Raw genomic sequence first — 71,850 nt, 5'->3', positions numbered from 1 at the left:
TGAGAAGCACCTAACTCTGCTCAGTGAGCTCCTTTTGGTGCAGTTCCGGCGACCAGGAACTTGAAGGAACCTTGACCCGGGTGGAATAATCCTCACTCTTAGATTCTTCTTCATTTTAACTGCAGCAGCTTCCCGTGCCTCCGGTTGCTTTGGCTCTCTCTCTCTCTCTCTCTCTCCTAGGGAGAAGGACAGGTCCAGGCAGAAGCTTAGCAGCCTGGCTTGCGCTATGCACACACTTCTGTTAGAACAATTCACCTGGCAAACGCGTCGGCAGCCTAGGATCCCCACCTGCATTCACACCACGGTCTGAGCAATGGGATACGTTCCTCCTCTTTTCCACAGCTGCCAACATAGGCGCTGTCTGTGCGATCACGCTCTAGTTATATCCGGATATGGGGCCCTGGGTGGGGGCTGCAGTCAACCTCAATATGATGATGATGTTAGCTATTGTTATTAGCAATAATAACCATTATATAATCATACAATTGATTATGATTATTATCATTATTTTGAGACAAAGCCTCACTATGTAGCTTCAACTAGCCTGGAATTCGCTAGGTAGGTCAGCATGGCCTGGAATTTACAGAGATCCACCTGTCTCTGCCTCCTGAGTGCTGGGGTTAAGGGCATCGGCCAGACTGAATTGCAAGTGCAATAAGGCAAACTGTCCTCTGAGTGAACTTTTATGGAGAATCTTCTATTTACCATCTTATGCCTATACTTAAAACTAGATGCATTATGGGAAGGGCCATGCCATGCACAGTAAGCGAAGATTTACATAATCAAAGCTTTTCAGTAAAAAAGCCTAGAACTATCTATGCTGTACCTCTCGGCAACCAAAGCCTTCCCTCTTTTGAAATATATACAATGAAACCCCAAACAATAATCAGGACTCTTGAGTAACCTATTCATGTGACTTGCTGTCAATCCTTTTTTATTTTTTTCTTTAACATGTATTTATTTACTGTATATACGCAGCAGTCAGATAATAACTTGGGGGAGTCAATATTCTCCTTCCACCATGTAGGTGCCTCGGATCAAACTCAGGTCATTAAACTTGCCAGCATTTAGCTTTTTCTGCTGAGCTTCACCAGTCCTTAACACCAATCCTGACAGTACATTAAAAAAAAATACTTTTATTTAATTTTTAAGTTTATGTGCATTGGTGTAAGGGTGTCAGATCTCAGTTGTGAGCTGCCATGTGGGTGCTGGGAATTGAACCCGGGACCTTTGGAAGAGCAGATAGTGCTGTTAAAAGCAGACAGTGCTCTTAACCACTGAGCCAACTCTCCAGCCCCATACATTTTTTTAAAAATCTGTATTATTGCTTCTCTTTTGATTTTTTTTTTTTTTGAGACAGGGTCTCTCTGTGTAGCCTTGGCTGTCCTGGACTCGCTTTGTAGACCAGGCTGGCCTCGAACTCACAGCGATCCGCCTGCCTCTGTCTCCCAAGTGCTGGGATTAAAGGCATGGGCCACCACACCTGGTCTATTGCTTCTCTTTTGAATAAAGCTCCCTTACTACTTTGCAACCCATAGTGGCCTTTGTTACAATTCTTTGAATAACAGGCCAAGAACCTGGAAGCAGCCAGCTGGATGGTTAGTACCAGTGCAAATTCACAGGAATTCGAGGCCAGCTTGGGCTGCTTGAGACACTCCTCAAAACCAAATAGTAACAAACCTTTACTATCTTAAAGCCACTATTTATTTGATAAGTAAAAGTATTATTATTATTTTTTTTTCTCTTCAAGATAGTGATCCACCTGCCTCTGTCTCCCAAGTGCTGGGATTAAAGGCATGGGCCACCACACCTGGCTAAATTAAATTTTTTTTTGAGACAGAGTTTCCCTGTGGTGCCTTGGCTGTCCTGGACTTCCTTTGTAGACTTGGCCTTCCTTAAACTCAAATTTGCCTGCTTCTGCCTCCCTGAGTGCTGAGTTAAAGGTGTGTGCCACCATGCCCAGCAATAAAATTAATTTTTATAATGATAAATGCCTTTATTGATGCTCCTAATTTAAGAGATTCTGTTATAGTATTTTATTATTCTGTTTGTTTAAGACAGTTCCAGTGTAGAAATGGAACTGTAGACTATGCTGGCCCTGAACTTACAGAGATCCAACTGCCTCTGCTTCCTAAATGCTGGAATTAAATATGTGTGCCACCACACAAGGCATTATTATTTAGTCTTGCCTGGCCTGGCACTATGTAACCCAGACTGGTCTTGAACTCACTGCGATTCTCTTGTGTTGGTCTGGCAAGGGCTGGGATTACAGAGGTGAAGCCACCTATGTATTCTTGCTGGGTTTATTAGAGCTACACCAGTGGCTGCTTATCACAAGGCTGGTGGCCCCAAACAACCTCCTCTGGCAAACAGAGCTTACAGCTTATGTGAACACACAGTTTTCTACAATACTCTACCCAAATTGCTTCAGAATAATTAAAATAAACTTTCTGCTATTTTTTTAGGAAGCTGGGCTCATTTCAATGAAGGAAGGATTCAAAGCATATTTTTTATTGTTTGTTTGTTTGTTTGTTTTTGCTTTCGAGACAGGGTTTCTCTATGTTATCTTGGCCATCCTGGACTCGCTTTGTACACCTGGCTGGCCTCAAACTCAGTGATCTGCCTGCCTCTGCCTCCCGAGTGCTGGAATTAAAGGCATGTGCACCACCATGCCCAGCTTCGAAGCATATTTAAAAAAAACAAAAACAAACTAAATGCAATGATAATTCTCCACTATGCTTTTCTCTTGCTTTTTAAGGAACAGATGTTAATGATTAATTGAGTGTTCTGTTTTATCAAAACTGTTGTGTCCTTTTATTATTCCAAAGCTTGTATCTTGTGTTTTAACCTTGTTATAATCAAGTTTCTTTCTTTCTTTCTTTTTTTTTTTTTTTTTTTTTTTTTTTTTGGTTTTTTGAGACAAGGTTTCTCTGTGCAGCCTTATAATCAAGTTTCACCTATGATAATCAGGTAGCATAATTTATCACTCCAGAAAAATCAGTTGTGCTCAGAATTTAAAAGACTCTCTCTCTCTTTGTTTTTTCAGATTGAACCCAGGACCTCATCCATTGCAGGTGTGAGCCAGCAAGCCCTGCTCACTCAGGTCTGCCTACTCACCCACTGCCGAGGGTGACCTTGAACTCATGATCCTCTTGCCTCTACCTTCTAAGTGCGGGGCTTATAGAAATACACTACTATGCAGGAATAAATAGAGCTGGGTGGTTTTTTTCTGTTTTTGTTTTTTAACTATTGTTCTTTTCTCCAACAACACCGACTTAAACTGTTCAGTTCCTGTACCATTGAGCCATATTCCTGGCCTTTTTTTTTTTTTTTTTTTTTTTCCGAGACAGGGTTTCTCTGTGTAGCCTTGGCTGTCCTAGACTCACTTTGTAGACCAGGCTGGCCTCGAACTCACAGCAATCCACCTGCCTCTGCCTCCCAAGTGCTGGGATTAAAGGTGTGCACCATCACCCCCGGCTCTATATTTTTGTTTTAAATTTTAATTTGTTTACTTTTAAAAAAGGAAATCCATTCCCAGAACTAAAAATACCAATTTTAAGGAGCAAGAATGATGGCTCAGCAAGTTAAGAGCACTTGTTGCTCTTCCAACATTCCCAAGTTCAGTTCCCAAAACAGTGCCGTGTGACTTACACCTCCAGCAGCAATGCCTTCTTCGGCCATGGTGGATCTTGATTTTTTTTTCATTTTGTTTTTCGAGACAGGGTCTCTCTGTGTAGCCTTGGCTGTCCTGGACTCAATTTGTAGACCAGGCTGGCCTCAAACTCACAGCGATCCGCCTGCCTCTGCCTCCCAAGTGCTGGGATTAAAGGCATGCATTACCACACCCGGCTGAGGCTGGATCTTGAATGCATCCAAGCCTCTGTCACAACTTGGAGGTGGCAGGGGAATTCCCCACCTTTTTTTTCTTACAGTGTTGCAGTGGTTTTTTTCCTCCTGGCCCTAAGTTCCCAGAATAATGACTCATAAAACTCAAAATATATTTACAAATACCTTGGCCATATAGCTAGGCTCTTCTCTGACTAGCTCATAACTTAAAATAACCCTATTTTAATAATCTACCTTCTCCTATGTGGCTGGTTACCTGTGCTCAGATACCATGAGTCTGTCCTCACATCTTCCCAGGTGATTCTTCCATGCTCGCCTCTGTCCCAGAATCCTCTCTGCCTATCGGATGTCATACCTTCCATTTTACCTTTTTCTTTAGGCCATAGGTTTTTTGTTTTGTTTTGGTTTTTTAAGACAGGGTTTCTCTGTGTAGCCTTGGCTGTCCTGGACTCACTTTGTAGACCAGGCTGGCCTTGAACTCACAGAGATCTGCCTGTCTCTTTTTCCCTCAGTGCTGGGACTATAGGCGAGTGCCACTGCACCCAGGTTTTTGTTTTTGTTTTTCTTTTATTTCTTTTTCTTTCTTTTTTTTTTTTTTTGGTTTTTCGAGACAGGGTTTCTCTATGTATCCTAGGCTGTCCTGGACTCAATTTTGTAGACTAGGCTGGCTTCGAACTCACAGCAATCTGCCTGTCTCTGCCTCCCGAGTGCTGGGATTAAAGGCATGCGCCACCATGCCTGGCTGTTTTTGTTTTTCAAGACAAGGTTTATCTGTGTAACAGCCCTGGCTTCCTGGACTCACTTTGTAGACCAGGCTGCCCTCGAACTCTTGAACTTGTGAAGATCCACCTGCCTCTGCCTCCCGAGTGTACAGGCTAGTGCCACCGTCCCAGCTGGGTTGTTGTTGTTGTTGTTTTTTTCTGTAACTGATAGTTGATATATCCGTACAGTATATAAGATATTCCTTCTACATTACTGATTTCATGATCCTATCTTAATCATGTTATAGTTTCATATATACATGTTGGCTATATTTGGGACTTTTTTTTTTTTTTGAGACAGGGTTTCTCTGTGTAGCCTTGGCTGTCCTGGATTCCTTTTGTAGACCAGGCTGGCCTCGAACTCACAAAGATCCCCCGCCTCTGCCTCCCGAGTGCTGGGATCAAAGGTGTGCGCCACCACGCCCGGCTACTTTTGGGACTTTTATATTGATTTCTTTGATTACAGAGCAACTTTAGCTCCATGTTCCATTTTTTGTTATTGTTTTCAGACAACATTTTGTTTTGTTTTGTTTCTTGAGACAAGGTCTCTCTGTGTGGCCCGGGCTGTCCTGGAACTCGGTCTGTAGGCCAGGCAGGCTGGCCTCAAACTCAGAGATCTGTCTCTGCCTCCTGAGTGCTGGCATTAAAGACATGCACTACCACCTTTTCAGACAATATCTTACTATGTAGTCCCAGCTGGCCTAGAATTCATTATGTAGCTCAAGCTGCGCTGGAACTCATGAGGATCCCACTACCTCTGCTTCCTGAATGCTGGAATTCAAGGACTGTGCTACCATACCTGGTATTATTTTTATTTATTTATTTATTTATTTATTTTTTGAGATAAGGTCTTGCCTCTGATAGCCTAGGCTGGCCTAGAACTTGCTATGTAGCCCAGGTTGGCTTTGAACTCATTATGTAGCTCAGTTTGTAGAGTGCTTCCCTAGCATATATAGGGCTTTGGTTTGACCCCGAGCACCTTATAAACAGAACAGGTTGGCTGGTGCCTGTAATCTCAACACGCTGGAGGTAGAGGCAGGAGCAGCAGAAGTTCAAGGTCATCCTCAGCTCTACAGAATCTGAAGTCATCCTGGACTCTACAAGACTACATCATCATCATCATCATCATCATCAACAGCAACAACAACAACAACAACAAAAAGAGGTGGTCTAGAGGAGATGATGGCTCAATTGGCAAAGCGACTGGCACACAGGCGTGAGGTTCTGCGTTCATATCCCCAGCACCCATTCAATAACTGGGCCCTGTGGTGCACACGCACCATCCTAATGCTAGGGAATGGAGACAGGCACATCCCATCAAGTCTAGCCAAGCTCCAGGTTCAATGAGAGACCCCACCTACGAGATGGGATGGGGAGAGAGAAAGAAGAGATAGGGCTGGTGAGATCAGTGGAAGGGGTGCCTGCCTTGCCTCTAAGCCTGCTGACCTGAGTGTGATTCTTGGATCCCATATGATGAAGGAAGCTAACGACATTTTCTGACTTCCACGCTCCATGGTACGCATGCATGTATGCACACACACACACACACACACACACACACACACACGCAGCAGATACACACATACACACACACACGCAGATACACACACACACACACACACACACACACACACAGAAGGTGGAGCACAAAAGAGAAAGACACCTGATATTAATCTCTGGCCTCCATACATGCAAATGCACCTGCACACACCAAAATATATGCTTTTTAAACAAGAAGAAAGAACAGAGTGTGCCGGTACATGACTTTAATTCCAGTACTTTGGATTTAGAAGTAGATGGATCCGTGTGAGTTACAGGCCTGCCTTGTCTTTATAGTGCGCTCAAGGCCAGCCAAGGCTACATAAGAAGACCCTGTCTCAACAGAATAAAACATCATCATCATCATCATCTGGGTTGTACATGCTTAGTGATGGAGCACTTGTTTAGCGTGTCTGACCTGCCTGAGGCTCAATCCCTGGACACACACACACACACACACACACACACACACACACACACACACCCCTAGAGTAATCAAATTCACAGAGATTATAAATAGGACTATGCTAGCTTTGGGCTAGCTGTGGCTCAGTGGTAGAGAGCTTGCACAGCATGTGTGAGGTCATCAACTTAATGTCCAGTGCTACAGAACCTCAACAAAAAGGTAGCTCAGAGCTAAGAGGTGGTGAGGGAGAATAGGGAATTACTACTGCTTGTTTAGTGGGCACAGAGGTTCAGTTTTGCAAGAGCAGAACAGTCTGAGCAGCTGGGGATGTTGTCCAAGAGCACACTTGCACACATGTGCAAAGCCGGGTGGTTAATCCCAGTACCACACACCAGGTGAAAGCAAAGGAGCAAGTGGCAGAGTTCTGGAGCTGTGTGCTTGGTGACGGCTACACCAGGGCTTTCTGCCACCTGAGCTGTGCCAGGGACCAAACGGCCCGTGGCCGACCCCCACCCATTCAGCATCTGCAGCAAACATCCTGCTTGGCCACTCATTAGGCATGCAAGGCATCCGGCTTAGCCCTGAGAAGAGAGCGATCCGATCCTGAGATAACCACAGAGACATCCTGCTTTGCCCCAACTAGGAAAACCCCTCCCCCTGCAGATGTTCCCGGGGCTCAACCCCAGAAGATTCTGTACTTTTCCATTACCCTCCTCGTTTACCCCCGCCCTCCCTAAAGCAGGTTTTAAAAAGCCTGCCCTCACCTTCAATAAACAGCTCTTGACAAGCTACGGTTTCCCTGAGCCCTGCCTCCCTCTCGCCCATTTTTTATCCACAAGTTGTGACCCTCCTCGGCCCCCCAATAACTGACCAGCCGGACTGGTCGAGTGGCGCCCAACGTGGGGCTCAAGGCACGGGTTTCTTCCCGAACGGATTAAGGGACTGGTTCACTGGATTTTTCATGACCAGCTGAGCTCCCGGCTGGCCTCGTCATTAGGTGAGTCATCCGTTCGCAAATCTCAAGAATGGGCCATTCGCTGTCCAAAGAAGCAAAGAGGCTTAAAGGACATACTCAGAGAGAGGGGTATTAGGGTAAAAAAGAAACATTTGATTGAGTTTTTTGTTTTTATTGACCAGACCTGTCCCTGGTTCATGATTGATGGACCTACTATTCATTCTAAAAAGTGGCAGAAGGTGAGACGAGAGCTTAATGCGCTTATTCAAAAAGATGGTAATGCAGCGGTGGCAAACAGTATTTTTTCTTATTGGGGCCTTATACGGGACATAATTGAGTCCGGCGAAAACGAAAGCGGACAGAGGCAACTCCTATCTGTGGCTGAACTCTGCCTGCGCGAATCTCTTCCTCCTTCTCGTGCTTCTTGTTCCTCTTTGCAGGGTTCCTCTCTTATGCTCATTGACATGTCCCCCAACTCTGTTCCTCCTGCATCCTCGAAATCTTCAGAAAATCCTTCCTCTGCGCCCGTTTCTGATTCTTCCACGGCCCCCTGCCGTCTTTACCCTTTGCTTCCTCCCGCCTATGAGGATCCTATCTCAACCATGGATTCTTTTGCGCTCTCAGCCTTTTTTCGTTGGCCATATTCGCGCTCACTCCACCTTGCCTGGGCCTCTGACTACACTTAATGCCCAGGTAGACTCAGCCACATTGCTTTCAAGGCTGGCCATTCCATCCGCCAGCGACCCCGTTGCTATGGCCAGGGAGGCTCACGCCCTCCACCACCTTAATTCCCAAAGCCTTCGCCACATGTTCTCCATCACTCGGGAACAAGCCCGGGCTATTGTTAAAGAATGCCAGGCATGTGTCACCTTTCTTCCCGAGCCACATACGGGAGTCAACCCTCGTGGCCTCATGCCTGGACAGGTCTGGCAAATGGATGTTACTCATTTCTCCTTTTTTAAGGAACTTAAAGCCGGGCGTGGTGGCACACGCCTTTAATCCCAGCACTCAGGAGGCAGAGGCAGGTGGATCGCTGTGAGTTCGAGGCCAGCCTGGTCTACAAAGTGAGTCCAGGACAGCCCAGGCTAACACAGAGAGACCCTGTCTCAAAAAACCAAAAAAAAAAAAAAAAACAAAAACCAAAAAAAAACCTTAAGTATATTCATGTGTCTATAGATACTTTTAGTGGATTTATTTGCGCCTCTCCACATGCTGGAGAGGCTACTAGAGATGTTATTGATCATGTTCTGTATTGCCTTACTGTTGCCCCCAAACCCTCTACCTTAAAGACTGATAACGGCCCTGGATATACAAGCTCTGCCTTCAAGTCCTTCTGTGCCCAACTGCAGATTAAACATGTTACGGGGATACCTTACAATCCCCAAGGACAAGGAATTGTTGAAAGGGCCCACCAAATACTCAAAGCAATGCTTAATAAGTTACAATCTTCCAAAGAAATCCTATATCCCTCCACAGTGGGACCCCGCCTACTTCTCAATCATGCATTGTTCGTCCTAAATTTTCTACAAAGAGATGACCTTGGCCGATCGCCTTTGGCATTCTTCCACCTCCTCCACCTATGCTAAGGCTTTGTGGAAGGATCCACTGACCTACCAATGGCATGGACCCGACCCAGTCCTTATTTGGGGCAAAGGTCATGCCTGCATTTATGATCAGAAAGAACAAAATGCGCGCTGGTTACCTGAGCGCCTAATCAAACCTTTTAACCCCCCTCCCCCAGGGAATGCCCCTGAGGAAAAAATGTAATTGTGCTCTTTTTTAGGATACCGCCGATTCATCATGTTGCTACTCACCGCGTCGCTCCTTTGCCTCTGCCTTCCTGAAGTGATTCTCGCCGCATTCCCACGCCAACCTCAGCCTTATACAATCTATAACTTTACCTGGGTCATTATTAACCAAGCGGGAGATATTGTCAATTCCTCCTCCTCTCAGGGCATTAATCCCCAGTGGCCCGATTTACAGGTTGACCTCTGTGCCCTGGCCCTGGGAGGCCCCTCTTCTTGGGGCGTGGAAGACATTTTTTGGCCTACTAAACAATCTAAGGCTCCCGAGGAGACGTCCCCTTTCTCTCGCTCTGTTGGTGGCCCCAGTCCCGGCTGCCGTAATGACCTGGAGCGCATCATGCTCCACAAAACCTTACACCAGGATGGGCTCTATGTTTGCCCGGGACCCTCTCATCGGCCCCGTCATGATAACCACCGCTGTGGTGGGGCCCAGGATTTTTACTGTGCCTCTTGGGGGTGTGAGACCACTGGCGACACGTACTGGAAGCCATCCTCTTCTTGGGACTACATCACTGTCGATTCCTGGGTTCATCCTCAGCCCTATGGTGAGGCCGTTAAGGACCTTTGCAATGCGGCCTGTTCAGTCACCAATGGATGGTGTAACCTTCTAACCATCCGCTTCACTGAGCCCGGTAAACGAGCCATTTGAACGGGTCATGGATTTGAATGGAGCCTCCGTGTTTATAAATCAGAGTACGATTTTGGCCTTACATTCAGGTTGCACCTCCTAAAAGACATACCCAATAAGGGTGCTGCAGTGGTTGGGCCTAATCATATTTTCCATCATCCTGTTCCCGTTCCTGCTCCTGGCCCCCCCCCCCCCGCCTAAACCCGCCACCCCCATGCCTCCCTCCCCGCCCACCCCCTCGGACGACCTCCTTCGGTCCATTTCGCCCCCTCCCTTCCGACCTACCCTCCCCGTGGGCGCCTCCAGCTCGGCTGATGTCATTCTCCAGTTGGCTAATGCCTCCATATGGGCCTTAAAAAATGACTCCTCCTTGTCATTTCCTGAATGTTGGATGTGTTTCTCCCCCTCCCCACCCTTTTACAAGGGAATTGCTCTTCTTTCCACCTTGCTCTTTACCAATGTTACCCCCACCCTCTCCGGCCCAGCTCCCGACAATCGCATTACCCTCCAGTCCGTTTCCGGCATAGGTACTTGCCTCCTGGGTCCCCATATGCTCCCTCCTCTTCCCCTCAGCGGCGTTTGTGCCCAGACTGTCATCCCTGACCTCTCCCTCCCCTACATTCTCGCGCCAAATAACACCTTTTTGCTTGTTCCCCTGGTTTAACCCCGATCGTCTATGCCCCTACCTTCCTTTCCTCCAAAGACTGGTGTGTTCTTGTTATTCTTCTTCCCCGTTTTACTGTTCATGACCCCGACTCATTTTTAAATTTCCTGGAGGGGGGAATTTCCCTAACCCTAACCCTGCCTCCCCCTGGCTTACTACTCTTCTCCCCACCCTGCTCGGGCCCCTCGTTGGTGTTCTCCTTCTATTATCCTTTGGCCCATGGGCTTTCAACCGTCTTACAGGGTTCGTTAAAAGTCAGGTTGAAGCTGCCACCAAGAATATCCAGGTTCACTACCACCGCCTGGAGACTGAGGACCCAAATGAGACTTCTATTACCATCCAGGAGATATCACCTACGCCTCAGTCGGTTACCTATGGGCGGCCTTTACAGTTCCCGAGGATGCAGAACGCTGGATGGCGAGCCTGGTTGTGCCCTCGGCGCCTTTGGTAAACCTGTGCAAGCCCTCCCCCATATCTTTTGGCCTGAGCCCACCTTGACCTGACCCGTGATAGTGCCTGGTAAGTCAGAGACGGAGCGATCGGATAAGTCTCGGTTATCAGACGTCGGTCGGTCCTTGGTGGGAGGACAGACCATAGGCGTGGTAAGATTGAGCATCGATCCTCTAGCAGGCTCAGGCCATCGCGAGGCCCCCTTTCCTTGGGAATTTGGCCGGTCCAGAATAACTGTTGTCCTGAAACACTTGGACACTAGTGATTCTCAAACATACTGCCATCCTGTAACAATGACTGGTGACCTCCTAAAGGTCACTCGCTGGGCTGTAAGGTCTCCCTCAGGCCAAAGTAAACAAAAAAGGGTGAGAGCTGCATGTTTGAAAGGATTCAGATGAAGAATGATCCTGTGGCAAAGGGTCCTGGGTTATGTCTCCAGAAACATGTGAGCTTCTGTGTGTGCATGTGCGCATGCTCACACATACACACACATACATACACACATACACACACATACACACACATACACACACATACATACAGACATACATACACATACACACATACATACACACATTCACACATACATACATACACACATATACACACATACATACACACATATACACACATACACACATATACACACATACATACACACATATACACACATACATACACACATATACACACATACATACACACATATACACACATACATACACACATGCACACACATACATATACACATATACACAGGCACCCACAAATGCACGCGTGCACATACACAGCTTGTGCTTGGTATACCTATCTATATTTTCCAAGATTTATCTACTTGTTTTTAATTCATTTTAATTTTATGCGCATTCAAACTGACAGTAAGCTTTGGGGTTTCCTCCGAGCTTTGGCTTCACAGCAGGTTCAGGATTGAAGCTTTTAAAAACATTTTAACTTATTTTATGTGCATGGGTGTTTTGCCTGCATGAACACACGTACACCATGGGCATGCCTGATGCCCTTGGCGGGTCAGAAATGGTGTCTGGTTCTAGGCCTGGTGCACATGACTTTAATGCCAGCACTTGGGAGGGAGGGAGGCACAGGGGGATCTCTGTGAGTTCAAGGCCAGCTTGGTCTACATGGTGAGTTCCAGGACAGCCAGGGTTATGTAGAGAGACCCTGTCTCAGAAAGCCAAAAATATAACAGGAGAAAAAAAAAAGGTAGGATGCCTGGGCCTACAGTTGTGAGCTGCCATGGGGGTGCTAGAAACTGAATCCAGATTCTCCTCAAAAGCAATGAGTGTCCTTACTGTTGAGCCATCTCCTGCTCTAGGATTGATTCTTTAAATCAATATATATATATATATATGTATATATATATATATATAAATTTAGTTTTAATTAATGTGCATTGGTGTGAGGGTGTCAGATCTTGGAGTTACAGACAGTTGTGAGCTGCCATGTGGGTGCTGGGAATTGAACCTGGGTCCTTCGGAAGAGCAGGCAGTGATCTTAACCACTGAGCCATCTCTCCAGCCCAAACAAAATATTAGTGTCATTATTTCTTTCATGTGTGTGAGTGTTTTGCCTGTGTGAACTATGTGCACTGTGTACGTGTCTGGTGTCCCCAGAGGCCATAAGAGGGTGTCAGATCTTCTGAAACTGTTAGCCATGGCTGTGAACCACAAAGTGGATGCTGGGCGTTGAATCTGGATCCTCGGGAAGAGCAGACGGCGCGCCATTAACTGCTGAGCTATGTTCCAGGCCCAGGAGGTTTTGAGGTTTCTGTTTTGTTTTGTTTTGTTTTTTGATAGTATAAGGAAAAGAGAGAAGGAATGGAAGAAAGAAAGTGAGTACTGAAAATGGCTTTCACCATGGGCAACTCAAAAAATGAGGTGCTGAAAGCACTGTGAGGAAAATGAAAGGAAGTGGGGCCCAATGGCATTCAGTTTTTGAGTAAGTTGAAAGGTGAGGTATTGGAGAGTGAGCTAGAAAGGAGGGAAAGTTAGATGGTCAATATTGAGATTGTGGGGTCTGACGATGTGGCTCAACAGCAGGCAGAACGCTTGCCTATAAGATATGCTATGGGGAGAGACCCTGCCTCAAAAAAAAAACAAACAACAAAACAAATCATGTTAACAGAATGCTAAAATCACCAATAACGACGGCAACATAATGAATGACTTGTGAATCAAATGCTAAAATGTGAAGAATGAGGGTAAGCTCTGCCATCTCCTGGAGGTTACGTTTTAAAGCCCTTCCAGTCAGAAATCCGTGTTGGAGGGTGCTGTCCCCTTTAAGGAATGACGCTTTGGGAAGGGAAGAGTCCGTGCTGGGACGGGGCGGGGCCTCTAGGGGGCGGGACCTCGTGGGGGGGCGGGGCGGGGCGCGGCCGGCACGGGGGGAGAGGGGCGGGACTTCTGAGGGGGGCAGGGCGCGGCCGGCACGGGGAGAGGGGCGGGGCGCAGCGGGCGGGGCGAGCGGGGCGGAGTCTGTGTTTCGGTCCGGCTGCGGCTGCGGCTGCGGCTGTGGGCTGTACTTCAGAAGAGCGAGGCCGACCGAGCCCTGGGTCCAGCCCGGAGCCGCTGCCTGACCCGAGCCTTCTGGAGCCCTCGCGCCGGCTGATCGTAGGCTCGGGCTCGGCCCCGGCCCGCCGCCGCCGCCGCACGCAGGGCCGAGGCTGCATGCCGGAGGACCAGGCCCACGCAGCCATGGTGAGCTAGCGCGGCCTGCCTACCCCCTCCCCGCCCCCCTCCAACCCCCGGGGTGGCCCGGGGACGTTGGGCAGCCGTTCTCACCCCTCTTCCCGCACCCTCGGCCTCCGGCACTCGTTCCCCATCCACCCATAGGAGCGAACCCCTTTAGGGGACATCCTTTAATATCCCTCCTCTTCGGTGACACCCTTTTGTTCCCCCCCCCACCCCCTCCCCCGTGACAGCCTCCTTCAGTTCTCTTCGAGGGATTTCTCCCCCCTCCCCCGTCCTTAACCCTTCCCTTTCTTTTTCTCCTCAACCCTCTTACCTTTCTCCTCTGTGATCTTTAGCCTCCCCTCCCCCCTTCCTCCCTCGTTTTCGTTCCGCGCTTTGCTTGTTTTCCCTCTTAGACCACTTTCACCATTTTTTTTTTTTATCTCCACCGCCCTCTTTTCCCCCTTGGTCCTCGATCGTCCTCGTTTCCTCTGCCCCTTGTCGGATGTCCTCGGTCGCCGGCTCGCACGTCTGTCCCCACTTCCTTCTGTAAGGGTCTAAGCAGGAACAATTTGAAAGCAATTGCTTCCCGGGAGCTGTTGGGTGGGCGCGTACAGATTGGTAGCCTTTCTTTCTTTTTTCTGTTGTGGATGGCGGAAGCAGGAAAGATTGGAGGTATGGAAGAATAGTCTGGAAGCTTTACTACCTAGTGTCGCTGCAAAAACCTGAGTGATTGATGGTGTGTTACACAGTACATATTGTGGCCTTATGGTATCATCTGGCCTTTTGACAGAAATAACCAAGGAGATTTTGAAATGTTTATTTTGAGTGTTTTCATGTGGAGTTACAGTTTGGGAAATTAAAAATCTTTTGTAATTTGCAGGCTTGGCAGTTGTTACTCAGAACAAATGATTTGTTTTTGTTGGGAGGCAGAGGCCAAGGGCATTTGAGGTCTGAAAATCAGTCTGGCGGATTGTGACAGTCTTCCGAATACCTTCCTTGTGAAGGGTGCGTTTGTTTTGCCCTTTCTGTCCTTTCTTGGAGGAACCTTTTCTTTGCCTCTGCTTCAAAATGGCTGTGACTACAGTTCATTCTTAAGTGAGTTGAGTTTCCTGTGCTTTGCAGTGTACATAGGGAAAACATTTGTTTCATTGTATACAATAAGCTAAATTCTGACTTCTGGGAGGAATATTGCATTCTAGTAAAAAAGAATTCTGGCTAATCATCATAGTTTCCTAGGTTGTTTCCCTCCATCTGATTTTTAGGGAGGTAATTTACTGTCTGTCATTTAACCTGTGAACATTCCCCAAGACCCTTCATTCGTTGTCACTCTGCCGCAAACTGCCTCCTTCACTTTCATCAGTGTCACTGTGTGGTAATCTGTTCCTTCCCAAGGAAACAACTGGGCCTTAATTCCCTTTATTCCCACTTGAATGATTTGATTTATGCTCTCACTTCCCTACCTGACAAATATAGCCTCACACTGAAATTTGAGCCACCCAGCAGACTTACTCAGAGTGAGTAGATGTGTCTTTTGGTGCAAAAAGGAATATAGTGAGATGTAGTGATAGCTCTTTTCAGACTAAAGAGCCATGTTGCTGGAGACATATCGGACTGCCAGGCTTTTGGAGTCTAGGGCCTTCCTCCTGAGCCTTGAGTGTACAAAAAGGATTGAGATTCAAGAGAGTCATTTTAGCCTAAAAGATGAATAGAATTTAATGAACCATTTGAGAAAAAAGAAGAAAGCTTCATTATAAATGTGAGTAGAAAGAAATTTTAGGTGTGTTATGAGAGCTGGGTGTGGTGGTGCATGCATTTAGTCCCAGTACTGGGGAGGCAGAGACAGTTGGATCCCAGAGTTCGAGGTCAGCCTTGTCAATAGAGTGAGTTCCAGAACAGCTAGGGCTACACAGAAACTGTAGTGAAGGATTACTTGCTTGCTGCTTGGAATGATGGAAGAAACAGGATGTGTAGTAGGAAATGATGTGAAAAATATATTGTCTTAGTCCATTTAGGTTGCTGTAACAAAATGCCATGAGAAGGCTAGCTTATAAACAACAGAAAGTTTTGGAACATAGAAAGTTCAGGGACAGGCACCAGCACATTCAGTGTCTGAAAGGGGTTTTCTTTTCCCCCCATGAATATGTGTATGCAATATGTATATAGTGTATGTACATATGTGTGCAGAAGTGCTCATGTACATGTGTATATGTGTGTATGCATGTGTACGTGTGTGGAGGCCAGAGTTTTTTTTTTTTTTTTTTAATGTGTATGAGTGTCTTGCCTTGGTACATGATGTGCACTGCAGGTGTGCCTGCTGCCTGTGGAGCTATGTATGCGTGGTTGTAAGCCATTGTTTGGGAAGTGAACTCTGGTTCTTTGAAAGAGCAACAGGTGTGCATAACTGCTGAGGCTTCTCCAACTCCCCTTTACTTATCCAAGTGTTTTGAGGCAGACTTCTTACTGGGCCTGATGCTTGTCCCTTTGGATCTGCCTATCCCCACCTCCCAGCACCAGGGTTACAGGCGCACATTGCCATGCCCTTCTCTGGTGTGTGTTGAAGATCTGACTTCAGGTGCTCAGGCTTTCAAGGAAGGTGCCTGTACTGGTGGTTACTCCCCAGCTCTCCTTTGTTACTGTCCTTCAGCAAAGCCTCAGTGTAGCCCAGGGTGCTTCAAAACTCACTCTGGAGTCTGTGGCTCAGGCCTGGGATCCCAGCACTTGGGGAGTGAGTTCGAGGCCAGCCTGGTCTACAAAGCGAATCCAGGACAGCCAAGGCTACACAGAGAAACCCTGTCTCAAAAAACCCCAAAACAAACAAACCAACCCTCAAAACTAACAAAAACAAAAAACCCCTCCCTGTGTAGTGGAGGACGATCTTGAATTCCTGATCCCCCTACCTCTGCCTCCCCTAGTGCTGAGATTTCCATGTGTGCCTCAGCACTGGCTCATGTGGAGCTGTGTGTTGAACCTAGACCCCTGTGCATGCTAAGCAAAGACTCTGACAGCTGAGTCCCCCTATTTTGTTTTTAAGAGTCTTATTACATAGCTCTGGCTTGTGATGTAGTACTGGCTCGTCTCCAGCTGGAAGGTGTCTTCCTGCCACAGGAAGGGCATCATAAGGGCTGGCATGCACCACCATGCCAAATATTTACTGGGAATTTTTGCCCTGGTTCATCAATGGCATATTTTCCCTCTATCTCCATGTGATGGAGGAACAAGGCTGCTCCTTGGGGCTTCTTTTATATAAGGGCACTAGTCTCATTCAAAGGGTTCTGCGTAGGTGATCTGATCACTTTCCAAAGGACTTACCTCCTTAAGCATCACCTTGTTGGCGAGAATAGGCAGTCAACATATGAGTTTGGGGGAAACAAATTCAGACCACAGCAGATAATTGGGTATTATTGTGTTTTAAACTTCATATTCAACTAATGAGTTGTTCTTGTTAAAACATGGACACACAGTAAGAGTATATGGGAGGGTGAAGAGGGAGAACACTGGGCCATTGTGTGCTAGAAATTGCTAATAGCGGTACTTTTTGTTTTCTTGCACAGTAGTTTGATATAGTTAGTAAATAATTGAATGATTAGTATAAAGCTTTGTATTATATCTTTTCAAGCATTTGTTATGGTGCACTTTGAATACTTGAGGTATTTAAGGCAGAGGTTCTTAGCATGTACTGTGAGTCAGGGAGGGCTTGAGCCTGACTGAGGGTTGCATTTCTTACAAGAACTCTTGTAATGCTGATGCTTCAGACTTAAGATACAGCCCTGACCGTTCATTCACCTAACACTGTTTCTGGAGTGCCATCTGACTGTTTTAATTGGGAATGCCACAGATTGTAAAACAGGTGTGGTCCCTGCCGTTATGTGCCTTTATGTATGTAGAGTAGTTTTACATGTGAATGGTTTTAGCATACTTAAAAATGTGCTAAGAAGGCTGGGCCTGGTGGTGCACTCATTTAATCCCAGCACTCCAGCACTCGGGAGGCAGAGGCAGGTGGATCACTGTGAGTTCGAGGCCAGCCTGGTCTACAGAGTGAGTCCAGGACAGCCAAGGCTACACAGAGAAACCCTGTCTCAAAAAACAAACAAACAAACAAACAAACAAAAAGTGCTAAGAAAGACATGATAGCATCATAGAATGTGACAGTCAGTGTAATTTTGTAAAGGGTCCTTGTTTCAAGTGAAAACTTGAGGAATTAACTTAGAAGAGCTCTGTTACGGAGAGACTAGTGTAGTTAGAAGGAAGCCCCTGTGCAGTTAACTTGCCTCCCAAGAAAGTCAGGGAAACCCTGATTGTCCTGCCTACTCAAAAGATAAAAAACAAAAGCAATAGCAAAAACCCTTCAGTCATAAAATCTCTGTTATGCAGCTCTTTCATAGAATATATCTCAATAGCTATATTTTACATTTCTAGCTGTTACTATTGATTAGAGTCTGTCTCATCTTTAGAGTATAACACATTGGTGCAGAGATGGTTTTTGGCCAGCTGCTAAGAACTGGGCAATATTGTGTAGGCACCTTGGTTACAGTGGTTTAATCGAAGGGCTTGGGAGGCAGAGAGGCAGATTTCTGAGTTCAAGGCCATCCCGTACTACAGAGTGAGTTCCAGGACATCCAAGACTACACAGAGAAATCCTGTCTCAAAACAAAACAAAACAAACAAAAATGGACACAGTGGTACATGACTTTAATTCCAGCACTCCAGCACTCGAGAGGCAGAGGCAGGAGGATCTCTGTGAGTTTGAGGCCACCCTGGTCTACAAAGCGAGTCCTGGACAGCCAGGGCTACACAGGGAAAACGTGACTCAAAAAACTAAACCAAACCATTAGAAACAACAATATAATAGCTTGAATGTGAAATGTCTTCCACATGCTCTTGTGTTTGACGTTGACTTCCATATGGTCATCCAGTTGTAGGTTGTGGAACCTCTAAGCGGGTGGCCCACCTGGGCAAACGCACTGCCACAGGGCAGGCTTTCTGAGTGGAGGCCTTAGCCGTTTGCTGTGTAACTGCTGGTGGGATTGGTGAAATGTAACCAACTGCCTCGCTGCCACTGACGTGCGGTTCCCTCCAAGTGGAACATGTCCCTTCAACTGTGAGCCAAATGCCCTTCCCTTCAGTTGTTTTTGTCAGGCAGTTCTAGCACTGATGAGAAGAGTCAGGACACAGAAAATGCTGAACGTACGGAGTGCAGAGGGGCGAGGATGAAGGCACAGCTGTAGTGCTTCTGAGCTTGTAGCTGGGTCGCTGTGTTACAAGTCTATCCAAGACTGTCATGGAAAAGGGAGAAGCTCATGGCCTCCTGCCCTTCCCTGAAGAGGAAGGGGATCGGTGGGAAGGGGACAGGAGACTCGCAAAGGAGGCTGGGGGCTGGTGCATGCCTTAGTCTCTGGGCACGCTGGGGCCTCAGGAGGTTAAAGCCTTCATGGTGGTCTTGAGGTCAGCCTGTGAGACAGGAGACCCTCTCTCAAAAAGCAAAGCAAAGTAACGAAAGTCACTAAAGGCAGCGTGTAGGCTAGGCAGGACGTGTTCTAGAGGCTAGGGGGAGCATGGAGGGTCTGGTATGAGACAAACCCACCTCTGATCAGATTGAGGAGGACCCTGTTATCTTGAAAAGCTTGTTGTTGTTTGCTGCTTTTCTGAGATGGGCTCTTGCTGTATTGTCCAGGCTGGACTTGAACTGGTGGACTTAGGTAATCTCTGTCTTACCCTCCCACGTGCTAGGACTACAGTCACAGGCTACTGTGCCCAGGCGGAAAGAGTTTGGAATAGTGCTATATTTGAGGTGAATTGTGGAATATGATCTAAGATGGGGACAGCTTTTATTCAGTCCACTCTCACTGTGTTATAGTAGCAGTGATTTATTTGAAATTATTTCAGAATTATTACTATATTGTTCAGTGTGTGTACGGAGGTCAAACAGTAACTTAGAACAGCCCTTTCCTTCCGCCTCTGGGACCTGAGGATTGAACTCAGGAATCAAACTCAGGTCTTTAGGAGCTCAGATTGTAAGTCTTTCAGCAAGTGCCTTTACTAGCTGAGCTATATCACCAGCCCAGTTGTAGTGATTTAAGTAGGAGGAAAGTATATAAGAAAATGAATGGCAAGGATCTGCCATAGTACTTTTTGGTTAAGTGCATTTCCTGTAGGGACCTCTCTGCGGAGTTGGAAAGGGCAGACTGTTGAAATTTTGCTCAATTCTCAGTTTCTTATAAGCTGCCTTTAGGCATTTATGAGATTATTAAAAACAGTACACATACCTGTAAGGAAGGTACAAGAAGATTGTGAGTTTTAGACCAGCCTGGACTAGTAAGCCTGACTCAAAAACAAAAAACCCTGAAGGGTTTGGAGTATATATAACTCAGTCTTAGAATACTTGCTCAGCATGTGCAAGGCATGGTGTTAGATTCCCCAGGACCACAAAACAACAAAGGATATACTTACTAAAATCCTATATTCTTTACACAGAGTTCTTGTAAAAGTCATGTTTTAGAGTATTAGCATTTTCTAACTTTATTAAATTTTTGGTTGCTTTTAAAGATTTTTTTGGTAGCTGAGCATATTGGTACACATTTTTAACCCCAGCGCTGTGGACACAGAGGCAGGCAGGACTTTCTGAGTTCTAGGCCAGCCAGAGCTACACTGTGAGACCCTGTCTCAAAGAAAATATATATATATATATAACATTTTTGTGGTGTTGAGTATTAAACTCAACTTTGTTCCCGTAAGGCAAGTGCGCTTCTTTGAGCTGTATCCCTGTTTGTTGGGTTGTTGATACCATCTTTACTGTCCTGTGGTGAGTGAGTATAGATTATATTAAGTATTTAGTCATCCTGTAAAAATATATGAGACACATTACACTTATAGGAAGCTAAAAGTTAAGCAAAGAATAACTTTAATCATGTTCTTTTAAATTACTTAGGTTTTGTTTTTGTTTTTTTGTTTTTTGAGACAGGGTTTCTCTGTGTAGCCTTGACTGTCCTGGACTTGCTTTGTAGATAGGCTGGCCTAGAATTCACAAAGATCCACATGCCTCTGCCTCCCTAGTGCTGGGATTAAAGGCGTGCGCCACCATGCCCGGCCCTTATTTATTTATTATGTATACAGTGCGCTGTCTGCATGTACACCTGCAGGCCAGAAGATTACATTATACATGGTTGTGAGCCACCATGTGGTTGCTGGGAATTGAACTCAGGGCCTCTGGAAGAGCAGTCAGTGCTCTTAACCTCTGAGCCATTTCTCCAGCCCCAAGTTTCATTTTTCTTTCTTTCTTTTTTTCTTTTATAGCCCTTGCTGGCCTAGAGCTCACAATATAGACTATGCTGACACACAGCCTCAGAGCACCACCTGCTTGTCTCCGGTGTGCTGGGATTAAAGGCATGTGTTGCCATCACCAACTAACAATGTGTTTAAGGTTATTGAATCCCAAGAATACATCTTTGTTACCTTCTGAATAAATAATACTTCCGTAAGGCTCCAAAGTATGAAATACAGTTAGATATGGGCCTTGTCACATACGGTGTCTATTCCTTGTTATAAGACAGGGCACACTGGGCATGGCAGAACCACCTGTAGTCACAGGACGTGGGAGACTGAGGTAGGAGGATCAAGGGTTCAAGACCAACTACACAGGGAATTGGAGACGGCCAGCATGAAGTGCACAGGAGAAGACACTGGAGAGATGGCTCAGTCGTTAAGAGCACTTTTTGGTCTTGCGAAGGATCCAGGTTTGATTCCCAGCACCCACATGGTAGTTTACAACCATCTGTAACTCCAGTTCTGGGGGATCCTATGGCCTCTTCTGACCTCAGAAAGCAGCGGGAATACATGTGGTGCACAAACATTCATGCAAACAAAACACACAAAATGAATAAATCTTTTTTTTTTCTAAATTTATTATGTATACAGTGTTCTGCCTGCATGTACACCTGCACAGAAGAGGGCATCAGATCTCATTGTGGGTGGTTGTGAGCCACCATGTGGTTGCTGGGAATTGAAGTCAGGCCCTCTGGAAGAGCAGCCAGTAATCTTAACCTCTGAGCCAAAATGAATAAATCTTAACAAAACAACAACAAAAACTAAATTGTGGCTGGGAGATGGCTCGTTTGATAAAAATGGTAGCATGCCAGCACGAGTACTAGAGTTTTGGTCCCCAGCACCCATCTGAAAATCTTTCTAGAACCTGTGGTCCAACTGCTGGGGAGTAAGAGGTGGAAGATCACTGGGCTTTCTGGCCAGGCCATCTAGCTGAATGGGTGGATTCCAGATTCAGTGAGAAACCTTGTTTCAAAAAAAATAAAATTAGGTGGAGGGTTTTTTAAGTGTGAGTTTTCACTAGGTGGAGTTTTATTGAGTAAGAGTTTAAGAGGGGAAAAAGATTCCAAGAAAGAGGGATGGCGAGACAATTTATCAAGTGATGGCACTTGCCACTGAGCCTGATGACCTGAGTTCAGTCCCCGGGGCTCAAATGGTGAGTTCCAGATTCTCTCTTAAACAACAGCATGGTCTGGTAGGATGGCATAGCTAGTAAACTGCCATTCAAGCCTGGCAGTCTGTGTTTGATCTGAGGCACCCAGGTAAAGGTGAAAGGAGAGACTGACTCCGAAGTTGTCCTATGGCTTCTGCACATGCAACATGGCACGTACATCCCCCGATTACATACACTAAACAGACATACATGACAATACTAACAGGCTGGTATGGCTCAGTTGGTAGAGTGCTTGCCTAACATGTAGAAGAAATCCTGAGTTCTATTTTCTAGCACTTAATAAGCCAGATGTGATGGTGCATACTTACCTCAAAAACAAACAAAACCCCCAACAAGTGTGGTAGCACGCACCTTTAATCCCAGCGCAAAGGAGGCAGAGGCAGGCAGATTTTTTATGAGTTTGAGGTTCCTGCTCTACAATAGAGAGATCCAGACTAGCCAGGGATACATAGTGAGACCCTGCTTTTAAAAACTAAACTAAATTAAAAACAGCAACACAGTGTTTCCAAAGGGTAGGAATAAAAGCTGGTAGGAATTCAGTAATGTTGCTAAATGGCATTTGATACTATACTCTTGATTTTCTTTCTTTCTATCTTTTTTTGAGACAGGGTTTCTCTGTGTAGCCTTGGCTGTCCTGTACTCCCTTTGTAGACCAGGCTAGCTTTGAACTCACAAACATCCACTTGCCTCTCAAGTGCTGGTATTAAAGGCATATACCACCACGCCCTGCTTTTTTTTTAATTTTTACATTTCATTTATTATTATTGGGGTATACAGCTGCTACAGCCTGGGTGTGGAGGTCAGAGGACAACTTTATGAAGTCAGTTCTCTGCATTGGGCTCTAGGGAGCCAACTTTGACCTCGGTCTTGCACAGCAAGTATCATTTACTGCTCAGCCTTCTTACTAGTGCCCCACCCACTCTCTGGTGTAAAATTAAGGGCCTTCTATGCCTGCATTAGTTCCCAAATAATGACGTGGGGTCCTGTTACATTTACTAATAAGCTTCAAACTCTGTAGCTCCCCTGAGCTGTTCTAACCTGTCTACGCTGGCCTGCTTCCCAGACACGTGACTCGTTACCTGCCATCTTAGTCTCACCTTAGCTCCCTTGCTCTATGCATCTATCATGTCCTCATGGTGACCTTCTCTCTGCTCTTCACCTTGGACCCCGTCCTGGGATCAGAAGTCCCACCTTAACTCTCCAGTCCAGCTATAGGCTTTTCAGCTCTTCATTAACCCATCTTAAGTGATGGAGAACAATTTTTATACACATTGAGACAAGGCATGCTTCATAATAATGACAGTGCAAACGTTCTAACTGCCACCAAATCCCTGGATACAGAAATCAGCCTTTGAATACACAGTGCACAAAACCATCCTTCAATGCTTTGGCGACAGGTCTCACGTGGGCCAGCCTGGACGGGAACTCTTTATGTAGCCAAGGACAGCTGCATTCCTGGTTCTCCTGCCTCCACCTCCCAAGTGCTGGGATTGTAGGAGAGTAGACATGTAAATCTGTGGACTCCTGCAGTCCACATGCAGCCTGCAGGGTGGGTCTAGCTAGTTTGGTCTTACAGGGCTTTTTAAATCATACATTATATCGCACAAGTTAGGATGTGATATGTTCACAGGAATAGTGGTGGGTTTACAAAGGAGTAACTTTTTTTTCTTTTTTAAAGGAGTAATTTTTTGTGTTTGATAGTGTTTCATGTATGGTAGAACTCAGAAATAGTTGTTGAATAAAGTGTTGACCATGGTAACCCTGGGACCTTTACAGCGTATAATCCTGGTTCTTTGCCTCTTAAAGTCTTTTTTTTTTTAAGATTTATTTATTTATTAATATGCATACAATTCTTTACCTGCAGGCCAGAAGAGGGCATCAGATCACATTATAGATGGTTGTGAGCTACAGTGTGGTTGCTGGGAATTGAACTCAGGACCTCTAGAGGAACAGTCAGTGCTCTTGATCTCTGAGCCATCTCTCCAGCCCTGCCTCTTAAGTCTTATTCACAAAACTTACTCTGTTCTTTTTGTCTAGAATGCTCTTCAGTTCAGTTATTTTATGATACAATTATTACTAATGAGCCTGCCTGTCTCTCCAAGTTATGAACTGTTTGAGAATGGAGATAGTAATGTATTTTTCAACGTTGTCTGATAAGCACTTAGTACTTGAAATAGAAAAATGTTGAGATAGGAAAGTGTGTAATTTGTAGAGGATTGCATATAGAGATGTTCACTGTGATGTGAGTTGTGAAAGAGGGGAAGAAATTGAACTCTAAGTTCCTGAGGGAAAATGTTTGATGATAAGAAATACTGTATCAGATACTTTTCCTTTGCCAACTTTTTGGTACTTTGACATAGCACAAATATTTGTTAACGAGTTGGGTGAAACCAGATCCCTTCATCTAAATATTTGCAAGTCATTTCTCTGTAATTTGTGGGAGGTAGTTGTCTAGAAAACGGAATTTTTTTTCCACTTAGTTATATTAAAAAAAAATACCCAACAAACTTTGTTTTTTCTTTGTAGAGGAATGTTAATTCAAAACATGGCTATTCTGGCAAGAGATCCTATTCAAAGACCTTCTAGATCTATGTGATCCAGCTGGAATACAAACATGCCTTTAGTCCAGGAGACGGAGGCAAACAAATCTGACTTCATTTTCTTGCAGTGAACTCCTACACTCTAGGGCTGCAGATGAACGCCCCTGCCTCTGCCTCCCGAGTGTTGGGGTTAAAGGTATGTGCCACCACACCTGGCTCGTGTAGTCTCCTAAGGACATTTAAAACAAGTTTTTGTTGTTGTTGTTTGTTTTGTTTATGAGACAAAAAATTATTTATTCATTTCTTGCATTTGAAGTACTCCTCGATGACATCCTGGGCCTGAGTAGTCCTTAGCCACTGCACAACCGCAACCAACCGCTCTCCGTGGCTCCCCTCTGCATGGAGTCTACAGAGGCCTACCCATTCCCCCAGGTTCTTGTTGTCATTGGCCGTAGTCAGGTTGCTCTGGGGCTCAGCACACAGTGCCTCCCCCAGCTTGACATGCACGGGCTCATTGTAGTTGGATGCCAGCACATGAAGATAGGCTGCTAGGCCATCATGGATGAGGGCGGCCTTCAGCACCTCTCATAAAGCAGTATTGACTTCCATTACACCTCCAGCAACGTGCCTGCCTCAGCCATGGCGGCGGGTTACAGGTGAGGCTGAATCTTGAACACATGTGAGTCTCCGCCTCTGCACAACTCCAAGGTGGCAGGGGAAAAAGCTAAAACAAGTTTTGACATAGTTTGCAGTGTCAGTCATTGCTATGGTCTTCATCTTTGGACAGTCATGTCTCTGTGCCTCTACTTACCGATTATTGTTTTTAATGATTTTCTGAGTTAGGGTCTCATGTAGCCCACACTGGCCTTAAACTCCTGATTAATTTGTCTTTACTTCCCAGTGCTGAGATTATAAGTGTGTACTACTGTACCTGGCGCTCTTGTTTCTTAAAGAAAGGGTAGTAAGATTTTAGCAAACTAAAGGTAAAAGAGTTTAAATTTTGTATACATTTGACTTCTTAGCTTTGAAGAGTGTATTAACGAACTTTTAATACCATGGACCCTTATTTCACTGGTGCTTTTATTTGCTAATAATATAAGGGTCTTGGTTGATTGGACTTTTGCAATGCTGAGATCCAAACCCATGGCCTTGTAAATTCTACGCAAATGCTTTATTTACTACTGAGCTCTATTCTCAGCTCAAATATTGTAGCATTTTATTTTACTGCGCTGCTTAGAATTGAATCCAGGGCCTTCTGTATGCGGGGAAGTGCTCTACCATGGGGCTGCACAGACAACTTCTGTTGTTTTTTGTTCTTGTTTTGAGACTCTCACTGTGTAGCTGGCTTTGGACCTACTGTGTTGCCCAGAATGGCCTTGAACCTGCTGTGTTGCCTAGGGTGTCTCACCTTTCTAGTGCTGGGATGATGTGTGCCATCATGCTTAGCTTACTTTATTATTTTAGAACTGGTTTTCACACACATCCTGCTGGACTCTCCTATATCACAAGATAGTCAAAATATAATGGTCTAGTGCTGGGCGTGGTAGCACATGCCTTTAATCCCAGCACTCGGGAGGCAGAAGCAGACACATGGCTGTGAGTTCGAGTACAGGACAGCCAAGGCTACACAGAGAAACCCTGTCTCGAAAAAACCAAAAAAAGGGTAGCAATCTAACTAATTGCGTTTCCTTAGATCACATAGCTAGTAGATAGCAAAGCTCGGAGACTAAGCCCAGAACTAATCGCTCTTTACATTGTTAAATCTATAACTGTGAACTATATTGTATTTCAAAACTCAAGCTTGTAGCTAGGAAGGAAATAATACAAAGGCATCTCTGTGTTACCAATCCATATGATCCATAAATGCTCAGTGATTATTGACCACATTTTTGTGTTTTAGATTAGTTTTATTACATGACTGAAGAAGGAAGCAACCAGGGCATTTAACATTTGAGACCTTGACATTTTTTAGAGAGACTTCTACTTCCTTGCCTTTAACATGTAGCTACTGCCATATTGGCTAGATTCTGAAGTGGTACATGTAGAAAACTTGCTTTCCCTCCTTTTAAATTTGGCACTTAGGAGTTTCTGAAGAGTAGTCAATGATTTATTTTAAAGCAGAACAGCTGAGGTGGCAGTTTAGCAACAGAGCGCTTAGCAGGGTGTGGAGACACACGCCTTTAATCCCAGCACTCAGGGAGGCAGGAGCAGGAGCTCCCTTGAGTTCAGTCCAGCCTTGGGTATCTAGTGAGATCCATCTCAAGCAAACAAGCAAGTAAAAGACCTGAGTTCCAGCACAAAAGCACAAGCAAAAAACTCCCCATATGTCCAATAGTTCATTTATTTTTATTCTTCTTCTTTTTTTTTTTAATGTGCATTGGTGTCTTCCCTGCATGCATATCTGTGTGATGGTGTCAGATTCCCTGGAATTGGAGTTACAGACAGTTGTGAGCTGCCTTGTAGATGCTGGTATTGAACTCAGGATTTTTGGAAGAACAGCTAGTACTTTTAACTGTGTTAACTGCTGAGCCAGCCCCAATATCTGTATTGTTGTTATTTTTGTTTTGTTTTTCGAGACAGGGTCTCTCTGTGCATCCTTGGCTGTCCTGGACTTGCTTTGTAGACCAGGCTGGCCTCAAACTCACAGCAATCCGCCTGCCTCTGCCTCCCGAGTGCTGGGATTAAAGGTGTGCGCCACCCCTCCCCCCCAGCTAATAATGTATTCTTTAAGACCATCCCACATGTGTCCTTGAGACTACAAATGAGACCTTCCTCATTTGTAAGATGTTGTCAGAAAGGGGTAGAGTGGAGGGATTTGATTGTATCTGGTGTCAGGTGACTATTTCTAGAACTCTGACATGGTGGAATCAGTGGGGACAGGACTGTAGCTCAGTGACACTGTCCTTGCGCAAGAGGTGCTTCTGGTGAAGGTGTGTGACTGGAAGTCAGAATGGGCATGTGTGCACTCATATAGTGCTTGTCTGCCTTGCAGTTCCACCCGTGCTAGCTGCAGCTCTCACCTTGTGACTTAACATTTCTCTCTGGGATTGTCGTCTCTTTTTCAAGGAGTGAAGTATATCCAACAGTAAGTTTGTGCTTGTCAACTTGCTCGTTTAATACACATTGTGCCCGTGATGTAGTAGGTGTTATTTTAGGCTTATGACTGCATCAGTGAACAAAACATTTTCCCCTGGTGGACCTTATATTCTTTAATAAGCATTAACATTGACTCAGCAGTTAGCAAGCTGGGCACTACTTCAAGAGTTCTGGAAAAAAAAAAGTTCTGCATTTAGAGTCTGGTTGTTCTGACAACAGTCCCATGAGGTAGGCACTGTTATTTGCATTTTTTAGGTCAAGGACTGAAGTATAGGAAGGCTAAGTCCTAATAAATCTACTGCCTAAGCGGCTGGAGAGGTGGCTCAGTGGTTAAGGGCACTGGCTTCTCTTTCAGAGGACCTGGGTTCAGTTCCCAGCACCCACATGGCAGCTCACAACTGTTTGTAATTCCAAGATCTGACACTCACATAGGCATACATACATGCTAAACAGCACTGCACATAAAATAAACAAATCATTTAAAAATTATTGCCTAGGGCTGGAGAGATGGCTCAGTGGTTAAGAGCATGGTCTCCTCTTCCAAAGGTCCTGAGTTCAATTCCCAGCAACCACATGGTGGCTCACAGCCATCTATAATGTGATCTGCTGCCCTCTTCTGGCCTGCAGGTAGGCATGCAGGCAGAATACTGTATTCATAATAAATAAATAAATAAATCTTTTTTAAAAAATTATTGCCTAATAAACTTACATAGTTTTGGAAATGACATTTTAATTCAGACAACTGGAGTCCCAAGTCCAAGATATTACCCAGTCCTTAAAAAAGATACCAATAAGAATGCATTTCACAGCCAGGTGTAGTAATACACGTCTGTAGGAGCAGAGAAGGGTAGCTGAGTAAGCATGGATGCCCATTTCTTTCAGCTCCTGTGGCTATGTGTGAGGAGTTGTTCTGAGCTCCTGACACCTTGATTTACCTTCTGTGGTGTACTGAAATCTGGAATTGAGCTAAAATAAATCTTTTCCACCTATGTTGCTTTTGTCAGTATATCTTATAGCATTAACAAAAATGAAATTAGAATAGGAAACATTTTTTAGTCCTAACATTAATTCTGTCTTGAGAACTTACCACTGTGAACCTGTTGTCTTTTGTCCTTTGAGACAGAGTTTTCTCTGTGTAAACTGTGTAAACTCTGTGTAAACAGACTGGCCTCAAACTCACAGCAATCCGCCTGCCTCTGACTCCCAAGTACTGGGATTAAAGGCGTGCACAACTACTCCCAGTTCACTTTGCTCCTTTTTAAGTCCATTTTAAGCATTGACCCTAAAGGGTTCTTTTCCACAGACCAGCTCTGAGAACCAGTGAAGATGAGAGAAGAGAACGTCTTGGTGGATCCGAGAGGTCGGGAGAATTGAGCGCTGGACAGCTGGTTAAGGCAAACCAACCACTGGTGAACAACTGACTAGTAACTAGTGTTTGAGGAGAGATCTAGGACCGGAGGAAAAAAGAAATACTAGACCCAGGCATATGGGGCATAAACTGAGAGGTCTTATACCCCAGGAGAACTTTACTTTTTTGTCTCTCTCTGTTACTGCTTGGTCCAGTCCCAGTACTTCATTTAAAGTGAAGTTCAGAGCTAGGTGTGGCGGCCCACACGCATCTGTAATCCCAGCACTTGGAAGGCAGAGGCAGGCAGATCTCTGTGATCTACAAAGCAAGTCCAGGACAGCCAAGACTAAAAGAGAAACCCTGTCTCTAAATAAATAAATAAATAAATAAATAGTGAAATTCAGTTTTTTCATTACAGATTATATCATGATTTTTTCTCATCTTTTACAATCAATAGGGCGCTTAAAAATCAACAAAGCCACAGAGAAACCCTGTTTCAAAAAAAAGAAAAAAAGATCAATAAAGCAAGGGAATAATCTAACAAGGAAATACAAACAGTTCTGTATAACCTACAATAAAGCATGCAGCAAAAATCAGTCAATATCCAAGCAGCATAACCTGATTATTATTTCTTAAACAACACTTGGGAAAGTTTAATCCCAAGTTTCCCTGGGTTAAAGCCATTGTGTTTACATGATTGTCATAGTGACATAGCTTGAGCTAAATGTTCTCTAGTAAAGAAAAAACTTGACTTAGTCCCAGTCCCAAACCAACAACAGGTGTGCTATCTAAGCCTAGGCTAACTGCCCAGGGGTCCTCAATTGTAAAGTATCTGTAAAGCATCATGTTCCAAGCCCACCTTCCATTGCTCTCAAAGCAGCTAACAGGATCTAGTCAGGTACTGTTATGTCAAGGTCCTAAGTTTCTTTCAAGCAGTTTCTGCTTGGCTGCTCACAATAGTCAGGGTCAAGGACTCTCTCATTGTCTCAAGCCTTTGGCCAGATGCCTTCTTTTAACAATCTCTGTGGGGAAAAGTTTTCCCTGTGTGAATTTCATTAGGGCTCATAGTCAAAGTGAGAAATAAAAAGACAGTTTTAGGAGAAAAGGCAGATTTCAAGGTACTTTGTAGACAAAATTACACCCGGATAATATACATAATATTTAAGGACAGTATTGATTAGCCAGAGATCTTAGGAACTTTGTCAGGCAAAGCCTCAACAGCTGTTATGGATGTCTAGAGATCATGCTGGACAGCTGGAGGTCTCTGGAACTTGGTCAGATAAAGCCTCTACAACTTGTCCTCCCGTCTGTGACAGCACTTTTCCTTGTACTTAACAAAAACACAGACCTCATTACTAAGGGATTTTGGTTTTTTGCTTTGCTTTTTTTTTTTTTTTAAGGCTTTGGCTGTCCTGAACTTTCCTTGTAGACCAATCAGGCTGGCCTGGAACTTCGAGATTCACCTGTGTCTGCCTCCCCCTCCCTGAGTGCGGGGATTATAGGCGTGTGTCACCATCCCCAGTTACTCAGAGATTCTGAAGCTGCCAGGTCTGCCACCGAGGAATTAGGGCACTTGTATTATTTTTAATTACCAGATGTTTCCAGCAAGTAGTCTTTTGACCTCCACCCACACCACAGCATTCACAAGGGAATACAAAATATACTTACATGTAAATAAATACATGTGAAAAGGGTTTTAAAATAAGAGTGAGGAATAAAAGAAATAATTATTATAAAATATAAAATTATTATAAAATGAAATATAAAACCCTTTAAAAAAGATTTATATACATACATACATACATATCCTCTGTCTGCACGTACACCTGAGGTCAGAAGAGGCTATTAGATCACATTATAGGTGGTCATGAGCCACAATGTGGTTGCTGGGAATTGAACTCAGGAGCTCTAGAAGAGCAGTCAATGCCCTTAACCTCTGAGCCATCTCTCCAGACCCAGTTTTTGATCTTAGTCATTTTGATAGGTGTAAGACGGAATCTCAGAATCATTTTAATTTATATTTCCCTGATGATTAAGGTCGTTGAACATTTCTTTAAATGCTTCATGGCCATTCAAGATTCTTCTGTTGCGAATTCACTGTTTAGCTCTGTACCTCATATTTTAATTGGGCTATTTTGTCTGCTGGTGTTTAATTTCTTGAGTTCTTTATATATTTTGGATATTAGCCCTTTGTTGGATATAGGGTTGGTGAAGATCTTTTCCCATTCTGTAGTCTGTTGTTTCATTCTTTTGACAGTGTCCTTTGCCTTACAGAAGCTTTTCAGTTTCATGGAGTCCCATTTATTAATTGTCGATCTCAGAACCTGAGCTGTTGGTGTTCTGATCAGGAAGTTGTCTCCTGTGCCAATGAGTTCAGGGCTTTCCCCTGTTTTCTCTTAATAGATTTAGTGCATCTATTTGTTTGTTGAGATCTTTGATCCACTTGGACTTGAATTTTGTACAGGGTGAGAAAGATGAATCTTTACATTTTTCTACATGTAGACCTCCAGTTAGACCAGCACTATTTGTTGAATATGCTTTCTCTTTTCCACTGTATGGTTTTGGCTCCTTTGTCAAAAGTCAAGTGTCTGTAGGTGTGTGAGTTTATTTCTGGACCTTTGATTCTATTCCATTGCCAACAGAGCCAACTAACCAGGGCCCAAAGAGGCTTGTGGAGTCTGAAACAGCAACCAAGGACTGTGCATAGATTGGACCTAGACCCCCTACACAGATGTAGCCGGTGGTCGCCTCAGGCTTCATGTGGGTGCCCTAGTAAGGGGAGCGGGGCTTGTCTCTGATCACTCCCCTTGGCAAGGCTGCCTTCTCAGGCCACAGGGGAAGAGCTCAGTCCTGATGAGACTTGATGAGCTGGGATTGGGGAGGGGCTCCCCTTTTCTGAAGAAGCGGGGAAGAGGGAGGGAAGGTGGGACCAGGAGGAAAGGAGGTGGGGGCTACAATCGGAATGTAAAGTGAATAAATACATTTTTAAAGTTACAGGTGAAAACAAAACAAAAATAAAATAGCACAGTTGAACAGAAAGTACCTGGTAGATGGGATAACTGTACTTATGTTTTAATATTATTATTGGGGACATTTTTATAGTTTATGTCTGTTATTAAGGTCCTTATACTTTAATCTGAGTTTTTGTTTTTGTTTTTTTGTTTTTCGAGACAGGTTTTCTCTGTGTAAGAGCTCTGGCTGTCCTGGAACTCACTCTGTAGACCAGGCTGGCCTCAAACTCACAGAGATCACCTGCCTATGCTCCCCAAGTGCTGGGATTAAAGGTGTGGGCCACCACTGCCCAGCTAACTCTGATTTTTTAAAAAAAATTCTTAGAATAACTTGGCTAACCTTTTTAAAAAATTAATTTATTATGTGTACAGTGCTTTTCCTGCATGTACATGTGCAGGCCAGAAGAGGGCATTAGATCACCTTATAAATGGCTGTGAGCCATCATGTGGTTGCTAGGAATTGAACCCAGGACCTCTGGAAGAGCAGTCAGTGCTCTTAACCTCTCAGCCATCTCTCCAGCCCCTTGGCTAAGCTTTTTTTTTTTAACCTAGAATGATGTCACTCACCTGTAGGGGCAGGAGGATCATTCTAGGTCAGTCCCAGATACATGAGACTTCTGCTTCAAGTAAACAAACAAAAACAGAAATAAATCAAAATGCACTTTTGTTTCTGACGATATGTAACTAAATTCCTCTTTTGTTTTTGTTTCTTTGAAACAGAATCTCGTGTAGTGTAGGTTGGCCTCAGAATTGCTATGTAGTTCAGGATGACCTTGAATTCCTGATTTTTTTTTTCTTGACCTTGCCTCTCTTGATGGCACTACAGGCATGCCCTATCGCATTGGCTCCAAATGTGTTTAGTTTTGGTATTTTTGAAACAGAGGCTTACTAGAGAACCCTCTGTTGTTTATTGATTTGCTTCCCAGGTGCTGGGTTTGCAGTCATGAGCCACCATGCTTGGCTCAAATTATTTTGTATATAAATAACTTAATCATATCAGATTTTAGTAACATTTTTGTGGGAGATTAAGGTGAAAAGTAAAATAGGATTACATTTTGAAAGTTGTCTAAGTGTTTTTTTTTTAATTATTTTTATTTTATGTGCATTAGTGTTTTGCCGGCATGCATGTCTGTGGGAGGGTGTCAGATCTTGGAGTTACAGATAGTTGTGAGCTGCCATGTGGGTGCTGTGAATTGAACCTGTGTCCTTTGGAAGAGCAGTCAGTGCTCTTAACCAATGAGGCATCTCTCCCATTAACGTGGGACAAAACACTATGAGCAAATAGCAGGTTGCAGAGGAAAGGGTTTAGTTGGCTTACATTTCTATATTGCTGTTTGTCATTGAAGAAAAGCAGGGCAGGAACTCCAGCAGGGCAGGAGCTGATGTGGAGGCCATGGAGGGTGCTGCTTACTTGCTGGCTCCCTATGGCTGCTCAGCCTGCTTTCTTACAGAACCCAGGACCTCCAGCCCAGGGATGGCACCACCAACAGTGGTCTGGACCCACCCCATTAATCACTAAGTAAGAAAATGCCTTACTGCTGGATCTTATAGAGGTCTTTTCTCAATTAAGATTCCATCCATTCAGATAACTGTAGTTTGTGTGTCTGTTGACATAAGACAAGCCAGCACAGAAGGATTCAGATAGAAGAGTCAACAGTTTAAGAATTTTGTCTTTATGGTTGCGTGTGGTAGTACTTTTAATCTTAGTACTCCAGAGGCAGAAGCAGGTGGATCTCCTGACATCACAGTATTCACTTGTCTATCTCAAAGGCAGTAAATAGTTGCTGGATGAACAAATAACATGTTTATTCTCTGCTTTTCTGTAAACTAATTTGTTCTTTGTGTGTGTTCCTGCGTGCCAAGGAGGAAGCATCTCCCTATTCTTTACTTGACATCTGCTTGAGCTTCCTGACCACCAACCTTGAGAAGTTCTGTTCTGCAAGACAAGATGGAACCCTGTGTCTGCAAGAGCCTGGAGTGTTTCCTCAGGAGGTGGCCGACCGGCTTCTCCAGACCATGGCAGTTCACGGTAAATGAAGAAAGATGGGACAGGCACGTTGTGTGCTATTAGTTGGCAGTAGGTTTTAAAATATTGTTGTGACCCATTTAATTATTTTCTTTGAAATGGTAGGAAAAGTCAGAAGAACCTGAGAAGGAGTTCAGGTGTTTTTACCTATTTTGCTCCAGACTTAATGATTTTTTTCCCCCTTTTCAGTTTAGGCTACACTTGATTTTTCTTTTTTAAGAATCAGTTCTTGCACATCTGTAATCCCAGCACTTGAGGCAGAGGCAGGCAGATCTCTGTGAGTTCAAGGCCAGCCTGGTCTACAAAGCAAGTCAAGGATAGCCAGGGCTACACTAGAGAAACCCTGTCTTAAGCAAACAAACAACAGAATCAGTTCTTTAGAAGACATGTACATACTTAGATTTATTTACATTTGTGGCTGAATGTTCTGTCTGTATGTACGTATATACATCTTGCGCATCTGTGGTGCCATGGAGACCAGAAGGTGTCAGGTCCCTCCTCACTGGAGTTAGGGACGGTTGTAAACCATTATGTGTGGATGCTGGGATCTGAACCCTGTTCCTCCACAAGAACAGCAAATGTTCTTAAGAATTTTGTAGGTGCAACAGGATCAGGAGTTCAAAGTCGTCTTTATTGACATAGTGAGTTTGAGGCTAGGTTAAGATACATGAGATAACTTCTCATTTTAAAAGTCAAGAGTGCCAGTCCTGGTGTCGTGTATACCTTTAAGCCCAGCGCTTGGGAAGTAGAGGCAGGTGGATCGCTTGAGTTTGAGGCCAGCCTGGTCTACAAGTCCAGGACAGCCAGGGCTACACAGAGAAACCCTGTCTCGGGGGAAAAAAAAAAGCAAACAAACAAACAAAAACCAAAATTCAAGAGCAACTCCGGGCAAGGTGGCACACACCTTTAATCCCAGTACTATGAGGCAGAGGTAGGCAGACCTGTGAGTTCAAGGCCAGCCTGCTCTACAAAGTCCAGGACAAGCAAGGCTACACAGAGAAACTCTGTCTTGAAAAACCAAAAAAAGAAAAAAGATAAGAAAAAGAGAAAGCAGAGGCTGTATTATTGCAACGTTACGTGTCCGGAGTCGGTTGCTATGCTATTCCCTGCACTCAACTTTTGTTCACCACAACAAGTTGCATGAAGACTTTCACAGTCTAACAATCAGGAAGCTTTGAGCATGAACATGCTGAGGAAATGCTTTACCACTTAGCTAGAGCTAGAGCTTAGACAAAATGGCTGAATTCTGAGTTGATATTGGCTGTTTGGCAGCTTGAATGGCATGTTATATGGATGAGCTGAGATGACAATTAAGAAAACTTCTTTTAACTTCATAGTATGTATTTGTCTTGACCCAAATGCCTTACAGCCACAAACTGCTTTTAGAGTGCATTTATAGGTATGGCTGCTATTTCTTTTTTAGTAGGTATTTTGGGTGTGTAATATTTTTGAGACATGTTTCCAAAGTATATATACTTGCAGCACTATTGTCTAATAGGTCATTTCTAAGAGACTTGACTCATTTTATTTGCATTTGTCCTACACAGGTAATCTATAGCTGATTGGTGGGTTTTTTGTTGCTTGCTTTCCCACTTTGGGTAGCCTTGGCTGTCCTTGACTCTCTTTGTAGACCAGGCTGTCCTTGAACTCAGAGGTCCACTTGCCTCTGCCTCCCAAGTGCTGGGATTAAAGGCGTGCCTTAAGGTTATTATTTTGTTTATTTTATGTGTATTGGTGTTTTGTCAGATCCCTGGAACTAGAGTTACAGAAAGTTGTGAGCCGCCGTGTGGATGCTGGGAATTGAACCTGGGTCCTCTGGAAGAGCAGGCAGTGCTCTTAACCGCTGAGCCATCTCTCCAGCACCACCCCACCTTTTTTTGAAGTTAATATTCTGCTTATTTTTTTTCCGCAGGTCTGCTGAATGATGGAACCGTGGGGATTTTCAGAGGTAACCAGATGCGGCTAAAGCGAGCTTGCATTCGCAAAGCAAAGATTTCTGCTGTTGCTTTCCGGAAAGCCTTCTGCCACCACAAACTAGTAGAACTTGATGCCACGGGTGTGAATGCTGACATCACTATCACAGATATCATAAGTGGCCTTGGCAGTAACAAGTGGATCCAGCAGAATCTTCAATGCTTAGTATTAAACTCATTAACTTTGTCCCTTGAGGACCCTTATGAGCGGTGTTTCAGCCGGCTTTCAGGTCTTCGAGCTCTGAGCATCACTAATGTTCTCTTTTACAATGAAGATCTGGCTGAAGTTGCTTCACTGCCTAGACTGGAGAGCCTGGATATTTCTAACACCTCAATCACAGACATCACTGCCCTGCTGGCCTGCAAAGACCGGCTCAAGTCTCTCACCATGCATCATCTGAAATGTTTAAAAATGACCACTACCCAGATCCTGGATGTGGTTTGGGAACTAAAACATCTAAACCACCTTGACATCTCAGATGATAAACAGTTTACGTCAGACATAGCCCTGCGATTATTGGAGCAGAAGGACATCTTGCCTAATCTTGTCTCCCTGGATGTTTCAGGGAGAAAGCATGTGACAGACAAAGCTGTCGAAGCCTTTATACAGCAGCGGCCCAGCATGCAGTTTGTAGGTCTGCTGGCCACAGATGCTGGGTACTCTGAATTCCTCACGGGCAAAGGACACTTGAAGGTTAGATCTTTAAAAATGTATTTTGTTTGATTGGTCAGTTATTTTAGTTCTACAGGACTTCATCAGGGTAAATATCTTAATATGTGAAACAAGGCACGGAAAATTGAATAGTAGAAAGGCTTGTATTAGGGTAATAGCCCTAACTAAAAGTCCAGTGGGGCCAAGCATGGTGAATGCTTTCAATCTGTGAGTGCTTGGATTGGTGGCAGAGGAAGGTGAATTTCTCTGTGTTCCAAGCTAGCCTGGTGTACATAGCAAGCTTCAGGCCACCCAAGGATATGGAGTAAGGCCCTGTCTTCATAAAAGTCCAGACGGGGCTGGAGAGGGAGTTCACTTGGTAGAGTGCTCACCTCTAATCCCAGTACTGTGGAGGCAGAGGCAGGCAGATCTCTGAATTGGAGGCCAGCCTGTTTATATACCAGGCCAGCCAGGGGTACATAGTGAGGCCCTGTCCAAATAATATTATCATTAGTAGTAATGGTAATAACAGTAGTATTTTAGAATATTTGGTCTGGAGAGATAGATGGCTCAGCAGGTGAGAACACTGGCTGTATTTGCAGAGGGCCTGGCCTGGATTCAACCCTAGCACACCCACACGGCAGCTCACAGCCATCTGTGACTGTCCCACTGGATCCCATGCTTTCTTCTAGCATTCACAGGCACTAGGCACACATGTAGTGAACAGACATACATGCAGACAAAGCCATACACATAAATAAGTGAGAAAAATACATATTTAAAACGAGCTAGGCATGGTGCTTCATGTCTGTTGTCATAGCACAGGAGAGTGAGGCAGGAGGTTGAGATCAGCCTAAACTATTTAGCAAGGGCCCGGTGAGTCCGGTCTACATAGTGAGGACTCAGTCTCAAAACAAGAAAGGATCATTAGGATATTTTTATTCAGATATGTACAGAGGTTGATGTTTCTTTGACTACCAGTGTGATAGCTCAGAAGTAAGGCAGGTTGAAGGAAGAGAGCCGAGATTGCCAGTCTCTTCTGTTAGAATTATCCAGGTTAGTGTAATTGGTAAGCATAGAATCTGAGCTAGGTGGTGGCGCACGCCTTTAATCCCAGCACTTGGGAGGCAGAGGCAGGTGGATGCCTGTGAATCCGAGGCCAGCCTGACTGTAGTGAGTCCAGGATAGCCAAGTCTACACAGAGAAGAAACCCTGTCTCGAAAAACCAAAAAACCAAACCAAACCAAACCAACAACAACAACAAAAAGAGTAGAATCTGGAATGGTTTTCTGAGTATTGTGCTGCGATAAGTTCAGGTTTGCGTTTGGCTTTATGAGCCTGTTCGTAAGGCCACAGTAATGGATGCAAAACCAGTTAATGTAATTTCCCACTATTTATTTGGGATGGGTGCTTATTGTACGTTCATAAGCATTACTTATTTTGGTGTCTCCATTGTCCTCCTGCCTCAGATCCCTGGGTGCTGGGATTATAGTTGTGAGCACCACATCTAACTTAAAATGGTTGGGGGCAGGAGAGATGGCTCAGCAGTTAAGAGTACTTTTTGCTCTTTCAGAGGACCTAGGTTCAATTCCCAGCACCTACATGGCAGCTCAGGACTGTCTGTAGCTCTAGTTTCTGGAGATCCAACACCCTCAAACAGACATTGCAAGCAAAACATCAGTGCATTAAGTAACAACAACAACAAAATCAGAAAGAAAATTTTTTTCTTTTCTTTTTTATTTGCTTTTCAAAGATGTATTTATCATATGTACAGTGTTCTGCCTGTATGTATGCCTTTGGAAGAACAGACAGTGTTCCTAACCACTGAGCCATCTCTCCAGCCCAAACACTTTCTTTTTTTTTAAATGCCTTTAAGGATTTATTTTAGGGGACTGGAGAGATGTCTCAGTGGTTAGGAGCACTGGGTGCTCTTCTAGAGGAGCTGAGTTTAATACCCAGCAACCACATGGTAGCTCACAACCATCTATAATGTGATTGGATATTCTCTTCTGGCATGCAGGTGTACATGCAGATAGAGCACTCATATACATAAAATAAATAAATCTTTGAAAAAAAAAACATTTAAGAAGTGCACAGTGGCAAACACCTTTAATCCTAGCACTCAGGAGTTCGAGGCCAGCCTGGTCTGCAGCATGAGGTCCAGGACAGCCAGGGCTGTTAAACAGAGAAACCCTGTCTTGAAAACCCCTCAAAAACATTTATTGGGTTTGTTGTTGTTGTTGTTGGTGGTGGTGGTGGTGATGGGGTGTGTGTGTGTGTGTGTGTGTGTGTGTGTGTGTGTGTGTGTGTGTGTGTCCGTCCTGTGAAGCTAAAGAAGTTAGCTTTCCCCACAGGTGCTTCTGAGCTGCCCAGTGTGGGTGATGGAAGCAAACTCCAGTACTGTGCAAGAGCAATATGCTCTCCTAACCGCTGAGCAGCTCCTCATCCCTCGAGTGGCTTTGCAGCATCTTGTAGTTTGTAGCTCTTCTTTCTCTTCCCTTTAGTTTTTATCTTGTAGATTTTAAAATTTTGTATGTGATGCTGGGAATCTAACCCAGGCACTCTTCAAAAATAACAAGTACTTATAACCACTAAGCCATCTTTCTAGCTTCATCTCCCCTGTTTTTCATTTCAGATATGATCTCACTATAGGTATCCCTGGTTGTCCTCAAACTCAGATATCCACATGCTGGTATTAAAGGCGTGTAACATTGTACCCAGCTCCCTACATCCCCACCCCCTTTTTTTTGGAGATGGTGTAGGTTATCACTATGGCTCCTCACTCACCCGGAACTCCTTGGCTGGCCTAGAACTCAGATCTTCCTGTCTCCTTGTTGCTGAGATTAAAGGCATGTACCACACCCAGCAGCCTTCTCTTTCTTTTTTTTAATTAAATTGTATTTATTTGGATGTTCCATAGTTTACATGTGAAGGTTATGGCACACCTTTCAGGAGTCAGTTCTACTATGTGGGTCTCAGGAACTGAGTTCAGGTTTTCATGCTTGATGCCAGGTGCTTTACGCAGTGACCTATCTCACAGGCCCGCCCTTCCTTTTCTTTACCTTTAAACTCGTCTACTCTTGAGGCATTGTGGTGAATGCCTTTAATGCCAGCACTTGAAAGGCAGAAGCGGGTGGATCACTGTGTGTTCACAGCCGACCTGGTCTACACAGAGAGTTCCAGGCTAGGCCAGCCAAGCATATATAGTGAGACTGTCTTTTTGGGGTGGGGGTTGGTTTTTTTCTTATTCAAGACAAGGTTTCTCTTATGTAGCCTTGACTGTCCTAGACTCACTTTGTAGACCAGGCTGCCCTCGAACTCACAGTGATCCTCCTGCTTCTGCTTCCCAAGTGCTGGGATTAAAAGTGTGCACCACCTCTGCCCAGCTCATGAAAACAACAACAACAACAACAAAAAAATAGAACAAAAAAAACCCTGGTCTACTGAAAACAAAAGACAGTCTTTTTGACTTTTAGAATTCTCCTTAGAGCAGAATTTTAGAATTTTTTTCTTGTTGTTAAACATGTACACAATCCCTATTTCTTTTTGGCTTTTGAATTGACTGTTCTCCTGCCTCAGCTTCCTAAATGCTGAGATTCAGGTGTGAGCCACCATTCCTATATTTTCTGCAAATTACTGACTAGGTGTGGAGTTGAGGTAGAGTCAGCTTTGATCCCTTTGGCAAGGCCCTTCCATGTACTTTGACTGGGCAGTACATAATGTTTACTCTTCTCCTGTAACAACAACAGTTACTGGTGTTTAGTGTCAGATTATTAATTCACTGGGGATTGTATAGTACCTAGATCTGGCCACTCTTTGGAGATCATTATATGTGTGTCTGTACATGAATGATATATATGTGTGTGTGTGCACGCACCCGGTGAGTGTGTAAGTGTCAAATTGGCTCTCTCCTTCAGCCTTTATTTGGTTTCAGGGAGGATCAAGTTCAAGTCACTAGGCTTGCCTGGCAGGCACCGTCACCCACTGAGCCATCTTACCAGGCCTGTATTTTTGTGTGTGTTGTTTTGTTTTGTTTAAGATAGGGTTTCTCTGTGTAACCTTGGCTGTCCTGGACTCGATTTGTCCCAGGCTGGCCTTGAACTCAGAGATCCACCTGCCTCTCTAAGTGCTAGGATTACAGGCATGTGCCACTATGCCAGGTTGTCAGCCCTATGTCTTAATCACTTGCTGTTTGATTACTTTATGGAGTCACTTCTTATCTATATGTAATTGCATGGTGGTCCCTGAACCACAGTTTAACATAATTATAATAACCTATGTAAATTAACTTAAACCCTCTTAGGGGCCTCGATAGATTTGGGGAAGTTAACAGATTTATTTGATGACTACATATTAAGTGTTCTCTCTGAGTCATTCATAATGCTAGTCACTGTTGACATACAGTGAGAGGTACATAGGTCATTAAAGAGGGAGGATCACGATAACCAGGACAAAGACATTTAGGAAACCTGAGTTCCAGTGGTGTGTCGGGAAAGGCCTTCTCTAAAGATGGGCTTGGCTTGACTTAGGAAGGATAAATACAACTTAGTGAAGCAAACACAAAGTTTTTAGAGTAGACAGTGTATGTGATGGCCTTCTTCTGAGTTAGAGCCTGGCGTATTGACGTTCAGGGGAAAGGCCAGCAATGCTGATAGCATTATGATTTAAGGAAAAGAAGTTACCCCAAGAGGCAGCCTAAAAACCGAGACAGCAAGGCTTTATGGAATGTTAAATGTCTTGAAATGTATTCTAGGTGCTGTGTAGAAAACGCTGTCTACAGGCTTGTGCTGGTCCTTAGTCAGCATGCGTCTCTGAAGGATGCTGGCTGCGGTGGTTACACGGTACCATTCCTGCACGCTTATGTAATAAAATGCCAGCTGATGTTAAGATGCAGAAGGGCGGAAGGTGAAAAGAGTTCTAAAGACTCATCTTTTGGCTGTGTTCACAGGTGTCTGGAGAAGCCAATGAAACTCAGATTGCAGAAGCACTAAGGCGGTACAGCGAGAGGGCGTTTTTTGTCCGAGAGGCTTTATTTCATCTTTTTAGCCTGACTCATGTGATGGAAAAAACAAAGCCAGAAATTCTAAAGGTAAGAACAAGAAACTGGTGGTGGAAAACTTTGAAATTACTTTTCAGTAGATTTTTTATGTATAGTCTTTTTTATTTCTTTTTATTTTTAATGGGATTGATGACCCCAGTTCCAGTTATTAGTTATAATAAGTTAATTGCATAAAATACTGAAGTTTATAGTAGTCTCATTAAGTAATGCTTTCCAGTGTTATTTAATTACTTCAGACTAGTATCCTGTGATGTTTTATTACAAGAAAATGGAGGACGGGTAGTGGTGGCGCACGCCTTTAATCCCAGCACTCAGGAGGCAGAGGCAGGTGGGTCGCTGTGAGTTCGAGGCCAGCCTGGTCTACAAAGTGAGTCCAGGACAGCCAGAGCTACATAGAGGAAACCCTGTCTTGGAAAAAAGTAAAAGAAAGAAAGAAAATGGAAGTATAGGAATGGACTCAATGTGCCTTGTATTGCTTCCCACTCAGAAGTGTTGTAGAAATACAGTATTAGAATTCTGTGAGATAAGAAAGCTAGAGAGATCGCTCACTGAATAAGCATGAAGATCCGAGTTCAAATCCTAGCACCATATTTTTAAAAGAGGCAGTGTGGCTGGGGGCAGGTGGGGATAGGAGATTACTTGGTCTTGCTGGCACATCATAGGTCCATAAGAGACCCTATCTCACAAACTAATAAGGTAGACTGTGACACAGTAGGACAACCATTGTCCTACTTTGGTCTCTGCTAGAGGCTAGCTCTTGCAGTGTGTTCAGCAATCCAGGGAAGGAGATACAGGGTCAGTGACTAACGTAGAGCAGACACACACACACTTGGGAGACGAAGCAAGGCTCCAACAACTTCATTTTGTCATCTGTCATTCATTAGTCTTTATAGACCTTAATAAAACACCCAGTGCAGCGAAAACCAAAAAAACCATACTTCAATCATTTCTTAATCAAGAGTTTCAGTTACACATGATTACAACTTTCATATTTTTTTTTATAAATTTAAGATTTATTTATGCAGTGTTCTGTTTGCGTTTATGCCTGCACACCAGAAGAGGGCACTAGATCTCATTATAGATAGTCATGAGCCACCATGTGGTTGCTGGGAATTGAACTCAGGACCTCTAGAAGAGTAGCCAGTGCTCTTAACCTCTGAGCCATCTCTCCAGCCCTGTAATGTTATTTTAACTTAACACAATTCTTATTCGTCTAACATAGTTAACCAACCACTTTTTTTTGTTTTTGTTTTTGTTTTTTTGAGACAGAGTTTCTCCATGTAATAGCCCTGGCTGTCCTGGAAATCTCTTTATAGACCAGGCTGGACTCGAACTCAAAGAGATCTGCCTGCCTTCACCCCCTGAGTGCTGGGATTAAAGATGTGCGCCACCAAGCCTGGCTACCTACACACACACACACACACACACACATACCCCTACACACACACACACACACACACACACACACACACACACACACACACACACACACACACACACACCTACACACCCACCACCACTGCCCTACCACCCCGAAACAGGGTTTCTTTATCCTATCTTGGCTGTTCTGGACTCACTTTGTAGACCAGGCTGGCCTCTAACTCACAATGATCCACCTGCTTCTGCCTCCCCAGTGCTGGGATTAAAGGTGTGCGCCACCACGCCCAGCTGACCCAATCTTTTTAATCATACATATTCCTTAATATTTCTCAGAAATCTTAACCTAAATCACTAATCTGAGAAGCATTGCCTTTTGAGAGAACACCACTGTTGTTAAGCATTGAGATTGCATTGCTCAGTGAGGAATTAACCCCCCACCCCCACCAAGAAGATTCAAAAAACAGTCTGACCAAGGCAGCAACAAGTGCAGTAAGGGCTATAGCAAAAGGTATTCAGGAAAAGGACCCTTGGGCCTTTGCCTCTCTGAGGTGTTCTCATGGTGGCTCTGCTGACTGACTGACGAGTGGCTTTCATCAGGCTCCTCTCCTGAGCACAGCTCCTTCTGCTGCATGGCTCCCGCCAGGGCTCCATGTATCTGTGCACACATGTACACACCCCACCCATACACATACTATATGCATCTCCAAAAAGGAGGATTTCCATAAGGTAGGGCTAGGTATTTAGCTCAGTTGTCTAGGATGCATGAGACCAGAGGTTTTATCCCTAACACTATAAATTGGGCGTGGTGGCACATTCCGTTAGTCCCAAACTTGGGAGACAGGTTAAGGAAAATCAGAAGTTCAAGGGCATCCTTACTACGTAGTAAGCAGAAGCAGAAGGAAAGCTTCTGCTGTGTGAGACTCTGTCTAAGGGGAAAATATTCATTAAACTAGATATAATGATACATACCCTTTAATCTCAAAACTCAAGCTGGGTGTGGGAGCTCACGCCTTGAATCCCAGTACTTGGGAGGCAGAGGCAGATGGATCTCTGTGAGTTCAAGGACAGCCAGGGCTATCACACAGAGAAACCCTGTCTTGGAAAAACAAAAACAAAAAACAAAACAAAACAAAAATCTCACCAGCAGAGGCTGGTGAATCCAGCATAGTCTATATAGTTTCAGGTCAGCCAGAGTTACATTAGTGAGACCTTGTCTCAAAAAAAAAAAAAATCCATTAATGTAGATCTGCACATGTAACTCGTTATTTTTTTTTAAGATTTATTTATTTATTATGTATATAATGTTGTGTTCACATGTACCCCTGCATATCAGAAGAGGGCACCAGATCTCATTATAGATGGTTGTGAGCCTCCATGTGGTTGACGGGAATTAAACTCACAACCTCTGGAAAAGCAGACAGTGCTCTTAACTACTGAGCCATCTCTCCGGTCTGTAAAATAAATTTTAAAGAAGGCTAAGTTTTAAACTGAATTGAGGAATTAAAAGGACTGAGAGGGAAAGAAATGAGGAAGAGTTGTCTAGGTGAGGAAGAGGGTGGGTTTTACTGTGTTCAGCGCTGTCAAGGGAGGGGAGGTTTGGGAATTGAGAAGAATAGTGAATGGCCCGGGCTCTTTACAGATGACGTGTCTTCTGAAGTTATTCTAGAGCAACAAAGCAGCTTCACTTTATGGCAAGGGTTTGTGTTTATGAGGTGAATTGAGGTGTGTTTTGTTTTTTTCAGCTTGTGGTTACTGGGATGAGAAACCATCCTATGAATTTGCCTGTGCAACTGGCTGCAAGTGCCTGTGTGTTTAACTTAACTAAACAGGACCTTGCTCTAGGCATGCCTGTCCGGCTCCTCGCTGATGTGACCCATTTGCTGCTCAAGGCCATGGAACATTTTCCTAACCACCAGCAGGTGAGGACCCATGAATCCCTTACTCACTTGGCTCTGGGTTCTTCATTGCCTCCTTTTCCGTATAGTTCATTCCGTAGACCAGGCCTTTGGTTTGTTGTTGTGTTGTTCTTTCAAAGCAGGATCTCATGTAGCCCAAGCTGCTTCTCAACTCCTCATCCCCTCAGATCCATTTCCAAAGTCCTGAGGCTAGCCGTGCACCACCATGACCAGAATGAAAACTTGCTGCAGTTTCAGGCGTGATTGTTTATGCTTTTGATCCTAGCCCTTGGGAGACAGGCAGGTGGATTTCTGTAAGTTTGAAGATAGCCTGGTCTCACAACAAGTTCCAGGGCAGCCAGGGCCACAGAGTGAGACCATGTCTCAAAACAAACAAAAACACAGTAGTGAGTGAGTGAGTGATGACTCGGTTACTGTTAAAAGCAGCTTTTATAATCTAATAGTGGAAAGAGACCAAGAGGCTTGGTCTGGCCCTAGGTGCAACCATGTTTATTCACAGTGAGGGAACATTTCGTCACCCACATGTGCAGATGGCCAAAGTGCCTACAGAGGAAGATGAAATTCAGCCCCGTATGGGGAAAAGTAACTTCTGTAGTCTGCAAGGGAAGCTGGTAAGTGTAGTCTTTCAGCAGGAACTACCACTTACAGCTACAGACCACAGCCTAGATCAGACTCTGCAGAAGACTATGTACATGAGTTCATGTATTCACTTGAAAACCACAGTTAACCAGTACGTTACTTACTAGTGTTCCTGTTGAGAGTGGCTTCTATAGCCGGTTGTTTCTGCCTTCTCTCAGTGCTGGGGTCACAGGCAGGCCTGTGCACCATATCCTATTTTTATCCAGTGTTATTCAAAGATAGAAATACATAGGCCGGGTGATGGTGGTGCACACCTTTAACCTCACACTCTGGAGGTGGAGGGTGATCTCTTGAGTGTGAGGCCAGCCTGGTCTACAGAGTGACTTTCAGAATAGACACCATTATACAGAGAAACTCTGTCTCCAGAAACCAATCCACTCCCCCCAAAAAAAAACAAACCAAAAAACTATGTTTTTTAAGTTGTAGAGGCTCTTGTACTTTGGTTTAATGTCCCGAATCTGATCCCCCAATTTTTTTTTTTGTTTGTTTTTCAAGACAGGGTTTCTCTGTGTAGCCTTGGCTATCCTGTACTCACTTTGTAGGCCAGGCTGGCCTTGAACTCACAGGGATCTACCTGCCTCTGCCTCCCGAGTGCTGGGATTAAGGTGTACTCTACCACACCTGGCCTACGAGAAAACTGTCCTTTGACCTTCACTTAAGACCATATGTGCCCCCCCACACACACACATACACACACACACACACACACACTCTCTCTCTCTCTCTCTCTCTCTCTCTCTCTCTCTCTCTCTCTCTCTGTCTGTCTCTCAAGCTAAGAAGGGACAAAAGAGCTGGTGTGTAGCCTAACAGCCAAGGATATGTGCCACCAAGGTTGACAGCCTGAGTTCAACCTCCAGGACAGACATAGAGAAAGTAGATAACTGACCAGAATGTAGGAAGGACAGTGTAGGATTGGTGAATGACTATAGAAAATTCTTAAATACTTGCATATTTGAGACTAGCGCCACAAAGTCAAAATTCCTTCTGGTCAGAACACTTAAAGAATGTAGCAAAAGGGACTGGGTGTGGTGGCGCATGCCTTTAATCCCAGCACATGGGAGGCAGAGGCAGGCAGATCAGGTGGATTGCTGTGAGTTCAAGGCCAGCCTGGTCTACAAAGAGAGTCCAGGACAGCCAAGGCTACACAGAAACTGTCTTGGAAAAAAACAAAAAACAAAAAACCACAATAACAGTAACTGGAGCTGGAGATATAGCTTAGTTGGAGTGTTTGCCTTGCAATCATGAGTGTGGGTTCAGTCTGTAGCACTTAGCATGCACACGCCTTGCACACATTTAAACACCATTTTAAAACATTTTTAAAGGCTGTCTTTGGCTAAATGATAGCACAGTGATGCTCTATTCAGTTTTTTCTCTCTCTCACTCCTTTTTAATCCATTAGTTACAGAAGAATTGCCTCCTCTCACTTTGCAGTGACCGGATTCTTCAAGATGTTCCATTTAACAGGCAAGTAATAGCTTGACATCATGGGTTCAATCCCCAGGACCCACATGATAGAAGGACATAGGTGATTCCCTCAAGTTGTGCTCTAACCTCCATATGCATGCTGTGTGAGAGTGTGCTCACACTCACATGTCATTAACTTATTTTAAGTTTTTAACAGAATATACTTAAAGCTGTGATGCAGAAATACTAAAGCGTTTTCATTGTTGAAGATAAAATGCCAGTGTTTTTACATTGTGTGTGTGTGTGTTGTTGTTGTTGTTGATATGTGTGTGTAAGTGTATCAGTGTGAAAACCAGAGGTTGACATTGGGTGTCTTCCTCAATTGCTCCTCACCTTATTTTTTTGAGACAGGGTCTTTCACTGAACCTGGAGTTCACCGAGTGGGCTAGACTGGCTGGCCAGCAAGTCCCAGGATCCTCCTGTCTCTGCCTCCCATGTTAAGATTACAGGTATGCGCTGCCATGCCGAGCTCTGTTCCATGGCTGCTGGGGATTCAGCTCAGGTCCTCATGTGTGCTCAGCAAGCACTTTACCAGCCAAGCTTTCTTCTCAGCCCCTATGCTCCTGTTTCTCTACTGTTGCTGTCATTTTGATGAGCACAGTGGTGCAGGCCTATAATCCCAGTAGGAGAATCAGAAGTTCACAGCCTGCCTGGCAATTTAGACTGTCTCAAAATAAAATCAAAGAGCCAGGTGTGGTAGTAAATGCCAGTAATCCCAGCACATGGAAAGTGGAGACAGGAAGATCAGCAGTTCAGAGTCATCCTTTGCTATACAGAGAGTTTGAGGACAGCCTGAGCTACATGAGACCCCATCTCAAACAGACATAAATAAGGGCTGGCAAGATGGCTCAGCTGGTAAAACCACTTTCCATAAAAGCCTGACCACCTGAGTTCAAACTCTGGAACCCACAATGGAAGAAAAGAACTGATTGTCAAAAGTTGTCCTCTGAGAGCCACGTATATATCATAGCATGTGTGTACTCTCTTGCACACCATAGACAAACACACTATTAGTAAAATAAAAATTACAGGCAGTATAAATAAGTAAACAAGATAAAAGGCTGGGGCTATAGCTCTGTAGTAGAGCCTTTGCCTAGATAAGGCCAGGTCCAATCCCCAACACAGGGAAGAAACCAAAAAGACAACATTTCCAAAACACTGCCTGGTGATTTTGTTACTCTCTCATTAAGAGGAAGCTTCCCTTTCCTTCCCACACACTAAGTTGTGCCGTCAGCCCTCACCTGGCTCCCCGAAATTATGCCTGGACCTCCAGGATTGAGGAAAGCCTCTTGTGTTTTCAGGTTTGAGGCAGCCAAGCTTGTCATGCAGTGGCTTTGCAACCATGAAGATCAGAACATGCAAAGAATGGCAGTTGCTATCATCTCCATCCTGGCCGCCAAGGTACTGAACTTTGCTGAATGATGTCCTAGAGGCCGTTGTTTCTCACTACAGGTTCTTCTGACCCTGTCTGTGTGCCAGAAAAGTTAGCACATCTCTTTGCTAGCCTGCCCATTTAACTGTTAAATATTGCAGAATTGGAGGTTGATGAGCTATTTCAGTATGGCTGTGGAGATTGTGATGGTAAATTACAGTAAACTCACACCAGTTAATTCCTGAACATTGACTTTATCTTACATTTGTTTCCAGCTTTCTACAGAACAAACCGCACAGCTTGGTGCTGAGCTCTTCATTGTGAGGGTAAGTTTATTGTCCCTCTTTTTAGGCCACTACACAGTGTTTTGTTTTCATTTTATTTTTAAAAGTTTGTTTTCTCTGTATGGGTGCGTTGCTTCCATGTCTATCTGTGTAGTATGTGGAGGCCCGAAACGCACAATAGGTCCTACGGGACCAGAGTTACAGATGGTTGTGAACCGCCATGTGGGGGCTGAAAACTGAACCCAGGTCCTCTAAAGAGCATAATCCCTGGGCCACCTCTCCAGTACCTGATAATATTTGTGTTTGCTTGTTTGTTTTGTTTTTTTCCTTTTTCCTGACAAGTGTGTGATATATCTTTTGTGAGTGGCTGTGGGTGTATGTGTTCATGGGGGTCTAAGTCAGCTTTCTACTAAAGGACCTCCCCTGTCTCAGCCTCTGTGTCTTTATATTTTTTAATTAATTTACTCTATTTATATATTTATTTATATATGTACTTTATATATATATGGGTGTTTTGTCTATGTGTACGTTTGCACACCAAAAGAGGGCATCAGATCCCATGAGACTAAGTTATAGATGGTTGTGAGCCACTATGTGGGTACTGGGAATTGAATCAGGACCTCTGGAAGAACAGCCAGTACTCTTTAACCACAGGGAATACTTTTAGCTATGAGACTAGTCCTCATGGATTTGTGATTATTGGTGATCTCAAATTATGATAACAATTCAATAAGGAAAACTTAATTCTTTTTTTTTTTCTTTCTTTTTTTTTTTTTTTTTTTTAGCAACTTCTTCAAATAGTGAAGCAGAAAACTAACCAAAATTCAGTGGACACTACATTGAAATTTACTTTGAGTGCACTTTGGAACCTCACAGATGAATCCCCAACAACGTGCAGACACTTCATTGAAAATCAAGGGTTGGAACTCTTCATGAGAGTTCTAGAGGTTAGAGTGGACATTTACTAACAGTTTGGACATGGTTGATTCCTCTGGGCATTTGTTTACTATATTTGTTTCTTTAGATAGTTATATATTTCTCTTTCTTTTGTAGTCTTTCCCAACTGAGTCATCCATTCAACAAAAAGTTCTAGGACTTTTGGTAAGATATAAACCTTTTCTGATAAGTTCCAAGCCGTAATTATTTTCGCTGTGAGTGTGTACACTTTACTGCTCAGTTGGAAAGGAGACTTGAGCTGAGCCTGAGGTTAAGTGGAGCCTAGACCCCACATGATGGAAGAAAGGAACACACCTGCAAGATACCTTCTGACCTCTGCATGCGAGATCACACGCATACACGCACACGTGCACACACACTTTAAATAGATACATATATGGAGATATAGGTCAGTTGGTAGAGTGTTGTCTAGCGTACCTGAAACCTGGGTTCCATCCTCTGCATCATAGAAAGTTGGTATTTATGTAGAATATGAGTATACAGTATAAAATGAGATTGTACGCACCTGTGCTCTCACTGCTTGGGAAGTGAGGAGTACAGGCGGGAGACTCGGACAGTGTCACATGGGGCCTTGTCTCAAAGAAAGAGAGAGGGCAGGCAGGCAGGCCAGGTAATACTGATACAGACCTTTAGAAGCAGGCGATCTGGGAGTTCAAAGCCAGCTTGGTCTGTAGAGTCCAGGACAGCCAAAGCTACACAGAGAAATCCTGTCTTGGAAAAAATCTCAAAAAAAATTTTAAGAAAGAGTCCATGATGGTAGCCAGTGGCAAGATGACATCAGGAACAGAAGGTGACAATTCATACATTGAATTGTAAACATGACACAGGATGGGCACACTGGAATGATGCAAGGCTTGGAACTTTAATGTGCACCCCCAGTGACAAACTTCTCCAACAACCGTACTTCCCAATCCTCCCAATAGCATCATCAGCTAGGGGCCACGTGGTCAAGTCTCCAAGACTTGGGGAACATTTACCACCACAATTCTCTTTACTTTTTTTTTTTTTTTAAGTATTTATTGATTGATTATGTATGCAGTGATCTGCCTGCACGTACGGGTGCAGCCCAGAAGAGGGCACCAGATCTCATTATAGATGGTTGTGAGCCACCATGTGGTTGCTGGAGGTTGAACTCAGGACTTCTGGAAGAGCAGTCAGTGCTCTTAACCTCTGAGCCATCTCTCCAGCCCCACCCTTTTTTCTCTCCTCGTATTCCCCTTACCTTAATTGCAAACTGCCCAGCTTGTATGCTTTGTCAGAGAATCACCATTTTAGTACTTATTTGGTTCTCTTCACCATGTCTTTAGTAAAGACTAACTTTAATACCTTCTTTCCTCCCAGAACAACATAGCTGAAGTACAGGAGCTGCACTCCGAGTTAATGTGGAAGGATTTTATAGACCACATCAGCAGTCTCCTGCACAGCGTTGAAGTAGAAGTCAGCTACTTTGCAGCTGGAATTATCGCCCACTTAATATCCAGAGGTGAACAAGCATGGACCTTGAGCCGAAGCCAGAGGAATTCTCTTCTTGATGACTTGGTATGGTCATTTGGTATTTTCTGGAATGAAACAAGCTACATTTGTAATGGTTAAATATGAAAGCTTTATAATTAAGTAATTGTTAAAATAAATGTTGTAATATATCCTGTGTCTTGTGTCTTCTAGCATTCAGCTATTTTGAAATGGCCAACTCCAGAGTGTGAAATGGTAGCATACAGGTAATTAGCATGATTATAAGTAATCTTGTCAGTTTCATATAATCTTTACTTCAAGTACACATCCTAGTACTGGTTAGAGTAAAGCCAAGTTGCTGCTGTTGTGGTTCCTGCTCATGATCCCAGCACTGAGGAGGCTGAGGAGGACTGCCAACTTCCAGGCAGTCTGGGCTATAGGACAAAACCCTGTCTCGAGGCAGTTAAAAAAAATTTTATTATTTATTTATTTATTTATTTTTTTTGCTGGATGGTGGTGGCACACAAATTTAATTCCAGCACTTGGGAGGCAGAGGCAGGCAGAGCTCTCTGAGTTCAAGGCCTGCCTGGTCTACAAAGCCAGTTCCAGACAGCCAAGGCCAACACAAGAGAAAACCCTATCTCTGGGGCGTGGGGGGCGGTGGGGATGGGTAATTTGACTTATTTTCTACTATTTAGTCATCATCCCTTTCTTTAGTCCATATTTATTGAAGGCAGATCCCTGAACTTTGTTACCTGCTCTTTAAATGTAGTGCCTGGTAGAGTACTGTCTGTCATTTATAAAACCCTGGGTTTGTGATCCCTATCGCCACATAGACTGAGTGTGGCAGCCCATGCCTGTAGTGCTAATGCGGGCAGCAGACAGGAAGATGAGACCTGTCACTTAACTCCTGTCCTACCTTCCCCCAAACAACAACAACAACAACAACAACAGAACTGGCATTCTGAAAATTTAGATGGTGGGCTGGGCGTGGTGGCACACACCATTAATCCCAGCACTCAGGAGGCAGAGGCAGGCAGGCCTCTGTGAGTTCGAGGCCAACCTGGTCTACAAAGAGACTCCAGGACAGCCAAGGATACACAGAGAAACCCTGTCTCGAAAAACCTTCAAAAAAATTTTTTTTAGATGGTAAGATAAGCAACTTACTGACTTACTGTTTGGATTGCCTCCCCCCCCACCCCCCCCACCCCTCAGATTTCTCTGTGTAGCCCTCGCTGTCCTGGACTTGCTTTGTAGACCAGGCTGGCCTTGAACTCAAAGAGATCTGCCTGCCTCTGCCTCCTGAGTGCTGAGATTAAAGGCATGCGCCACCATGCCCTGCCCTGTCTGGAATATTCTCATTGCTGCATAATTTTATTACAGCTTATTTTTATTGGCTACTTCATACATGCTGGTATTTTGACATGTTTAGTTTTTTGAGATTTTATTTTAATTATATATGTGTGGGTGTTTGGGCTGATTGTGTGTCTGTGCACCATGTTGTATACATGGCCCTCAGAGATGACTGGATTCTCTGGAACTGTAGTGCAGATGGTTGTGAGCCATCATGTGGGTGCTGGGAATCTACACTGCGCACTCTGGAGGGATGAATCTCCAGTGTTGCTAACTGCTAAGCCATCTCTCCAGCCTGTCTGCAACAGTTTTTTGTTTGCTTGTTTGTTTGTTTTTTTTTTTTTTTTTGGTGTGGACTTTTTTTTATTAATTCAATTTATTCAGATTACATCCTGATTGTTATTCCCCTCTACTTCTATCTTCTTGCTCTGACCTGCCGTAACAGTTTCTGATTGATTGGTTGACTTGGGTTTTTTTTTGTTTTTTTGTTTTTTTGTTTTTTTGTTTTTTCGAGACAGGGTTTCTCTGTGTAGCCTTGGCCATCCTGAACTCACTTTGTAGACCAGGCTGGCCTCGTACTCACAGCGATCCGCCTGCCTCTGCCTCCTGAGTGCTGGGATTAAAGGCGTGCGCCACCACGCCCGGCTTGACTTGGTTTTTTTAGACAGGGTTTTTCTGCATTGCCTTGGCTGTTCTGGACTCACCTTGTAGACCAGGCTGGCCTCGAACTCACAGAGACGTCCGGACCCAGCTTCAACAGTTTTTAAACCCATTTTTGTCTAGAGCAATACAAACAGAAAGACAAATCTATACTATTTTCATGGTGTTCCACTAGTTATCAATGTCTCCAATTTTCTCTTTTCACAAATCAAGTTCTTTAAAGTGTGTTTCTCAAGGCCCAGTGTGGTGGCTTGTCTTTATAAAGCCTGTACTCAGGGGCAGAGCAGGAGGGCAAGATGGTTCATGGGGAAAAGAACCTTCCTGACAGTCTGAGTTAGATCTCGCCCACTTCAGTGGAAGGAGGTGACTGACTCCTGAGGGCTGTCCTCTGGACTCCCAGTGCTGGCTGTTGTATTTGTGCTAATATACATGGACTCATATACGCACCACACAATGATAACTAACTTTAAAAAAGAGGCAGATGTAGGAGGGCAGGCTTGGCTACATAGCAAATTTAAGGGCAACCTGGCCTATACTGGATACTGAGGTTCTGTAGCCAAAAAAAGGGGTGGGGTGGGCTAGTGGGTGGCACTTCCGAGATAGCTGGTGTGTAAGGATGAAGCAGGTTAGCTCCTTCCCAGCCACTGGCTGTCAGAACCTCATTGAAGTGGATTAAAAAATGCAAGCTTCGGGGCTGGAGAGATGGCTCAGAGGGTAAAAGCACTGACTGCTTTCCCAGAGGTCCTGAGTTCAATTCCCAGCAACCACATGGTGGCTCACAACCATCTATAAGAAGATCTCGTACCCTCTTCTGACAGGCAGGCACACATGCAGGCAAATGTTGTATACATAATAAATAAAATCTTTTTTTAAATTCAAACTTCATACTTTCTGTAAGAAGCCCATGGCCAAGGCCGGGCGTAGTGGCGCACACCTGTAATACCAGCACTTGGGAGGCAGAGGCAGGTGGATTGCTGTGAGTTTGAGGTCAGCCTGATACACAAAGTGAGACAGCCAAGGCTAACACAGACCATGTCTCAAAAAACCAAAAAAACAAAATAAAACAAAAAAACCAAGAAGCCCATGGCCACAGAAGTAGCTGCTGCTGTTCTGGGTAAAGAGTGAAAGAATTATGTGGTCCAAATTAGTGGTGGGAACAACAGAGTTTTCCCATGAAGCAATCATGACGCATGGCAGGGGGTATCTGCTACTGAGTGAGGGATGTTCTTGTTATAGACCAAGAAGAAGGTGAGAGGAAACAGAAGTCTGTTGGAAGATGGTGTGGGTCCAATCTGAGTGTTCTCAATTTAGGTTTTTTTTTTTTTTTAAAGGAGAGGATATTTCTGGACTGACAGATACTACTGTGCCTTGGCAGTTGGGTCCAAAAGAAGTGGCAGAATCCCAAAACTTTCCTATATCTCTGAACTAGATGATGTCTGCCAATATGTTATCAGAAAGCGTAAAAGGATAATTATTATATGTGTATATACATATATTATTATTGATACATGGGTGCGCGCGCACACACACACACACATAAAGATGAAAGGATGGGGTGTGGTGGCACGTGCCTTTAGTCTTAGCACTTGGGAAACAGAGGCTCTCTGGAGTTCCAGGCCAGCTAGGACTGCATAGTGAGACCCTGTTCTCAAACTTGGTTGTAAAACAGGAAAAAGGAAGAAAGGGTCCAGATGGTTCGGAGAGTAAGTGTGCTTGTCACTTCACCTGATGACTGCGTTCAGTCCCCAGTACCTGTGTGGTAGTAGGAGAAAACCACAACAAGCATGCTGTGAAAGAACACATGCACGCATCCCCCCACACTAATACATAAATGGGGGCTGGGGAGAAGGGGGCCAGGCGCTAGTGGTGCACACCTTTAATCTCAGCACTCTAGAGGCAGATGCAGGTGGATCTCTGAGTTTGAGGCCAGCAGAAAGTTCATGGTGTTTAGCATTGGCTAAAGGGCGAGACTCTTATTTAAAAAAAAAAAAAAACAAAGAAATACTTGTAACAATTCTGTTTGTTTCTGTTGTGTGGAGGGGTAGGAATGCTTGCACACACCATGGTATGTCTGTCAGTTGGTTCTCTCCTTCTACCCTGTGGGTCATTTGTGTCACACCCAGGTTGTCAGACTAGGTAGCAAGTGCCTTTACTTGCTAAGCCGTCTCTTGCTCTCCGCAAATAGTCCCTTTCCTGCCTCTCTGGTGCATCCAACTTCAATATAGTCTTAATTGCTTTTCCCTCATAGCTAAGAAAGTTGAGTACGTACTCTAATATTTACTATTCATTTATATTTGTTCTTCGAGAACTGTCTGTTCCTCGTCTGGGGATGTGGTTTACTTAAGGAGCCCTTCCCTAGTGAATGCGAGAACCCCAGCAACAGGTAAAGTCAGGCGTGGTGGCACATTACAGTCCTGACCAGGCAGACAGAGGCAGCATTAGGAACTGAAGTCATTCTTATCTACGTGGCGTGTTTCAGGCCAGCCTGGGCTATATGAGACCTTGCCTCAAAAACCAAGAGAAACCAATCGCAGTGGTGGACTCTTGTAATCCCAGTACTCCAGGGGTTTTTTTTGTTGGTTGGTTTGTTTGTTTGGGACAGGGTTTCTCTGTGTATCCTTCGCTGTTCTCAACTCACTTGTAGACCAGACTGGCCTCAAACTCACAGAGATCCACCTGCCTCTGCCTCTGCCTCCTGAGTGCTGGGATTAAAGGTGTGCGTCACCACACCCAGCATATTTTCTTAAAGATGTAAGAATTGCTGCTTAAACTGGGTGTGGTGGCGCATACCTGTAATCCCAGCACTCGAGAGGCAGAGGCAGGCAGATCTCTGTGAGTTCGAGGCCAGCCTGGTCTACAAAGTGAGTCCAAGACAGCCAGGTCTGTTACACAGAGAAACCCTGTCTCAAAAACAAACAAACAGACAAACAGACCAACAACCCCCCCTTCCAAAGTATTGCTGCTTAAAAATGATGCTTTGTATAAAATGTGAGCTTGATTTTTTTTTCCCCCTTCTTAAACCTTTAGGTCCTTTAATCCATTTTTTCCACTTCTTGGCTGTTTCGCGACACCGGGAGTCCAGCTGTGGGCAGTTTGGGCCATGCAGCATGTCTGCAGCAAGAACCGTATGTACCAATGATAGAACTATGGTCAGATGGAACTCTCCTCTACAGAAAGTCACTAGGGCCTGGTGGGGAGTGAGAGGTCGTTGAGTTTTCCCTTGCAGTTCTGGCATGAGACTCACTGTGTGGTTCAGGCTGGCTGTGCTGAGAGTTGGCGGGTGTGGGTGTCTTGCCTGCACACACCACTTACATGCTACATGCTGTCAGATTCGCTGCACTGCAGTGACAGACAGTTGTGAGCTCTGTACTGCTGAACCAGCTCCCCAGCCTTCAGAAAGACATTTTATTTTTGTTTTTCTTTTTTCTTTCTGAGCCAGGGTTTCTCTGTGTAGCCCTGGCTGTCCTGGACTCCCTTTGTAGACCAGGCTGACTCACAGCGATCCGCCTGCCTGTGCGTCCCAAGTGCTAGGATTACAGGTATGGGCCACCGCGCCTGACTTGTTTTTGTTTTTCGAGACAAGGTTTCTCTCTGTAGCTCTGGCTGACCTGGAACTTGATTTGTACACCAGGCTGGCCTTAAACTCAAGTAGATTGCCTGCCTCTGCTTCCTGAGTGCTGGGGCTAAAAGTGTATGCCACTGTGCCAGCCAGAAAGCGTTTTGTTTGTTTTGTTTTGTTTGTTTTTTAGACAGGGTTTCTCTGTAGCCCTGACTATCTGAGACTTGCTTTGTAGACCAGGCTGGCCTCGAAGTCACAGAGATCAGCCTGCCTCTGCTTCCCGGGTGCTGGGATTAAAGGCATGAGCCATAACCCCTGGCTGCACTTATTTTTCAGTACATTACTTTTTAGTGTGTATGTAGTGCACACATGCCTGTGAGGGCGCGTGCGCCCATGCATACACATCTGAAGTCCAGAGGCTCTATTGCCTCTATTGCCTTCTGCCTTCCTCTCACTGAACCAAGAGTTTGCTGTTTTGGGTAGGTTAGCTGGCCAGGGACTTCCTGGGACCTGCCTCTCTCTGTCCCATAATCCTGGGGTTACAGACACACATGGTCATGTCTTTTTACATGGATTCTAGGATTAGAACTCAGGCTCTCATGTTTGGACAGCAAACCCTTGTGCCCTCTGAGCCATCTTTCCAGTCTCAAGACTCCAACTTTTAAAATAAAGAGTAAGAGGTTTAGGTTATGAATTAGGTGAATTCTTCCAGAGAGCTTGGCAGGTGGGCTTGGTGGCACACTTATGTTCTAACACTCAGGTCCCACAGACCACTAGCTCAGTCAGGGATAGGTCCTTGGGATCGGGGGTTCTTGGAGCATCGGTGAACAGAGATAAGGCGTTGACAAATAGAGGCGGCTCAAGTTTGAGCTACCATCTGAATGTATTTTTCAGCTAAGCAGCCTAGTATTATGTATGTTTTTTGAAAGGAGGGGGTTTTTTTCTGGTTACATTTTCCCACAGTGTTTTCCCACAGAGCAGATTCACAGAAGTCAGTGAGCAATCAAACATAGAGGTACAGGTACAAAATGTGAAGTTATTACATTGTTATTATTTTGAATTATAGCTTTGAATGAAACAATGATCAATATGTATGTGCTTTCTTTATCCAGGGCCAGCGTCCTCTCCCTAATGAAACTTGTGCCCGGCACCTGTGTGCCAGGACGTTTTTTCCTTTTCTTTAGTTCCCTCTGCTGATATCTGAGTGCCACTGCTTGGAGTCTTTTGAAATACTCCATTTCTTTGTAGGCCATAGTATAACTTATTAACTAATGATTAATTTTTAGTCCTGTCTCTTTTAGTAAGTGAAGGAGAACTCCTTCTGCTATGGGCAGTCCCTGCTGCAGTCCCGGCCTGGGTCTCCTAGCAACCACTGCTATGCTTGGAAAGTCCTACTTTGGGAGTGAAGTGCAGTTAGAGTTAGAGAGAAATAGAAAATAGCTCCCAGCAATGAGAGATTGACTCTGCAGTTTCTCTGCTGGTGGGAACATCGACCCTAGTCCAGGAGACTCTCCCTTCTCCAAGTCTCTTACTCTCAGCCTGTGTAGTACCTGTCACACAGACTCCACTGGAGGGGGACACTCAGGAAGTTCAAAGCCAGTGTGGCCTGCATAATAAGACCCTGTCTCACAGGAAAAACGAGTCCAAAAAATGGGGTGTGGGGGGAATAAGATACATAAGTCTCAGCAGTAAGAGTCCCAGCTGCTCTCCAGATGACACACGGTGACTCAAGCTGTCATAGCTCCAGTTCCAGGGGATTTGATACCCTTTTCTGGCATCCTCAGGGCCCTGGCATGCAAGCGGTACACGGATGTATATGTATAAAATACCCATACACATAAAATTCTAATTTTGTTAAAGATTCCTGACTTGAAGGGAATAAAGGACACCTGATGGTGAGGTTTTTGGGCTGAGTTTTACTGTGTAGATTTATTTTGGTCCATGCATCACCATGCATGGCCTTTGATGTGGGTTTGTTTTAAGCTCTGAAGAACGTGTTTTGTTTGTAGGATAACTTCAAAATGTTCTTCGTATTTTCCTTCAGCTTCACGGTATTGCAGCATGCTGATTGAAGAAGGCGGACTGCAGCACTTGTACAACATCAAAGAGCATGAGCAGACAGATCCCTATGTCCAGCAGATCGCTGCAGCCATTCTGGACAGCTTAGAGAAGCACGTTGTGCGCCATGGGAGGCCGCCTCCCTGTGCCAAGCAGCCGCAGCCCCGGCTGCACTGATCGCCAGAGAGCGCTGGCCAGCGAACAATGGGAGTCGGTTTTGTGTGGTTGGTTTGTTTGGAATTTCGTGCTCTCTGGTGTTTGGGGGTGGGGGTGGGGTCTGTGGTAAGAATCCTGTGATCCGTTTGGGATTGGTAATGTACAGTACTGCCCATGTGACCAGTCTGATTCGTCTTGTGATTTTTAACTTATGAGGCAAGAAAGGTCTTCCTTCATTATTGTCTCTTAGGAAATCTTTCAGTGTTTGAACCTCACCTGTGCTTGAGATTCTACAGTTTCATGATAATTGCACGAACTCTTAGGCAGACTTTCCTTGCCGGAGAGCAGGGCTGCTACCTTGCCTACAGCTCTGCCTCTGCTGTAAGTTTATATTGCTTCTGTAAAAAAAATCCTCTGTATCTTTCACAAGATTGTCTCTGGAAGCTCCTTGCTGTCGGGAGCCTGGATGGCAGTCAATGGAATATAAAAGAAAGATAAACTATGAAAGAAGAACAGAGTTGAAAAGGAATTAAAAAGTGCTTCTGTGATATAGCTCTGAAAATGGAACAGGTGCTCCTGGTGTCCTGTACTAAGACTGGCGTAGAAGCTGCTCTTCATGCTAAAGGCTGAAGCACGGGCCATTCCTGCAGGTTACTCTGGAAATACTCCCCCAGTTACCACAGTATTCTGCATCAAAGCCTCTCGGAGACACTACCTGTCATGTTGTAAAAGAGTGCAGTTTTTACAATGTCATTGTTCAAAAGCAGCTCTTTTTATCCCTTCTTGCCCAGTCATTCTTCTTCAGAGGAATAGAGACTATCCATAGAGTTAATTTGTTTAAATACAATCGACAACAAAAAGTTTATTTTATTTATTTATTTTTTTTTAGTTTTTCATGATAGGGTTTCTCTAGCCTTAGATGTTCTAGACTCACTTTGTAGACCAGGCTGGCCTTAAAACTCACAGAGAACTGCCTGCCTCTGCCTCCAGAGTGCCAGGATTAAAGGCGTGCGCCACCACACCCAGCCAGACAACGAAAGTTTGTTGCAAGAATATAACCTTGAGTTGGGGTATGGCTCAGTGGTAAAGTGTATTCTGAGCATGTATGAATTCAATACCCAGCAACATACACACATCAAAAAAAGGTTAAACTGTTCAAATATGTGTATCTGTCGGGAATAAGCGACTCATGCCTGTAATCTTAGGACTCAGGAGACAGGCAGGAGGAATGCTGTGAGTTTGAGGCCAGCCTGTGTTACAGAGTGATAGTTAGCATCACTTCATTATGTTGTGTTCATGTTAGAGAAAGATGCAAGAGAAGAGGCTGCTGCTGAATTGTGTAGTTGGGTAGATAAAAGGAAATGTTTTTGATGAAATTTTTTTTTAGACAGTTGCCTTTCCTTTAAGATAATTGATATAATGAAGAATCAGTTATCCTGGGAGGCACCAAGTTACCAACAAACTCAATTTTCATTTCAACTTTGATTTTAAGCTGGGAATAGTTCTAACCTGCAATCAGGTAATCACAAAGATGCAACAGGCGGAGTTACAGTTGGAAGTAAGCCTCGGCTACAGAGCTGCAAGCCAGCCTGGGCTGTGTGGGGAGACACTTTCTCGCAAAACAGAAAAATTTTTTTATTTTAAGTGGGGCTTGATAGCACTTGCCCTTAATCCAGAACACAAAGGAGCAGGTGGCATTTAGGGCCAGCGTGGACCACATAGCAAATCCCATCTCAAAACAGATAAGTACAGTACATCGCGTTTTGTGAATAGGGTTAATATGAACTCTCTTCTGACCACATTCACACATATCTAAAATGTTTTCAGTAGAATTTTAAAATAAGTCAGGAATATTCTAGTTTAGCAAGGAGTCAGCTTAAGCTGGGCATGGGGACAAGCACATGTAATCCTAGTATGTGGAAAATGAAGGTGAAAGGAATGTGAGTTCTAAGCCAGCGGAACTACAATAGAGACCCTGTCTATAAATACAGTCAACCAGCTCATTGGTTTACTAGTGTGCTTTTAACATGTCTGACATATGTTTCATACGAGTGTCGCACTCCTCAGACGTGAGTGTTTTAGACTTCCTTCATAGGGATGAATACTGAATCAAACAGAAGGAAAACAGATATGTAGAATTATTAAAAAGCCATATACAACTATGGTTTTGTACTTCATTGGTTCAAGGGGTTTTTAGAGCTAGAAGACACATTGTCTCCTGAGATGGTTGCTCAAGACCATGATCACCACTGGAGAGACAAGAATGGTAAAAGTCTGAGGCTAGCCTGGGCTACCTAGTGGCATTTGTCTCAGCAGCCTCTACCACAAAAGGATGCATTTTTCATAGTTAAACATATTCCAGAGAAAAGAAAACTTTCTTTTTGTGACATTCTCCTTCAGTTTTAATGTCTAAGGCAGAATTCTGACAATAGGATAGTCTGCAGTAGCTTGCAAGTTGGTGATGCTGACCCACCACGCCTGCCTGGTACACTTTGGGGATATTTGAGAACGTTGGCTTCAAGTGTCAGGACAAAAGTTCATGTTTCCACAGGCTACTGCTAACCTTCCTTTTACAAAGTTTTAGAAAACTATAGCTAGCTGTAGTGGTATACACTTAAAATCTCAATATCACCAGCTACTTAGCAAATTCAGAACCAGCTTTGGTTACTGATACCTACCTGAAAAAACGGAAACGGTCAAAACAACTTACAGAATTAGTCAAGATAACCTGATACATGAAGACTCAAAAACATTTCCATTTCTGTTTCCCAGGCCAGTGAGGGCTACATTGCAAAACTCAAAAAACCAGAAACCCAAAGTAACTGATCACATCCCAAATATATCAAGATATTAGCACCTGTGTTTTTTATTTTTGTTTGTTGGGTGGTGGTGTAGTTTTGTCTCAGTATATTTAGACCCATTGATCTCATTCAATTGACAACCATGAATAAGTAGGACTCTAGGCATGTACTACTATATCTGACTATGGGATAATTCTCTTTTTTTGTTTTGTTTTTGTTTTTGTTTTATGAGACAGGATTTCTCGGTGTATCCCTGGCTGCCCTGGAACTCACTCTGTAGACCAGGCTGGCCTCTAACTCAGAGATCCTCCTGCCTCTGCCTCTGAAGTGCTGAGATTAAAGCTGTGCACCACGACGTCAGGGTCTGGGACGGTTCTTAAAGCCATCATTAAGGCAGAATTTTCAATAAAGTCCTGAATATAGCTAAAATATAGTAAATCTATGTGTATGTTTGTAAATTATAAATATTCAGCTAGCCTTTACAGGCCTCCCCTTTGTAATTGGAGACAATAATGTAAGTACTTCCAAAGTTACTGGCTTAGGGGTGTGTTTTTATGCCCAGTTTAGACTAACCTGAATGACCTTGTTGTACTTGGACATAACCTCATATGCACAGGTCCCAGTCCATTCCCCAGCACCCCTCCCAGAAAGGAAATGGAACTAGAGTTTGTAAGATTGTAATCAAATAAAGCAAAGTATAGCAAGTCAAAGCATCTGGTGTTTGTGTACTGAGTAGGTTTGCTGTGGTTTTATTTTCCTTCTGGGTTGAGAGTGTACGTGGCTCAGCATTGGAGTGAGTGACCCTGAGTTTAACCTCAACTATCAGAAAAAGAGAAAAGGAATTTTAAAATTTATTATTATTATTTGTTTGTTTGGTTTTGGTTTTTTGAGACAGGGTTTCTCTCTCTGTTACCCTGCGGTTGGCTGTCCTGGACTCGGTTTGTAGACCAGGCTGGGCTCAGACTCACAGCAATCTGCCTACTGTATTTTTTGGACCATAAGATGCACTTTTTCCTCAAAAAAGTGGGGAGGAAATTAGGGTGCATCTTATGATGGTCCAATGCTATTTTTACTATTTTTCTTGTTTTACTGCTCTAAAAACTTGGCGCATTGCCGGGTGTGGTGGCACACACCTTTAATCCCAGCACTTGGGAGGCAGAGGCAGACAGATCTTTGAGTTTGGCTATACACAGAGAAACCCTGTCTCGAAAAACCAAAACCCAAAACAAACAAACAAAAATCTGGATGCATTTTCTGGTTTGAAAAATATGGTAACTCTGCCTCCTGAGTCACAGGTGTGCACCACCATACCTGGCTCTTCAGATTATTTTGGGGGTAGGGAATGTTTTTAATTATCAAAGCCATAAATCTAAAAGTAATGAGTGGACATAGCAGCTACTGATCTTGCCTGAGGATTAAAAAGAAATCCTATCAGACCAGCAAATTTCAGAGTTGACCATAATTATTGTTGCTTGTTACCCTGGGCAGGAGGGCACTCTGGTTTACCCAGCATGAGGAGGAATGAAACTGTCTTGGAGTTGGCGTCTATATTTTTTTGTTTCTAAAGAACCAAAGATCTATGTTTAAAACTACCAACCAGACATGCTTGGTGGCACATGCTTTTAATCTAGCACTTGGGAGCCATAAGTGGAGGCAGCTGTGTCTCTGTGAGTTCAAGGCTAGCCTGGTCTACATAGTTCCAGGACAGCCAGGGCCATATAGTGAGACTGTTTCTTGTTTGGTTGTTTTTGTTTTGTTTTGTCTCATGTAACCAGAGAACTCTGAACCACCCTGCCTGTGTTCCCCAAGCACACTGCCTGAATTACTAGTCACTTCCTTTTAGCTCTTTGAAATTATAGGATCTGGGCCGGGCATGGTGGCGCACGCCTTTACTCCCAGCACTTGGGAGGCAGAAGCTGGCGGATCGCTGTGAGTTCGAGGCCAGCCTGGTCTGCAAAGGGAGTTCAGGACAGCCAAGTCTACACAGAGAAACCCTGTCTTGAAAAACCGAAAAATAAAAAAATTTTAAAAAGAAATGATAGGATCTGTTAAGATAACACTGATGCCCTTTGACCTTACTTTCCCCCTTTGGTACATGTTAATGACAACTAGTCATGTGCCAAAGTAGGGTAAATTAATGAACAGTAAAATTGGCTCCGTTTTTTGGTTTTGTTTCCTTTTGTTATTTGAAACAGGATATTTTTTTGTACCCTGAGTTAGTCTCAAACTTACTGTGTGTCTGAGGATGACTTTGCACCCTACCTTCCAGTGCTGAGTGCTGCGATCAGTCGTAGGCCACCATCCACCAACTAGTTTTTGCCCTTTTGCAATAAAATCTTGACATATACTCGGCTGGCCTCAGCCCTTTGAGTGCTGAGAGTATAGGAGTGCACCAAGCCAGGCTTGGCCTAGTGTTTTAAAATACATCCTCCTCCTCCTCCTCCCCAAGCCCCGGAACAATGTCTAACAATAGGTGGGGAGAAGAGAAGCCGGGTATGATGGCCTACGCCTTTAATCCCAGCACTTGGGAGGCAGAGGCAGGCGGAGCGTTGTGAGTTCGAGGACAGCCTGGTCTACAAAGCAAGTCCAGTACAGCCAGGACTACAAGAGAAACCCTGTCTCAAAAACCAAAAACAAACAAACAAATAAATAAATTTTTAAAGGAGAAAAAGGAAAGGGAAGGAGAACAGTGCCTAGCAGTGTGGCACATGCAGAGTGTACAGAGTGAGTTCCAGGGTAGCCAATGCTGCACAGAGAAACTCTGTCATGAAAAAGTAAACGGGCGTGTGTGTAGAAGAGGTAACAGAAACGAACTGTTTTGTAATGGAAATCTGCAATGGCTCCTTTCCAGCAGCACACTTTTGAGTTGGTTATTTGTGGAACTTCCATTGTGATTTAAACAGTGTTAGTAAGTTACAGGTGTAGGTTAAATGCCCACTCCCAGCTGACGTGGGTTTTTCCAGTTTTATCTGCACAGTCTTTATGTGGAGAGTTTGTCTGTCTGGGTCAGAACTGCTCTAAGACTGCTTCTGGAGAGCTTTGCAGACTGCTTCCTTCTTAAAGCACCTGTGGCTATTTCAGATGGCCTTGGTGATCTCATAGATGTTGGATGTTTAGTCATTTGCTGTGTGTTGATGGTTTTGAAATTTTCAGTGTGAACTCAAAGTGTTTATTTTAGTAATAATGCAAACCCACCAGTGAGAGGAATAAAAGTACGGTAGAGACTTTGGCTTGTGTTATCTAGGATTTCGTGGACTTTGGGCATGATGTAGCACACTCTGTGACATGCAGCTGTTTCCAAATCTTAACCCAAGACACTGCGATGACTAATAGCCTGAGGAAGAACTTTTTTCTATCTTCCCACTGCTCTACTTTAAAGAGAAAACAAATTAATGCAAACCTCAGTGCAGCGTCTTACTACTGTGCTGAAAGGACAGCTCTTGAGGACAGCATAGCCTAGCTGAAGCTCGTCAGATAGTGGTGAGTAACACCTTGCTGAGCTGTAACCCCAGCATGGTGTGCTGGGCCGGGACAGTCTGAGTTCTGCACCGCCTTGGATCTCTTGAGTTGGACAGGGTCTCTCTGTGCAGCACTGGCTGTCCTGGAATTCGATCTGTAGGCCAAGCAAGGTTTTCATAGTTTTTCAAAATTTATCAAAATTATTTGTGGCAAATCATAAATCTATTTCATTAATAAACACTTCTACTTTTTTTGTTTGTTGAGACATGATTTCTCTGTGTAGCCTTGGCAGGTCCTGATATTTGTAGACTAGGCTGGGTCTAAATGCATGTACCACTACCACCTGGTGACTTTGAGTTTACTTTGTAGAAAATTCTGAGTTTAAAAAAAAGAAAATTCTGAGTTCCTTTAAGTTTTCTGTTTGTTGTTTTTTTTAGTTACTCTTACTATATCCGCCTGCCTAGCCCCCAAATACAGGGACTAAATGCATGCACCACTACCACCCGGTGACTTTGAGTTTACTGTATGGAAAAATTTGAGTTCTTTTTAAGTTTTTGTTTGTTTGTTTGTTGTCTTTTAAGTTACTCTTACTATGTAGCCCTTTCATTCCTGGAACTTGCTGTGTAAACCAGGCCAGTCTGCTGGGAATAAAGGCATGTGTCACTACACCAGGCTCTTTTAATCAACTTTGAAGGAGTTCCTTAAGTAATACAAAGTTGAGATACTTTCATAAAGGAAAATTCTTTTTTTTTAAGGATTTATTTGTGTATATAAGCATTCTATTGTATGTATGCCTGCATGACAGAAGAGAGCATCAGACAGAAGAGGGCACCAGGTCTCATTGTAGATGGCTATGAGCCACCATGTGGGTGCTGGGAATTGAACTCAGGACCTCTGAAAGAGCAGACAGTGCTCTTAACCTCTGAGCCATCTCTCCAGCCCCCATAAAGGAAAATTCTTTCGAGCATTTTTTTTTCAACCAAAAATTAAAGAATGCTATGTCAAGATTTGTATTCTTGGATAATCTGAAGAAACTTTTGTTTTTAAGTCACTGACTTGTGGGCCAGTGAGTGCGATGACTCAGTAAGTAAAGGTGCTTGCTGACAAGCCTGGGTTCCGTTCCCTGTGCCAGGGACCCCCACAGTGGAAGGGGAGAACTGGCTCCCTCAAGTTGTCCTCTGCCCTTCATATGTGCATTATGCACACTCACCCCCACATTAAGTAGATCAGGAAATATAACAAAACTAACCAACTTCTAACAAGTGCACTCAGGAGACAGAGCAGGGGGGACCGTGAATTAGAGGCCAGCCTGAGCTACTGAGTAAGGTCCAGGCCACCGTGGGATGTATAGAAAGATCCTGTCTGAAAAGCCCAAAAGAAGTAAACAAATTAATGACAGAATCTCTGACTTTGTAGGATTCCTCTGTCAGATTCTGGGCTTGCGCATATGAGAAGCTGTCTTGTTTAAACTCTGCTGCGGTTTAACTCTTTCCAAGAAATGCAAAACCCATCAGAAAGTTGAATGTGTATGCATTTCAGATGCTATTCTGGTGAACAGGACTGTTCTGCGCGTGAATCATGCTGTGTATTCAAATGGAACATCACTGAAGTATTAATGTTATATGTACAGATTGGGATTTTTTTTTTGCCTAAATAAATGTTACAGATTTTATGTAACATGTGTCTACTTTCACTCCATATACTTTGAAATTTAATATTTAGCGAAGCTTTGTGTTCCTTAGTAATCCATTTGCTTTCTGAAATCTGCAGAAGTCCATCTACTAGAACGCCACTCTTGAATGAAATTCTTATGCCAGAACCAGGCTTGCCAGTACACACCTGTAATCCCAGCCCTTGGGGAGATGAAGCTGGAGGCTCCAGGCCACAGCTAGCCTGTGTGATGTAGTGAGACTTCCTACACACCTCACTTGAAAAAAAACTGGGAAAAGGTCTGGATTCTTCACTCAATGGTAGAGGGGGTTTATCAAGCATGCTTGAGTCTTTTCAGGGAATATAATTTTAATGGAGAAGACTTAATAAATACTATGTAACAATGTGTTCTAGAACAGCCACAGTTATTATAGGGACCAAAGACCACACCTAATTCTAGTTGGGCAGTCTGTCCAGTTAGTCCAAAAAGAATTCCTACTGCGTGGTGGTACACTAATCCCAGCACTCTGAGAGGCAGGGAAAATGATACCTGGGTTTGCCAGTAACCATGGAGACTGCAAAGTGAAGCTGCAGCCCATCCCCTACTCAGGTACAGTTGGGAGGGATCTTGACCAGATGCTATGATAAAGAATTTAAGGACTGAGCTGAAGAGGTGGCTTCGAGATAAAAACACTGGCTGCCTGCCAGGCATGGTGACACATGCATGTAATCCCAGCACTAGGGAGACAGAGGCAGGCAGATCTCTGTGAGTTCGAGACCAGCTTGGTCTACAAAGAAAGTTCCAGGACAGCCAGGGCTGTTACACAGAAACTCTGTCTCAAAAGACAAAACCAAAAAAAAGTTTTTCTTGCCTTTAATCCCAGCACTGGGGAGTCTACAAAGCAAGTCTAGGATAGCCAAGGCTACACCAAGAACCCTGTCTTGAAAAACAAAACAAAGTATTTCTTGCCAGGCAGCAGTGGTTACACACCATTAATCACAGCACTTGGGAGGTAGATGCAGGCAGATCTCTGTGAGTTCAAGGCCAGCCTGGTTTGCAAAGTGAGTCCAGGACAGCCAAAGGCTACAGGAAAACCCTATTTCAAAAAACCAAAAAGAAAAAAGGAAAAAAAATATCTAAGGGCTCATTTACATGAGTCCATAGTGTACTATGACAAGAGTATGCTACATGATCATATAAGAGTGCATTTATGGTGATGAAGATGATGTTATCCTGGTGCTGGGGATTGAACCCAGAGACTCTCAGATGCTAGGTGTGTGTTCTACTGCCAAGCTACTCCTCCAGTCCCCAGGAGTGTTTTAGCTGAGCAGCTCATCTGTAGTGACCAGGACGGACTGCAGGCAGCATCAGGAAGACCAGAGCATGTGAGACAGGCTAAGTCCTGAATGGCAGCAGGAGGCAGAGCTGGGGGTTGGGGCAGATGTGTTGCTGCTTAGGAAAAGGCAAGCATCAGCTGGACTCAGATTCCCGCACTGAGAACAGTTGACCGAACAGTTTCCTGATAACGTGTAAAGCTGGGTGTGCTGAATCTGAAGCATGTGGACACTCAGATGGGAGGTGTTGAGTCAACAAGTGACATTCTAATTTGGAACTTAGGAAGGAAACTAGGGCTACAGACCCAGCCTTGGGAGTTTCCACACATAGGGGCGGCTGAAGGGAAGCACCAAGGTCACAAGGGGGTCTGGACAGGTGTGTAGGACAGAAAGGAGCCCCAGAGAGCAGTGACATTGAAAGAAGGGAGATTGGAGGGAGCTGGGGGGAAAGACACAACAGTAAACGAATGAAAGACTTAGGAAAAAATACCTTCAAGGTCAAATGCAAGAAATAAAACAGGTTCCCCTCTGTTAACTGTGTCTTTCTCATTAACGTGTGTGTGTGTGTGTGTGTGTGTGTGTGTGTGTGTGTGTGTGTGTGTGTGTGTGTGTGTGTAGATCTACATAGTGAGCTTTAAAAGGTGAATTGTAAAAATGGGGGCCAGAGAGATGGCTGGGCCAGTAAAGGCACTTGCCACCAGGCCTGAAGACCTGAGTTGGATCCCTGAAGACTCTTTTGTGAAAGGACCAAACTGATTCCCAAAACTTGTCCTCTGACCTAAACAGCACACGCACGCACGCATGCACGCACACACACACACATACACACACACACACACAAACACATCACTGAAATGGCACTAGCTTCAAGGTAATCGCAAAGCCTCCCCCTGGGTACACTGATTTATCAAGATGTGGATTTTTTTTTTTTATCTCGAACTCACAGAGGTCCACCCGCCTTAGCCTCCCAAAATCTGGGATTACAGGTGTGCACCATGGCACCTGGCAACAATTTGTATCTTGTGGGCTTTTCAAACCTACTTTATTTAGGGTTCTTTAATGCGTATACCTCCTTTTCAACCCATCTACCCTAAATAGAGAAAAGAAGTTAACGGGAACAGGCGATGTAGACCTTTTTAGACTCAGTGCCTGGGAGCGTTTCCACGTCAGGATTCCAGCTGACTCATTAAACGGCAAAGGTGACTGCAAAGGCACAGGTGGAAATTGGACCAGCTCCTCAACCCGGAACCTTGAAGTGTTCTCTGGAGTGTTTTTTTCTAGAAGTGTCTCAAAGCAGAGCAATCAACAGCCAAACAATAGGCGGCAATGCCAAAACCAAAAAGCAAAGCCTCTTGTTTGGGGCATACACACACACACACACACACACACACACACACACACACTTATATAGTATATATATCCTCTCAGAGTTCATACTAGGATGTGTCTCAGTTGGCAAAGACCGTGCCCCAGCAAGAGACAGTTCCTCTTCTAGTGGACAAACATCATGTGTCCTCACAAGTCTGTTTCACATCCCACACTTGGAATAAAGCAAAAACATGTTTACATCCACCTACAGTCTCTTATCATTTAAGATTCTACAGTGGTTTCTGAACCCAGTCTCCATGCAGATTCCAGCCGATGAAAAAAGTAAGTCTGGCTGTTGTGGCGGCATACCCTTTTAGCCCAGCATTGGGAGGCAAAGGTAGGTGGGTCTCTGTGAGTTCCAGGCCAGCCTGGTCTATATATCTAGGCTAGCCAGAGTTATACAGTAAGATCTTGTCTAAAACAACAAAAAAAAGCAGAGCAGGTCATGTTGAGGCAGGATAGGCAAGTCCATGAGCTGAAGAAGAAGGGCTCAACCTTTGTGGGGCCATCTCTCCAGCCCCCCAGCTTTTTGTTTAGAGATGGAGTCTCATGTAGCCCAGGTTACCTCAAACTTGTATTGTCTAGAATAGTGTTGGACTCCTTTCCCTCCTGCCTCTACCTCCCTCGTGCATTAACTGAAGGCATAATCCAGTTTATCTCAGTTTTCAGAAGACACAACTGATGCTTATAACGCCCCAAATGATAGTAGTACAACTTTTTGCCTTTTTCCCTTTTATTTTGTGGTGCTGAAGATAGAATCCAGACCTTGTGCATGTTAGGCCAGTGCTCTCCACTAGTGACATCATCTTGAGCCTCACAAGTACTTTCTCAGTGTTTCGGAAGCAGAGGTCAGTTCATTAAGAGATCCCCCTGCGCCTCCTTAAGTTGTGGACTGGAGCGATGGCGCAGCGATTAAGAGTGTTTATTGCTCTTCTGGAAGATGCGTATTTATTCTCTTTCGGTTTCCCTTTGTAGACCAGGCTGTCCTCAGACTCACAGAGATCCGCCCGCCTCTGCCTCCTGAGTGCTGGATTACAGGTGAGTGCCACTGCGCCTGGTTCAGAGACCCATGTTTCAATTCCCAGCAGCCACATGGTGCCTCATTATCACTTGTAACTCCAGTTCCAGGGGCTCTGATGCCCTCTCTGGTCTCCACGGACACTGTGGTGCACAGACAGACATGCAGACAAAACACCCATGTACATAAAAGTAAGTAGATCTCTCCGGACTTTCTTAAATTGATTTAGTCTTGTGAGAGGGTGTGGAGAAAGGCTCCAGTGTGTATGCCACAGGGTACATATGCACGTCAAAGGACAGCTTGATGGAATTGGTTCAGTCCTTCTTCCATGGGGTTTCTGGGGATTGAACTCAAGCTGTAAGACTTGGTGGCAAGCATTTTAACCTGCTGAGCCGTCTAGCCAGCCCTATTAGAGATTTCACTAAAGATGGTTTTTTAATTTAATTTTTAAGTGTGTGTGTGTGTGTGTGTGTGTGTGTGTGTGTGTGTGTGGTGCCTGCTGAGGCCAGAAGAGGGTGTTACATGCTCTGGTGGTAGAGTTACAGGCAGTTGTGAACTACCCTATGTGATTGTTAAAATCTGAACTCAGATCCTCTGGAAAAACAGTGAGCCCTCTTAACTGCTGAGTCATCTCTTACAAAAAAGAAAGGTACTCCAGAAGAAAGATACAAGACTCTTAAAAGGAAGCAGCTATAAGAACATTTATTATAAAAGTTCTTTTATTTTTAATTTGAGACAGGATCTTACTGTGTAGTTCTCGGCGGCCTGGGACCTGGTAAGTATACCAAGCTGGCCTTGAATTCAGTGATGCATCAGCCTTTGCTTCATGAATGCTGGGGTCAAAGATGTGCATCACTATGCCCAGCTAAAGGAATATTCTTTTTTTTTTTTTTTTTAAGACTTATTTATTACATAAAGTGGTCTGCCTGCACATATGCCCGCATACCAGAAGAGGGCACCAGATCTCATTTTAGATGGTCATGAGCCACTTGTGGTTGCTGGGAATTGAACTCAGGACTTCTGGAAGTGCAG

At 44.2% G+C, this 71,850-nt stretch overlaps 1 protein-coding gene across 2 annotated transcripts; it reads left to right on the top strand.

Annotated features, from left to right (window-relative positions):
- Positions 1 to 13,533: 13,533 nt before the first annotated feature.
- On the top strand, positions 13,534 to 67,124 carry ZYG11B (zyg-11 family member B, cell cycle regulator). Of its 2 annotated transcripts, none has more exons than XM_084784558.1 (14): positions 13,534 to 13,765; positions 34,091 to 34,256; positions 36,166 to 36,920; positions 41,827 to 41,967; positions 45,060 to 45,236; positions 47,272 to 47,336; positions 48,638 to 48,737; positions 48,984 to 49,034; positions 49,778 to 49,939; positions 50,046 to 50,093; positions 51,291 to 51,488; positions 51,615 to 51,667; positions 56,442 to 56,539; positions 59,018 to 67,124. In XM_084784558.1, the coding sequence occupies exons 1-14, from the start codon at positions 13,736 to 13,738 to the stop codon at positions 59,206 to 59,208; spliced, it is 2,235 nt and encodes a 744-aa protein (XP_084640684.1). In that variant the 5' UTR covers positions 13,534 to 13,735; the 3' UTR covers positions 59,209 to 67,124. The 2 variants fall into 2 exon arrangements, with proteins under 2 accessions (XP_084640684.1, XP_084640685.1); XM_084784559.1 differs by lacking the exon at positions 13,534 to 13,765 and adding an exon at positions 27,744 to 27,857.
- Positions 67,125 to 71,850: the final 4,726 nt, after the last annotated feature.

The sequence above is a fragment of the Acomys minous genome, assembly GCF_964271855.1.
Source record: "Acomys minous genome assembly, chromosome: 6".
Taxonomy (NCBI): domain Eukaryota; kingdom Metazoa; phylum Chordata; class Mammalia; order Rodentia; family Muridae; genus Acomys; species Acomys minous.
Note: the sequence above shows the minus strand (reverse complement) of the source record. Positions and strands in the feature narration are given on the sequence as shown.

Bases quoted from the DNA above. Each gene is read 5' to 3' on its own strand.
- ZYG11B (XM_084784558.1), top strand. From the start codon at position 13,736: ATGCCGGAGGACCAGGCCCACGCAGCCATG. The intron at 34,257-36,165 runs GTAAATGAAGAA...TTTTTTCCGCAG, and splicing joins CCAGACCATGGCAGTTCACG to GTCTGCTGAATGATGGAACC. The intron at 49,035-49,777 runs GTAAGTTTATTG...TTTTTTTTTTAG, and splicing joins CTGAGCTCTTCATTGTGAGG to CAACTTCTTCAAATAGTGAA.